The 72,089-nt window shown below is 32.3% G+C and overlaps 7 protein-coding genes across 8 annotated transcripts in view; 5 read left to right on the forward strand and 2 right to left on the reverse strand.

The window, feature by feature from the left end:
• The first annotated feature begins 7,890 nt into the window (after window positions 1-7,890).
• On the forward strand, window positions 7,891-12,921 carry LOC139524051 (uncharacterized). Its single transcript, XM_071318601.1, has 3 exons — window positions 7,891-8,931; window positions 11,180-11,315; window positions 12,714-12,921. The coding sequence occupies exon 1, from the start codon at window positions 8,174-8,176 to the stop codon at window positions 8,918-8,920; it is 747 nt and encodes a 248-aa protein (XP_071174702.1). The 5' UTR covers window positions 7,891-8,173; the 3' UTR covers window positions 8,921-8,931; window positions 11,180-11,315; window positions 12,714-12,921.
• On the forward strand, window positions 11,323-12,669 carry LOC139524052 (uncharacterized). Its single transcript, XM_071318603.1, has one exon. It carries the CDS (start codon window positions 11,662-11,664, stop codon window positions 12,199-12,201), a length of 540 nt encoding a protein of 179 aa, XP_071174704.1. The 5' UTR covers window positions 11,323-11,661; the 3' UTR covers window positions 12,202-12,669.
• A 5,578-nt stretch (window positions 12,922-18,499) lies between the features above and the next one.
• LOC139524053 (radial spoke head 1 homolog) lies at window positions 18,500-24,056 on the forward strand. The gene is made up of 7 exons (XM_071318604.1): window positions 18,500-18,660; window positions 19,005-19,129; window positions 19,648-19,742; window positions 20,128-20,354; window positions 20,767-20,838; window positions 21,187-21,316; window positions 23,618-24,056. The coding sequence occupies exons 1-7, from the start codon at window positions 18,607-18,609 to the stop codon at window positions 23,836-23,838; spliced, it is 924 nt and encodes a 307-aa protein (XP_071174705.1). The 5' UTR covers window positions 18,500-18,606; the 3' UTR covers window positions 23,839-24,056.
• A 2,768-nt stretch (window positions 24,057-26,824) lies between these two features.
• LOC139524055 (uncharacterized protein NKAPD1-like) lies at window positions 26,825-37,612 on the reverse strand. The gene is made up of 5 exons (XM_071318607.1): window positions 37,554-37,612; window positions 35,383-35,466; window positions 33,940-34,154; window positions 30,377-30,469; window positions 26,825-28,277 (listed from the first exon to the last, which is right to left on the reverse strand). Exons 2-5 carry the CDS (start codon window positions 35,446-35,448, stop codon window positions 27,626-27,628), a joined length of 1,026 nt encoding a protein of 341 aa, XP_071174708.1. The 5' UTR covers window positions 35,449-35,466; window positions 37,554-37,612; the 3' UTR covers window positions 26,825-27,625.
• On the forward strand, window positions 37,586-43,123 carry LOC139524054 (PIH1 domain-containing protein 2-like). Of its 2 annotated transcripts, none has more exons than XM_071318606.1 (5): window positions 37,586-37,652; window positions 39,622-39,812; window positions 40,525-40,648; window positions 41,746-42,329; window positions 42,970-43,123. In XM_071318606.1, the coding sequence occupies exons 2-5, from the start codon at window positions 39,624-39,626 to the stop codon at window positions 43,105-43,107; spliced, it is 1,035 nt and encodes a 344-aa protein (XP_071174707.1). In that variant the 5' UTR covers window positions 37,586-37,652; window positions 39,622-39,623; the 3' UTR covers window positions 43,108-43,123. The 2 variants fall into 2 exon arrangements, with proteins under 2 accessions (XP_071174707.1, XP_071174706.1); XM_071318605.1 differs by having other exon boundaries at window positions 37,596-37,707.
• A 9,249-nt stretch (window positions 43,124-52,372) lies between these two features.
• Window positions 52,373-72,089, reverse strand: part of LOC139524057 (ATP synthase-coupling factor 6, mitochondrial-like) — a 26,453-nt gene continuing 6,736 nt past the window's right edge. Inside the window, exon 4 of the mRNA XM_071318609.1 lies at window positions 52,373-52,696. Coding sequence (XP_071174710.1) covers window positions 52,557-52,696 — 140 coding nt within the window. The 3' untranslated portion in view covers window positions 52,373-52,556. The remainder of the gene's footprint in view (window positions 52,697-72,089) is intronic.
• LOC139522596 (uncharacterized) lies at window positions 60,501-70,592 on the forward strand. The gene is made up of 6 exons (XM_071316062.1): window positions 60,501-60,516; window positions 61,348-61,716; window positions 62,493-62,645; window positions 65,520-65,922; window positions 66,631-66,782; window positions 70,130-70,592. The coding sequence occupies exons 1-6, from the start codon at window positions 60,501-60,503 to the stop codon at window positions 70,498-70,500; spliced, it is 1,464 nt and encodes a 487-aa protein (XP_071172163.1). The 3' UTR covers window positions 70,501-70,592.

Here is a 72,089-nt window from a genome sequence, read left to right on the forward strand (position 1 = left end):
AGAAAATGAGTAAACTTGATAGGCTTTGCTCATTGTTGAAGGCCGTATATACGGTGACGTATAGTTGTTAATGTCTGTGTCATGTTGGTCTCTTGTGGATAGTTGTCTCATTGGCAATAATACCACATCTTCTTTTTTATATTGATGGAACAGTTTCGAAAACTTCTAAAATGAATGTGCTCAAATAGGTACAAGAATATGTTGTATGAGTACCAATGAGACAACTCTCCATCCAAGTCACAATTTGTAATGTACCGTTAGAAAATAGGATAGGCAGGTTTTCATAAATCTAAACTACTTTTTCTTTTGATATTTTATAATTGAAAATTCAAAAATTGTTTTCATTTGGATAGTTACTACTTAAGATATGTACTTCTTGTAGTCGACTGAAAAAAAACGCGATAACATGACTAAAAAAGATGTGTTCTAAGGCGAAGTTCCCTAAAAAAATTAACAACCGCCAAGCGGTAATACAGTAAGGAATTCCATCATAAGATTAGTATTCAGCACGATTTCCAAATTTAGGCGCCGATCAAAATCTCATTTGTTTTTCTTTTTTTAGTTTTTGCTTTGCTGATGTGACTAAATTTGTTTCCATTATAAATTAACATTATTTGAATTATTCAGTTTTCGTATAACATGTTTTTATACATTGTCATTAAAATAATTCCCTTTATTTGTTTGTTTCATTCGAGGTTTTTCAGTTTAATTTCTTAGTTTTTGTATTCTTAGCCCTTTGACTAAATATCATTCCGACGAAGAACTCTCGTGTGCTTGCTTTTGTCTGATCTCGACGGGTTACCATATCAGTACATTTAGTTTTCCTTAACACATATATATGTTATATGTACTTGTATATTATATAAATTTGACTCGTGCGCATTTACTAAATGAAGTTTTTCTCAGAGATATTGATATAAAAGTTATCGTCCAAAATATGGTGTAAGTGTTGAACTTGGATGTGATGAATACGTATTTACTTTTAATAGGTTTTGCTTCTTTTCCAAAAATAAATTTCAAGTCTTACATATTGAAATAACCTACCGATAAAAAAGTTAAAGTTAAATTTGCCTAATTGACACAAAGAATAAGTTCCTTTTATTTAACACTGTATAGTAACTGTTAGTTGCCTGTTGGCTTGTTTTGCTTTAAATGTCAAATTTAAGGTTTCCTGGAGCCGTTACACAGTGTGGTCCTCATAGAACTCTGAAGCATACAAGAAACTATCTAATTTTGACCCTTACACATTTACTAAATGATTTTTTCTCCTCATATTTTAATAAAATTCAAAAGAGGTAGTAAGGCCAATTTCCATCTTAACTTTTTTACACCAGGGACATTTTTAATCTCTCCCTAAATTCACAGTATCACAACCCAATACATTGTGTATATACTTCAAGGCTTAAAAAGTATTTTTGGCTTATTTCTACATCTAATTTGAACGACAGATGATAGCCAAAATACGCAATATTTACTAAATCTGTCCAAGTATCAGTAGTTTTCCCCAAAATATGTAAGAAGGAAATCGTTATACAAAACCAAAGGGATGTTGGAAGTGTTGAATTTGTGTCCGATTGTCTTCCGGATATAAATCAATTAAATTTGGTTAGCGGGTCATTCGATATGCAAGATTGAAAGAAAAAAAATTGAATTTTGCAGTTTGTATCAAAATGCCTTCTGCTGCTTGAAACTCATTCAGTCTAAATTTAGGGATTAATTTTAAAACTAGAAGACAAAATTAAAGCACATCACGGAATTGCCTGCATCGTTTAAAGTACCGTAATTGTTTCCAAGAGTCCTGAACTAATTTAACAATTGTTGCATGTCATTTTTTAAATAGGAAAAGAAACTGTAGAAATGCATCGTTTGAGAGATATTGATATTAAAAGTTCTCGTCCAAAATATGGTTAAGTGTTCAATACGTATTTTACTTTACTTCTAATGGGTTTTGGTTCTTTTCAGTAATAAATTTCAAGTCTAACATATTATCATTACTTACCTATAACAAGTCAAAGTTGAGTTTGCCAAAATGACATAAAGAATTAGTTCCTTTAAGTAAGCACTTTATATATCGTCGCCTGTTGACTTGTTCTGCCTTAAATGTCAAATTTAAGGTTTCCTGACGCCGTTACACTGTTTGCTCCTCGTAGAACTTTGAGGCATCACAGAAACTTTAAAATATCATCGTTAAGTAAGGTTCGAAATATTTTTCCGACTTTTCAATAATTTGCAGAATATATGATAATAATTGTAATGATAGAGCTGCTGAAACAAAATTTCTTAATTATAGGGGAAAGTTTTTCTATATTTGTCTTGTTCTGATTGGTGCGCCATCTGTCAACTCTGTTATTTCTGTGACAATGTCTTTATCGATCTAAAGAAATCTTCCAATCCGGATTCTTCTTCAGAAAAAAAAAAACACTTTTGAAAAAAGAAATCAAATACAAATACGTAAATATTCATGTCCATAACAGAAAGTTGAATTAAAGAAATAAAGTGATATTTTTTTATATGGAAAATGATGGTAAAAATTGAAGACGACAAAAAAACAAAAGAAAATATGAAAAATAAAATAAAATATAGATATTAAAGAGGATATGAATAATTCAAGTTATCATCGTATTTGTATTCTTCAAAACTAAAGTCTTTAAAGTAAGACTTAACGTAAAATATAGAAAAATATTATAATAATAATATTTGTAAGGGATCGAAATTGATTTTATATATAACTATATTATAAGGATATAATTTAAAAGAAAGAATTACATATTATTAAAATAAAAAGTTTAATGAGCAAATCAACTTTACAAATATAACACAGAAGATTTCATTTTCAACAACCCAGGCACAGAAATATGCATTGTAGGCAAACTCAAAACATAATATTATACAATTTACAAAAAGTAAAAATGTATTAACAAATATTTCGTGTGCTACAAGATTTCTGTAAAACATATTTCATTTCAGTGAGTTTTTTTCAATTTTTTTATTTTATCAATTCTATGATACCTGTAAGATTTTATTATAGTTTCATAGCAGTTTGTCCGCCTTTTGTATTTACCATATTAATATAGTTTTTCAAATCAATGCAATAGGTTTCTACCTACCCTATTACCTACATGCATACGGTCCTCAACATATGGACGAATAATATAGGTTTCTAGTCATGCGCATATAATTTGCAAAATAGATCTGAGGTTTAATTTTCAATTTAAGGAGGTAGACCTAGGTTAAGGGAAATAACTCTTAAAATCATCAATACGTTTGTGTCAACCATTTTCAAAAATATATTCTAAGCTTCTAGGTTGCATAGATTATTTTCAATCTCTTTAAGGTAAATGCTTAAATTACATTGATGAACTTGACTTTTACAAACGCTTAACTGATTTAAAGAGTTATCTCCCTGAACCAAGGTCTGCCCCCTTAAGTGTTTTATTTCTGTTTTCTTCGAAACAACAATGTTGTTAAGCCATAACTTGAAGTGTACAAATGAACGGACAAAGTATAAAAACCCACACACCGAGCCCCCTGGAATCTAATCAATTTGCCAATTTGAGTCACGTGCAAGACTATAAGAGGGTCAAATGGAACATGCAGAATAGCCAGAAACTTTGCTTGATGAAGTTTTACCCTTTGTTATACAAGTGCATGATAGTTTACGGGTACCACAGGTGGAGCAGGATTTGCCTACCCTTCCGGGGCATCTGAGATCAACCCAATTTTGGTGGTGTTCGTGTTCGAGTCTTTTAGTTTTCTATGTTGTGTTTTGTGTGCTGTTGTTTCTCTGTTTGTCTTTTTGTTTGCCATGTTGTCAGTTGATTTTTGACTAATGGGTTTAAATGTCACTTTGATATCTTTCGCATCTCCTTTATCGGAAACTGCAAATGTATGTTACAGTATCAACATGACCCTATGACAAAGACATAAGCAAATTGATAGTGGCTGCTTTGATGGATTGAAGACAAACAACAGAGTAGAACTTATTATCCATAACAGATCTTCCACAGACAATTTACAGTTAAATTACAGCTGAAATATAAAAAATATAGATTAAATCAAAAATCATTTAAGTAATAGCCAACTTGCTATGGTTGCAATTTGTGCTTAATGATAATTAAAAAAAAAAAACAGATAAAGGTCGCTTCCATTAAGCGTAAACATTCCTCGTCTGTAACCATCGGGATAGTTTGGACCAAATATACAACGTCGGTCCAGATAAATGTAACAAAAATGTAGAAGTTGCAATTTTGTATCAAAATGCCTTCAACAGTAACACATTTGATGAATAAACTGTTTAACGTTTTAGAAATATCAAAAAATGTGAAACATATTTTAAGTACTAAAATTGAGAAAGGAAATGGGGAATGTGTCAAAGCGACAACAACCCGACCATAGAGCAGACAACGGCCGAAGGGTCTTCAATGTAGCGAGAAACTCCCGCATCCGGAGGCGGTCTTCAGCTGGCCCCTTAAAGAATATTTATACTAGTTCAGTGATAATGGACGTCATACAAGACTAACAAAGGCCAGAGACTCCTGACTTTGAAAGGCGCAAAATTGCGGCGGGGTTAAACATGATATATATATTCCAGTAGGACTTCACATGTCTCAGATTTTCTATTCATGGAGTCAAAAAAATAAAGGGTAAATAATAAAGTTTATTAATTTCATTCAAACTGTAATATTTCATTATATGTTTTAGCACTTTGCCGCTGTAAATATCTATTCTTATTTCTTCATTTAATATTTCATTTCAATATAAAAATTTTGTTTATTTAATTCGTGAATACTTTTTCAAAATTATTGATAGATTGGTTTAATCCGTTTAATAGTTGATTTAAAAGGGCGCACTACGTTTGCGCGCATTTGGGGATTAAAATGTTTTACGTTTGCGCGCAGCTTTTGATTACATTTGCGCGCATTCATTTAACAGGTAAACTCAGGTAAAAATATAAATAAAAATTAAATTAAATTTTAATTGACTATATGTTTTTTTTAATTTTCATAATAAATATGACTATCACTTTTTAATTTTGAAAGTATTTCTTAATTCAAATTATATATTGTTCATATTGAATTCTAAAATAAATTATAAAGTGATCATTATGAACTCCGTAGTATAGCTTTAAAAGACATTCATGTAACTTCATTGCGAATATTTCAGAGTGAAAAGTGTTTCAACGAATAGTGATCGGTTTTAAAATTAGTTTAATAATTTAAGTTGGTTAGTAAATTAGACCAAGACACAAACCTGGAGTTTCGGCACGTACCGAAATGTAAAGTAATGAATTTATAAATACTTTTACCTTTAAGATTAGCTATGTTATAGAATTTCAACATTTTTATCTGTATATATTTCCACGATTTAGTGCTTGTGCATAACAAAACGGACTCACCTTGCTCGAAATCCCACTTCCAACTCATCTTTGGTGAGCAGGGGACTAAGGGGACTAACGGAATGAGTACTTATACTTGTAAATAATTGAACAAATTATAAATAAATAAGTAGTATAGTATTTTACCTGAGATTACCTGTCAAAAAAATGCGCGCAATTGTAATCAAAAACTGCGCGCAAACGTAATGATTTTTGCGCGTAAATGTAATGGTAATGCGCGCAAACGTAATGCACCGATTTAAAATAATGGAAAATCTATTTAATATTTTAATTCCACTGGGTTCGATAAACTTATTCATACTGACGCTGCGAGGGTAACAATAAAAAGTGGTTACATTTTTTTTTCTATAATTGATAATGTAAAGGGCAATAAAAAGTAGAAACTTAAATTGAAGATGTCAAAATGTCTTTTGGTAGAGGCTTATTTAAATCCACGGTCAAATTACACTCTATTCTTTATACAATAACTTTTAACTTGTCATACAATTAAACGGAATTTCTTGTATCAAATAGATAATCCTAACATAGCGGCTAATTCTGAAATGGATCAATGTCTTTTGGTCGCGTGACCTTCCGGAGTAATGACCTTTAGCACGTGTCGAGTTTAAGCCATTTATTAATTCTTAACAAGATGTTCAAATTATTAATCATGACTATTTTCACACAATAACAAAACCATACGGTGACTCCGTCTTGTAATTGTCTGTCGGCTGTATTCAATTTCCATATTTGTAAAACGGAAAGCATAACAATTCCATTTTCAATGAAAGGGGCGTGGTATCTTTTGTAAACGAATGGTAACGTCTTTCGCCATAATTAGCGTTGAATTACAAATTAATAAGAAGCACAATCTGCCAAGTTTGAGCTATTAGAACATTGATTTACAATTCATTTATTTCACCAAAGAAACGATTTCATATTTAAAATGTGTTTAACTGTATAATTTCTAAAGATTTGCATAGGGCAGTACATTTGTCATAGATTGGTGGACATTACTTTGGACTCAAATCCTCGAGTTTCTGATACGTCATGATCGTGCAAAAATATATTTTATTTTGAATGTTTATTAGAATTTTAAGAGTGTTAGGGAGCTACCATTCAATTTTTATGGGGGGGGGGGGGCTAGGATGAAATTTGAAAAAAATAGGCAGGACAGGAGTTTTGAGTAAAAAAACAGGCAGGATGAGACACTTGCAAAAAAAAAGTCAGGACGACAATTTAGGTAAAAAAAGGCAGGACCGAACAGAGTGAAAAATAAAAAAGGCAGGACAGAGATTACAGCTAAAAAAAATGCAGGACAAAATTTTTCCTCCTAGCCCCCCCCCCCCCCACCCCCCCCCCCCCATAAAAATCAAATGGTAGCTCCCTTAGAATAGAACAAAAATACAACACTCCATTGTATCTGTCTATATTTTTCATAAACCGTTCTACTCTCATGATTATGTCATGCAAATGTATCTGTCACTCAATTCAGATTCAGATTGAATATTTTATTTAAGTCTCACCACTCGGCCGAAAACATTCTAATACTTATATAAAACTTACAATAAAATACCAGTAGCTTAATTACTAAAACATATATACCAGTGCCATTATGTCGAGAATCGGGAGAGACTATTACAGACACTGTACCAAAACTAAAAGATTCGATAACGATGTAAACACTTTACAATTTTGAAACAACAATGGATTTGAAATTAAAATATGATGAAACTGTAAGACATGTTCTGTTAAGCATTGTGGTCATTGTTTTTAGTTGTCTGGCTAGTATAGTTTTGAAAAATTGACGCAGACTAATGGCTGTTAAACTTTCAGTAGCAAATTAAATTTTTTTTTTCAGGACAATTATATATTATATAACATGCTTTATTCAAAATGAATATAAACCATGTTTTGTACGGCGGAGGACATTTGATAGGACATTTTAGCGATCGAAAAAAATATGACGTTTGAGCGCCAAAGTAGAACCCATTTGAGCGCCAGATTTTTAACCCATTTTAGCGAAAATTAAAATTGTCAAAGCCCATTTAAGCGAAATATTTTTTAACCCTTTTTACTTTTTACTAAGTTTTAGTAAATAAATAATATATAATAAATTTAAAAAAATGTTTAATAGACTCAAGACAGCACAATATAAAACAATATAAAACATGTCCATTAAAATACAGCACTAATAGACTCAAGACAGCACAACATAAAACAATATAAAACTTTTCAATTAAAATACAGCACTAAAAGTCTAAAAGATTAAATCAAATGTTAAAAGTCTGTTCTAGCCTGGAATTTATAACCTAGAGAACGTATATATGTAATGGAGTCTAAATAAACCCCTTGTACAATACTGTTCATAGAAATGCATTAAAACTGTTCTTTCTCTTTATCTTGTCTCGATTGTGGTGCACATTTCTCTATGCTTCGTATCTTTATATATGTTGTTGTTTGTAATTTCATAATAGTATCTAGGAAAACATTAAACCCATATAAATTGCTGTTCATGGAATATATATATATTTATTAATAGTATCGGAAGCACATGACTTGTTTGTGTTTGTTTATGTTCAACACGTGTTGATGAGCACATGGTTGCATACCTGGTTTGTTATTGTATGATTTGATTGGCTATTGTATGTCGCAATGCAGGTATTCTACCCGTTTGTACGAGGGTAGGATCGTGATTCTCGTGCAGAATCTCATTATAAATATAAGATATTTTTATAACCAGTTATTCGAAGTTCTGCCTTTACAGAGTAGCATACCTTCCGTTTCGTTATACACATAATGACCGAAAACCACTCAGACGACGAGGACACTTTGCTTTTGCACGAGCCACCAGTACATTCAGGTGCCAAGTCTAGTTCTGTACCACAGATAAGTGATCAAACTTTTGAACTTTTTACATCTTATTTTGATAGTAAGATTTCTTCTCTGAAGAACGAGTTAGTCTCCGGGAACGACTCCCTAGCTAAGAAGCTCAAGAAAGAGGTGTCTGTTAAGCTTAAGGGGGAAGGGAATCAGATTCAATACTCCTTCAACTCAGATATAGTTTCCGAATTGCAGAAACTTCAGAAGCGTACATCCGCGGAAGATTCCGTTAGCACCAATTTGATATCGGGCCTTATTCTTAAAATCAACAGGAGGAATAAATTGATTCGAATTGCCGACAAGTCGCCAGCAGGCTGGTCCACAGTCAGAGAATACGAAAGTGATGACCTGGCATCAGATTCAGAAGATGAAAAACGCTTACGGCAAGCAGAAAGCAGGGCCCTGAAGACAATCAAAGAAAAGAAAACCCGTGGAAAACCTTACTCAAAACCGTCCGCCACCGTTTCTAGACCTGCCAACCCTACTGATACTAGTAACAGTTACTATCAGCCTTACAACGCTACTCAGCAGCCCTTTCCGAGGTTCCGTCGCCGCGAGGCGACCCCATACGACACCTGTTACGAGTGTCACCAAACTGGCCACTTCAAGAGGAACTGCCCAAAAGCAACAAACAAACCAACCTTTGGAAACTTGTCAAAGTGAAAAGATACAAGATGAGTATATTTCTTTTGTTGACAATTTAATGCTATTTGGTCATAGTAATGTTCTCTTTCAACATGTTAAATATTTTGATAATATAGATTTTTCAAAAATCGCCAAAGGAGTAAAATCAAGCTTATTTAAACATATAGAGTTTTGGAAACACATTGGGGCCAACAAATTTGTGTTGGACACCATTGAAAAGGGTTATATAATTCCATTTATGAAACAACCCCCTCCAATGAAATTTCGGAATAATAAATCTGCTTTAAAAAATAGTTTGTTTGTAAATGAAGCGATAACTGAGCTAATTAGCAATGGCTGTATTCTAGAAGTACCATTTCAACCATTCGTCGTTAATCCTCTCAGTGTTGCTACACAAAAGACTGGTAAAAAGCGTTTGATTTTAGATTTAAGTGAATTGAACTTCTATGTTTTGAAAAACAAGGTAAAATTTGAAGATTGGAAAATTGCAATGGAATTCTTCCAAAAAGATCATTTTCTAATTAAATTTGATTTAAAATCTGGATATTTTCATTTGGACATCTGTAAAGAACAACAAACATATTTAGGTTTTTCCTGGAATAACAAGTTTTACTGCTTTTCTGTATTAGCTTTTGGTTTGAGTAGCGCCCCCTATATATTCACTAAATGTTTGAGACCAATGGTAAAGTATTGGCGAGAAAATGGTGTTAATATTGTTCTTTATCTGGACGATGGATTAAGCATGGATGAAGGTTATAAAAATTGTAAAGATACTTCTGAATTTGTAAAGTCATCACTTAAACTGGCTGGATTTATTGTCAATGAAGAAAAATCAATTTTTGAACCGGTTCAGTGTTTAGAATGGTTAGGATTGATTTGGGATTCTAAAGATTTTACTTTAAAGGTGCCAGAGCGCAGAATTAAAGACACTAAAAATTCTCTTGATATTATACTAAAATCATTTTCAAATTTGAACGCACGTATGCTGGCTCAATTTGCCGGAAGAATTATATCAATGTCACCAGTTATGGGTAATGTCACAAATTTAATGACGAGGCATATATATTTCGCGATAGAAAACAGAAAAACGTGGGATTCAAAACTATATTTAGTATATGAAAAATGTGTATTAGCTGAATTGAAATTTTGGCAGGAAAACTTGTTGGAGCTTAATGAGAAGCGTTTATTGAATGATTCTTTACCGAGAATTATGATATATTCAGATGCAAGTAATGTAGCTTTAGGTGCATATACTGTTGAATCAAATGAAAAGATTTTTCATTGTATGTTGAATGAAAATGAGAAAAAATTGAGTTCCACTTGGCGTGAACTCAGGGCTATTCAGTTATCGTTGAATTCGTTTGAACACGATCTGAAATGTAAAATAGTTAAATGGCATACAGACAACCAAAATTGTGTAAATATAATCAATAAAGGCAGTACAAAGTTGCATTTACAACATTTAGCTTATGATATTTTTAGAACATGTACAAGGTCGGGTATCACGTTGTGTCCTACTTGGATACCTCGGTGTGAAAATTTCAAAGCTGACTTCATATCTAAAATGGTTGATATTGATGACTGGCAAACCTCGTTTCAGTTTTTTACTTTCATGAATGAAATTTGGGGTCCTTACACAATCGATAGATTTGCCAATTTTCATAATACTAAACTGAAAAGGTTCAACTCAAAATTTTGGAATCCAGGAAGCACTGCTATTGACGCTTTTGCTCAAAATTGGACAATGGAAAATAATTGGATGGTTCCTCCGATAAGTTTAGTGGCTAAAAGTATTAAACATCTCATTCTCTGTAGAGCTGAGGGAACATTGATCGTTCCAAAATGGCCTTCATCGGCATTTTGGTCTTTGATTTTTAATAGAAGATTGGAATTTCAACCTTACGTTATAGAAGTTCTTGATTTTTCATCAGGTCAGAATATATTTGTTCAAGGACAGAATAAAAACTCCATTTTTGGTAACAAGCATTTTAAGTCTGATATACTGGCAATTAAGATGAAAGCGACTTAATGATGTTCGAGTTTATTTGTACATATTGTTAATTGTTTACAATATGTGAAATTTGCATTGTATTGCAAATTTGGTTCTGACACGGCTATGTATGTTGATATAGCAAGAATACATGTAGTAAGATGTATGACACGGCTATATATGTTGATATAGCAAGGTCTAGTGAATAGTACGATGTATATGAGATATATAAAAAAAAAAAAAAAAAAAAGTTTTATAATATTATTATTTGTTTATTTTATTTATACGTTTTGCAGATGTTTTTAGTACTGGTCGTTGGTCTAAGGATAAAATACCACAGAATGAAGCTCTTAGCAATCTTGCAAAATGTCTTCCAGATTATTGTTTAAATTCTAGAGCTGATAATACTAGAAAGAAATACAGGTATGCATTTAATAGCTTTTGTAAATGGTGTAATTTATTTAATATAAAGCCTTTACCGGCATCAGATTACAATGTCTCATTATATTTGATTCACTTACGAAAAAATTATAATTCTTCTGCAAAGATAGATGAAGCATATTATGCCATTCAATGGACACACAAATTAGCTGGATATGTAAATCCTTGTGATTCTTTTCTTTGTACTTCCGTAAAAGAAGGTACACAAAGGTCAATCGGTCATCACATTGTAAACAAGAAGGAACCAATAACTCCTCATATTCTTAATCAACTGGTTTTGAAATACGGCAATACAAATAGTACTTTAAATCATAGAAGAATAGCATGTATGTGTCTCGTTAGCTATGCCGGATTTTTAAGATTTTCAGAATTAGTTAATTTAAAAAGGTCAGATGTTTCATTTCATTCATTATATATGTCTTTATTCATCGAAAAAAGCAAAACGGACCAACAAAGAGCAGGAACTCATGTTTTTATTTCCAAAACATATTCGGTTACCTGTCCAGTTCAAATGTTAGAGACATACTTGAACCAAGCGAACATTAAACACGATTCTGTAGAATTCATATTTAGATCAGTTTTATATCGTAAAAAGACTAACACGTACGTGCTAAGGGGTCATGCGCCTTTGTCTTATACAAGAGCCAGAGAAGTACTGTTAGAGGCTTTAGAATCTTTGGGATTAGACAAATCAAAATTTGGTTTGCATAGTTTAAGAGCAGGTGGAGCAACAGCTGCGGCTGCTGCTGGTATTCAAGATAGAATATTTAAGAAACACGGTAGATGGTCTTCAGATACAGCAAAAGACGGATATGTGCGTGAAAATATTTCTGAAAAACTACTCGTTACTAAGAATCTTGGCTTGTAATTTTCATACCAGTTTTTTCTTATCTACTTTGTCATTTCGAAAGTGTGCTACTCACAAGGAGAGCTCATTCCTATTGTATACATGTGTTGAGTTTTATTGACTAAATAATTTATGTTCGGTTAAGCTTGGCGAATTAGAACATAAATATATTTATTAATAGTATCGGAAGCACATGACTTGTTTGTGTTTGTTTATGTTCAACACGTGTTGATGAGCACATGGTTGCATACCTGGTTTGTTATTGTATGATTTGATTGGCTATTGTATGTCGCAATGCAGGTATTCTACCCGTTTGTACGAGGGTAGGATCGTGATTCTCGTGCAGAATCTCATTATAAATATAAGATATTTTTATAACCAGTTATTCGAAGTTCTGCCTTTACAGAGTAGCATACCTTCCGTTTCGTTATACACATCCCCCACCCACCCCACCCATTTTGATAGATTTAAGTTAGACAGTAATGATGTGACAAGATATATTGTAATAATAATGTATTTATTGTGTTTTGTAGATTGTTGTTGATTTTGATTTTTAGTGGGATGGAGTCCCGATACGGTGTTTTGTTATATTGAGAAAATTGTGTGATTTACTAGGAGTAATTTGATGCAGATGGATGTTTGAATGACAATTGAAATATGAATATATATGAAATGGTTTGTTGTTTGAAGAAAAATAAAGTTTAAGTGTGCTACTCACAAGGAGAGCTCATTCCTATTGTATACATGTGTTGAGTTTTATTGACTAAATAATTTATGTTCGGTTAAGCTTGGCGAATTAGAACATAAATAGTAAGGTGAGCATTATTCAACCAGGTAAATTTTCGCTAAAATGGGCTAAATACAGGTGAGCGGATTAATCTGGCGCTTAAATGGGCTCTAATGTCGGCGCTCAAATGTCCCCTTGTAGTTTTATTTTTTTTGCTCAAATGTCCTGCGCCCGTTTTGTATACGTATACTAGACTGACACGGCAAGCTGGATTACTACCAAGCTCGATTATAAGGTGACAGTCATCAGGAAGACACATGTCACATTACCCAGATATAATATTTCGACTCCATGTCGACCATGCAGTTGTTTGTTCTAGGAGAATCAGCAAATGCTACTGAATTGATAAGGTTTCGGTTTGACCCGACTGGAAGTGGCATCAACGCCCTACTACCACTCTACAAAGGAGGTAGTTGTTAACTTAGAACATTGACAACACAATACAAATAATGATAATAATTATCAAAAATATCAAAAATGGTCTGGCATCAGATTAAAGAAATTTGTAGTTGCAAATGAGACATAAATTAACTCAATTATTCACTATAAAAAAAGAAATAAATATAGAAAAAAAAAACTAGAGACGTCTATCGGTTAATGTACAGTATTCAACAATAAACAAGTCAATATATACCATATCAAGCTCTCAGTCTAGAAAGAAATATAAGAAACCACAAATCTTACATATGATAAACAACTCATACCAAAATTGAAAAAAAAACTAGACAGCTTTGGATAAATTGCTGATATGTGACTGGCATATGACCACATGGCGATGTCAAGATAGTCCTGAGTGTTTTAGTTTTTTGGAGCCCAACCCTCCCTTGTTGATCTATGCATCAATGGAATCAAAAAGTTGTACAGAAATAATATCAAAACTAAGCCGTATTCAAGAATGCTTGTATTTTTTTTTAAAGAATGCTCAAGTTCTAGCTCTACAATGGACACAAGCACTCTAATGTTGTAGTAGCTGTAATAGGTATACGTATCACCGTACGCGTACACATAATAACCCAGTTTTAATCAGACTTATAAAATGAAGAAACAAAATTGTTTGAAAACAAAAATTATCGCTTTTTTCAGGGAAATATTTGTTTAAAATATCAAAGGTGTACGTCAAGATATGAAGCAGACCATCAATAATAAAAACAAATCACGTCTTGGATTTTTTTTTTAAAGATTTGTCAAAAACATAAAAGTCTCAGACATGTTTGTTTTTGCAATATAGAACAAATGTAAAAAGAAAATTTATATACTTTATTGTTGTGAGACTCAGGTGGCTGAACTAGACTTGCTAATGTTCAGAAATACCTTTAATACACAGAACACCTGCGAACGGCTGTCTTTTTCAGATTTCTAGTAACGAATCAATATTGTATACAAAAACACAGGAATATTTTTCCCTTTTCTAAGAATATGGATATAGAGGACAGTCATGAAATCTATCCGTGTTAGATTTATACATTGCGAAATATTTTCGTATTATTTTCATTTTTCGGTCTTGATAGTAGACACAAGTTGTGTGCGGTCATGAAAAATAATGATTTTAAGATATGAACGTCACTGATGAGTCTTATGTAGACGAAACGCGCGTCTGGCGTACTAAACTATAATCCTGGTACCTTTGATAACTATTAAGAACGTTTTTTAATGTTATTTTTCTTTAAATTAAAACGCCAAAAAGATGAAAAATATACCTTGCGGCATCATTTTCGTTCGTAGTATTTTAAGAGGTTGTCAGAGAACGAAATGTCTTCCGAGTCACGGATGTTCCTTTTAACATCGGTGCTTTACTAATTAACTCCCCTGAGTGTCTTATAAGGATTAGAGAACCATATGCTACCATCTTTAATGAATTAACAATATTCATTGAAGTTATAGCTCGATTTTAATTAGCTAGTTGACAAATTGGGTGTCATTCTTGGTAATCGGAATATCGGAAAAATTGTTACTTTATATTTATATTTATTTGTCATGACTATTTGACAACATTGTCTATGTATAAAGGAGACATAATGTTTAAATCATGATTTTTTTTTAGTACATACGTACTGGAAAAGTTTATAAGTGTGAAAATACTTAGATATAATTCTGAAAAGTGCAGGTAGACAAGACTTCCTTTCGAGTTCGAGTACGATAGTATAGTTTTGGTGGAAAGTGATAAAAGAGCATATATATATAGAATTCATCTAGATAATCTTCACGGCTTTTCCTAAACGAGTACCTCGGCAGGAAAATGGAGAGTTTTGTTGCAGTGGCAGATCCAGAAGGGGGGGGGGGGGGGGGGGGTTCCGGGGGTTGGACCCCACCTTTTGTTTTACGATCAGTGCATTTGAATGGGGACATGTAGTTTGAACCGCCCCTTTATCCTGTGTTGGGACCCCCCCCCCCCCCCTTTTAAAAAATGTCTGGATCTGCCCCTGTGGTGATGTATACCGATTTCCTATTGATACCGAAGTTAATTAACAACCAGATCTAATGAATGCACTTTTTTATACCACTATTAAAAGGACAACGGACTTTTTACATTACATCACAATGCTATTAATGATTGGAAATTGATGCCAAATAATTCAAATTGCAACAACAAAAAAATAAACTTTTAAATCTGATGTCAAAGATTTTCTGTTCGAAAAGGAAAGCAACGAACATTTTTTTTAATAGTTAAATGTTTTAGACAATATTATTGCCATTTACTTTATGAATATAATATTTTCAATAATGCAACATATATAGACCCCATTGTAGAAAAGAAAATGGAAGGCTTATATAGACTTGTATGGGCAGTCATGGCCAGCCTTTAAGTATCAGCATTTTGTTTTGAATTTTAAGATGTATGACATTATAATGTTGATATTTGAGGCCCCTCATGGGGGGGGGGTCCTAGTAATCACATAATCACCAGTTTTTTGCCAATATAATCACATAATCATTAAATATTTGCTTATCTTTAGTAATCAAATAATCATAAACTAAAAATACAGTCCTAGGTAATCAAATAATCATGAAATATTTGGCTTAATAATCAAATAATCATTAAAAAAATGGCCAAGTAATCACATAATCAAAAACCCCACGAGGGCCCTCATATTTGCTTAAATAAATTTTTCTATCTTTGTCTACAGAAACGCAACACATAATATTCCGAACACCCTTTTTGCCCTTTTTAAATAAAATAAATAAAAATTCTGTCAATGAATTTCTCAACTGACATTCGGTTTCAATTCTACTTTAACAATTTGGTCTCGTGTCGACTTTTTAATTCAGACACTTGTGACTTTGTTGTCACAAAGAGTTAACATCAAAATCAAAAATGTTCTTTCAAATGTGACCACAATATGGAATAAGCGCAAATGAAAAGCTGTGAATCTGCATTATATGCTTTAATGACCAGTGTGTTTCATATATAAATATTGTGGACATTTGCCATCCAAAGTGTAAATTTCTATTTTGTTGTTAAAATGTCAAACTTATAAGTATGCAAATATGATAAGGCGTCCTTTAAAATCTCAGAATGATTGTCAATTAGAATCCCAAAGAAATGTGGGTTTGAATTTTTTTACATGTAGATGAAAACACATGAGCAAGAATTACATTTTTTTTTTGGCATTCAGTTTCCATTACCTTGAGATGTTTCCTTTAGTATTGTGCTCGATTCTGCAGCTGAATCAAACTCAAAGACTTGGTGTTTGTTGCTTCTCCGATGTGGTATTCTTTAGTGAGTAGGAGCAAAATCTGGTAGGCTCCAAGTCAGGAACTGTGTATTGGTAGGATATGTCTTCCTGTAAACAAGCAAGTTAAATACGGTTAGGCGAGTCGGTCTAAAACAAAAAAGGGTTCATAATGAAAATCATCTGGCATTACATTGTTCTCATCCAGAATATGCATTAAATCTGCCGCTGGACGTTTAACAGTCATCAATTATCGTCATTTTTAAAACTATGTGCCACCAAATAATTAAAAGTTTGATACAATTTTTTTTTAAATGAATGTTTCATAATATATATAGAGAGGGTAATAAAGAAAAAAGGGCTATGCACTTGAACTCCAGCAAATAGTTCAAACGTACGCGTTGTCGCTTTATTTTTATATAGCAGCAAAGCTCTTTTCTTTCAGTTTAAAGCAATATGTGACTTCTCCCCATAATTTTTAAATGCATGGCGAGATACATACAGAGAGTTTTTAATTTGACATGTCAATGCAAGGCATCTCGTCTGTGGAACCTATTTTTAAAATTTAAATTGGAGTTTAAAAAAACGAATATCTTAAAAAAAGAAAAAAAAAAGAAGATATATACTTACTTCATCATGTTCATTCTCTATCCAGTTTAAAAAAAATAATAATACACCAGTAACGTCAAAAATTTAACCCTGCACCTTCAAGTAAGGGGAGGATAGACTATGAATTATGTAGTATGATCAGAGACTTATAATTTAATTGTTTTGTAGATACATTTGTAATTACGTTAATTTTAGTATAATTATTTTAATTCATATAACACCAAAAAAAAACTCGAAAAATTAAAATTAAAAGAAATATGAAAATCCCGGATTTGGGGGGAAATAAGACGAGCTAACAAAATTTCGCCTGTCCCCAAGTACCTTTGTTTATATATATATATCTTTATTCTGACAAACCTTCGTCAATACAATGGTATACAGAAGTTACATGTAATCATGGTAATAAATAGCACAGTAATAAAATAGAGAAAACATAATATGTACACTATTTACAGATATAAGTTAGAATAAACAAATCCTTGTATGCTTTATGTTCAGACGGTAAGATCTACAGCACGTTAATTTTAACCAATCATCTGTCCGACATTAATGAATATTATGATTATGTTAGATGGGATTGTTTTAGATTTTTATATTTCATACATGTACCCCCCCCCCCCCCCCACACTCATACCACTAAAAATATAGGAAGTAAACCCCCCGGGCATGTACCCCGTTTTGCGGCCCCTTTGAACATTAAAGCATTCCCAGATGTTTTATGTTGTCTTCGCACAACTTGTGCAGATCAAGTTCGACGTTTACTTGGTCTTATTTAATTCCATTTTTAAATTTTAATATGACTTAAATTCTTTTTAAAATTAAGAAAATGTGTTCCCTAAAATATTTTTGTAAATATTTTCTTATTGGTGTTCTTAAAATAGGAAGCTCATATGAAATATATATTATTGAAAGAAAGCTTACTATAATGAATATATAGATACAACAAGTAATATTAAACAACATTTCACTTGAATTAATAATAAATTAGTATCAAAATAATGTATGTCCCAAGGGGAGTAACTCTAGTACAATAAAAAGAAAGAAGAAAAAGGAAAAGCATCATTGATACATAAAAACGAATGAAACAAGTGACTCTTCAAGCTGCAAAACGATGTGTTATCTCAGTTAAATAAAAACAAATGCATTGTGATATTTGCACACACACAAAAAAGACTACTAATCAATGCACTTCACGGTTGAGCGAATCTAGCAAGTCAGTGCGTGAAAATGGGGAGATAATTTCCGCTAGATGGCAGTTCCTTGGCAACAACTGTTTACTTCCGCTTTTGCTGCGTTTGGAGAACAACACATTTGTTTGCATTTATTTTACTCTTACACCTTCTTACAGAAACCACCAAGATGTCAGACTTAGGATCAGATGAAATGGAAGATGAGCAGCACCCATATATTGGGGTTTGTACATTTCGAATTATGCAAAACTACCACTTGTCCATTAAATTAATCGAAATAGTAGTTTGTACGGATCTCCTGTACTTGCTGAAAATTTTATTCAAGTATTGTACACCAAATTTCTGACCCAATACTGTAAATGAAAAAAACAACCTAGTACCATGTAAAGTTTGTTTATGTGGTTTACATAACTTAACCTACAATTAGAAAAGAGGAATAAAATACGTGTTTACGAATCTAAACATTTTGTTAATAACACGAACAGTGAATCTTATTTTTTTGTAAAAACAGTGAGTGAGTGGAACCACCTTGACGATATTTATAAGACTATTTAACTTTTCTTTCAGGAGTACGAGGGAGGACGAAATGAAAATGATGAACGTCATGGATTTGGTAAAGCCACTCTGGCAAATCAAGACACATATGAAGGAATGTATGAAAAAGGAAAACGAAATGGACAGGGAACATACAGGTAACAGTTATATAATTTCTTTGGAAGTTTTTCCAGGTTAGGAATTGGTACATTTTCTTCGAACTTTTCTGAGATGTAGACACTGCAGAAGGTTTACATATTTTTAAGTCATTTGTCTATTTTTTTTAATGATTAAATGTTAAACCCTTGGGTTTTTTTTTTTCTTTAATGTTGCTATCTTTTATACATACATGTAAGATTTAATATAATAGCAATTTTACTAATTTTAAATAAATTTTTTTAATAATACATTTTTTCATATACTTTGTAATACGTCTTATTGCTATACCCAGCTGACAAGAGAATCTGTCCTGCTTGAACTATTGAATGATGTCATACAACAATCACTTTTCCATTGTGGCGTCAGATATTTTGTATAATGACATCAAAATTTTACAGAACCCTGTGTGATGACCAGTAATGGCGGACAGATAGCGATAAGGTGTATTGATTTCTTTCATAATTTGTTTTTTTTTATAAAGCTAGTTGAAAAAAAAATCTACTTCATTGTTTTCCAGATTTAGAAATGGTGCAAGATATATTGGTGAATATGCACAGAATCAAAAACATGGCCAGGGAACATTTATTTATCCAGATGGTTCAAAATATGAAGGTAAGTCAGCATTTTAATTTCTTTAAGTCTTTGCTTAACTTAAGAACTAGTAAAATGGGAGACTTAGATTTTTCAAATAACATCAACACACTATTAGTTTTAATAAGGTCAGTTAAAATTGAACCAATAATGGTAACTCAATACTATTTGGTGGGCAGTTTTATTAGCATTTATAAATTACACATCCATGAGGGATATGAAACATTTTTTTATTGTTGATGTTAAAGTTAGTGCTCAAAGACCAGAAATTTAGAAAGCTTACATACAAAACCTTTTAAGTTTACCAGAAGATTAAACTTTTTTAAAATTTCATTTGAAGAAATTTTTATTTTGTGTTGTAATTTGTGATATATATTTCATCATATCATTTATAATTGTCATGCAGGAAACTGGGTCAAGGATCAAAGGTGTGGTTTTGGTAAATACACATACGTAAATGCTGATACATACGAAGGAGAATGGCAAGATCATTTACGACATGGTCAAGGAACTTACACATATGCTCAAACAGGAACAAAATATGTTGGTCGATGGGTGAGAGGAAAGCGGGAAGGACATGGAGAGCTTATTCATGCAAATCATAAATATGTTGGAGTGTTTAAAGAAGACAAGGTAAACATACATTTTGTTTACCTGTTTTGGAGCTTGGATAAATGATTAGATTCAATAAATGTTTTTAAATTATGTGTGAAACATATAAAACTATATTATATTTTATCATCTGACTTTTATTCAGTTAAATCAGACAATGACTTTTTTATGCACTTATTGGGTGAAATAAATGTCCCTATTTAAGGTTTTGTGAATATTTTCAGTTGCTACAAAATGTGTTTGTGTAGAACATACATCATTTTTCAATGAATATGAAAATTATAATTTTTACTACTTGATTCTTCGTTCAGAAAACAGCATAATTAATAATCATTATTGAAATTTTAATGTCTTTCTGCTATAGCAATTTCACAAAGAAAATATTTTAAAAGTAAATTATATTTAATTAATAATCTTTTATTTTGAATTTTAGCCACTAGGAAAAGGAAAATATGTTTTTGATATTGGTTGTGAACAACATGGAGAATACATACACATTGAACAGGTAATTGTTACTGAGTTATCTCCCATTTAACCTACAATTGTCATCCATAAAAAATGGAAAAAAATAATATCTCCACTGAGAGAAGTCCTGTAAAAAATATAAATGAATGAGTCCTTTAATTTAATACCTAGAAATAAAAAAAGATATTGAACTGCAGATAAAAGTACTTCATATTTTCAGGTTATAAAAATCAATCAATTTAAACTAGGTGTTGCTATGGTTTACACATGATTAATTTAACTGTTGGACTATTTTGAAAAATTGTATACTGTACATGTGTATATTTCATCTAAGAGTTTCAGTAAATAACTTAAAAATCAATTTACAATGTTTTTTTCTTTTTTCCAGGAGAAAGAAGACAAGGCAGCTGATGACGAGGAGGCATCACCTAATGTTACACCTAAATGGAATGCTGGTCAGGTGACAGCTATCCATCTACAGACAGAGGAGGAAGAGAGAGCTGAGGAAGAATCACAAGGTAATAACTTAGTAAACCAGACTTGGTTATTAAGTGTATACTAAAGTCAAACAAAATAAATCTTAAGCTTCTCGGACCAACTTTAACAAAATATTGATATTGAATTGGATAGAATTGTGTTTTTATGCCCCACCTACGATAGTAGAGGGGCATTATGTTTTCTGGTCTGTGCGTCCGTTCGTCCATTCGTTTGTTCGTCCGTCTGTCCCGCTTCAGGTTAAAGTTTTTGGTCAAGGTAGTTTTTGATAAAGTTGAAGTTCAATCGACTTCAAACTTGGTACACATGTTCCCTATGATATGATCTTTCTCATTTTAATGCCAAATTAGAGATTTTACCCCAATTTCACGGTCCACTGAACATAGAAAATGATAGTGCGAGTGGGGCATTCGTGTACTGAGGACACATTCTTGTTTTATTTTCTTACACAATTGAGTAAAAAAAAGTTGACCTAGTTCTCAATAAACCATTTTTTATTTTGAGTTTTATATGAAAGATTTATTAGACAGGTTATCATTAGATGTGCTAAGTCTTGAGAAGCTTATTATTTAATTTTTGTTTTTTTACTAGATTTAATAACAAATAGTACTAGATAAAAATTACCTATTAATTTTAGTGATTATGAAACTTTCAATATTCAAAATTCAAACTAATGAAAGAGATTGATCAATAGCTTTCTCGATAATGCATGCAAGATTCATGAGAAGACATCTTTGTGAAAATTATTGATAAAAACACTGTCTTTGATGATATTGATATCTTAACAAAATACAAGATAATACATGTAGCCATAAAAATATTTTTGCACATGTACATATTTATATAATTTAATCTCTATCCTTACTAAAATTGAAAAATATTTTCTTTTCAATAATCTTTATTGAAAACTTTATGAAATGATTGCATACGATGTACATTGTTTGTAAATTACATAAATTAATGAGAAAATCTACCCAATGGCAACATTAAAAAATATTAAGAAATCTACAGCATGTTTTTTGTTGTTGTCAACCTATAATGGCAAGCAATTTATAATATTCACATTATTGAAAGGGAGATAATCACTTGTATTGTGAAATAACATTAACACTTATAATAATAATAATATCACTCACTTAATTGTCTGTATATATATTGCACCTTTTTGTTCACAGCATCATAACAAACTTAGATCTTAAGGTAACATTTTCATTCTTTAAGATGAAAAAAAAGAACAGATAAAAGCATGGTTGATGTCTGCATGGCTTGTTGAAGTTGTTCCTGTTTATTTTGTTGTTATGTTTCAGAGTGTTCATTTAAAGCAGCAGTTTTGGTTAATTGCCAATAAGTGAAATCAGTTTATTATCTTTTCTTTTTTCAAGTTTAAATTTCATGATTACGGTTTACCTGGGAAAAAATGTACAAAAAAATTCACTATGAGCATGGTAATGGCAGAGAATGATCAAACCATTAGAATTATGCACCCTTTTTGCACATTCATGACATTTTACTTTGGTCAGATGCCAGCTTTTAACTGATATTGTTTAATGATGAATTTGAATTTGTTCAGTTTGAGATGGTTTATTCTGAAAATTACTTGTCAAATCGACATTTTTAATAATCAATTATTTTAAAAAGTTTTTAAATCCTGTATGAATTTGGAACATTTATATTGGGTAAAAAAAGTTTATGTCCTCAGAAATTAGTTTCTTATAGTTGTTTGTTGTTCGTTACCATTATTTTTCCTTATGTTCCAGTTAATTCCTTTATTTACTCTACTATATCCTGCCCTATAACCTATTTTTGCTGTAATTTAAATCAGTTGGGATTTGTTTGGTAGTTCCAATTTACAGGGTTAACCTGGTAGATATCAGTCATACCACAAGTTTTGTCAACTGTTTTCTTTCAATTGCATGCTTATCAAGTGTTGATGCAGATCACAGTTTTCATGTTATTTGTATGAAACCCAATTTAAATTTTCCATTCTCCATCCCAAATGTACCTTCATTTTGTACCTTAATAGTTAAATTAATGTATTTTATTCAAAGTGTAAAAAACTTATGAAAGTATTTTTAAGACTTAAAAGATAAAAGAGAACTTTACATTTCGTCTTTATTTCAGTCATTGAAAAATAAAAATCAAAATGTCTACCAAATGCCGAAATGGACATGTCTTGTTTATACATCAATGATTTTTACATATAAATGTTAGCTAACCTTCTTATTTTTATATTTATTGAATATTTATATATAATTCAAAGTATTACATATTCAAATTTTTTAAAAGCCAATGTTAACTTAGTTGTTATTTGTTTTTTTTTGTAGGAGAACAACAATCTGAAGAACAACAGGGAGAACAACAAGGTGAACAACAAAGTGAACAACCATCAGAACAACAACAAGAACCAACAACAGAAAGTAAAGAAGAAAAGCCTGCAGAAGAACAACAGGAAGCACAAAATGAAGAGAAGGAAGCAGAACCTGAACAAACACAAGAGGAAGAAAAAACAGAAGAAACAACTCAGGAACAAGCCGATGAAGATTGATCTAAATCTATCCTATAGTATTCATTTTAATATTGACATTATTACTCATTTTGGTGAAAATGACAAAAAAATTATATGTGAAATGGACCAAGCGTGCTCTTTACAAAGAAATGTGATAACAATTTGTTGTTCTCCTTAGGCATCTCAAGTATACTTTGTAAATTTATCATTGAATTTATTATATTATTTTATTAAGAATAAATGTTATACATCCATTATCGGAATTTTGTTGTTGATATTGTTATGTAGTAATTGAAACTAGACTAAACCTGCCAGACAAACATGTACACCTAAAAATCATACACTTAACATAGATTAGTGAACTATGAAGCAGACAGACATGTGAATATTATAATCATATAACTCATAGCTGTAAGTATCCAGTTATTGGACAAAACCATGGAAACTTAGCATAGACTAATAAACCATGCAAATCATACCATACACCATATATATAGTGGCCATAACTTATGGTATGTGAGAAATAGGCCAAACAGCAAAATTAAAACAATGAACCATTACAATCATTTCATACACCAACATTATTTGACTTATTGTTTCTGGTATCTGAGATATAGACTTTTCAACATTGGCTAGATGTATAGATGGAGGGTTGAGATTTCAAAAACATTGTTTAACCCTGCTGCATTTTTGCACCTGTCCCAAGACTGGAGCCTCTGGCCTTTGTTAGTCATGTATGAATTTGTTTCTTGTGTATAATTTGGAGATTAGTATGACGTCCATTATCACTGAACTAGTATACATATTTGTTTAGGGGCCAGCTGTAGGACACCTCTGGGTGCAGGAGTTTCTCGCTGCATTGAAGACCCATTGGTGGCCCTCGGCTGTTGTCTGTTCTATGGTCGGGTTGTTGTTTCTTTAACACATTCCCCATTTCCATTCTCAATTTTACTTGGCCATGGATACAAAGGTAAGATAAATCCTGACAGACAGACATGTTCATCTTCTCATCAATCCTTACATCAATTACAGCTGATCTGTTGCTTATGGTATCTGAAAAACAGACCAGAGAGTTGTCTCATTGGCAATCATACCACATCTTCTTTTTTTGTATATATACAAACCATTTTAAAAACTTAACATTGAGCATTTAACCATTATCCATAAAAATTAAATCAAAGACAAAACCTGGCCAATTGGACATGTACATCTTACATTTATTCCATACACCAATTATAGTTGAAATATCACTTTTAGTATCTAAGATTTGGACTTGACCATGAAAACTCTTAATAAGTGAGACAAGAGTAATTTACAGAACAAATAAAAACAACACAAATTAAGCAGTCTCTGAACCATGCAAATGATTTATACGACAATGGACATCTCACAGACATTCTCATTTCTGAATATTTGTACCTCCTGACATAAAAGAGCTTTATACAAATAGTTACACCATCGACTCCAGATAGTAATTTTCTGTTTCCCATTCTGCAACTTTCTGGAATTTTATGATTCATTTTTAGGGATTCTAAACACCTAGGTTTGTGTCGGAGTTCCAAAACAAACATGGCAACTGAAAACTTTACCTTAACATTATTAGGCCCTTTTTGAGAAAGGAGGGAACAGGTTTATGAGACACACACAGTGTACCTAAAAGCAAACATGGATACTTTTATTTGCAAACCCCTTGGTAGAAGCATCTCTCCTCTTCTTTAGGGGTGTTTTGGTGTTTGAGAATCGCTGGCCATTTCAAACCAAAAAAAATATGTGCTGATTCTCCAACAAGAGCAACAACTGCTGAGATTTAAAACAAGAGGTTTATGCACAGATAAAGTGATATGTCTTCTGGGTTAACATTCCTTTAACATAGCCCATTTGAATTTCAGCTCAGTGCTTGGAATAGAACAAATTTATTTCATCATAGTGAAAAAAATCCACAATTAATGCTCCAGCCATGATGTATAAACCTTATAAAACAAGTTGTGGTAAGATTACAGGAGACAACTATACACCAGCAAATTATGTAAATGGAAGCAGCTATAGGTCACTGTACAGCCTTCAATAATAAGTAAATCAAACACTGCATACATGTAGCTAATATTTAATGACAACTGGTATCTATGATAAACAGATTCTCTTGTTTGAATTGTTTTAGATTTTGTGATGCTGGGGACTTTATTGGTTACTATGTGGTATGCTCATTTTAGAAAGCGATAACATTAATTTTACATGTCCTTGTATATAAATGTCCTTTTGACTTCTGGAAAGTTGTGTCACTGGCATTCATACAACATATGCTATCCTTCACTTACAGCAGAGTAATTCAACCTTGATTTTCCTAATACAAATTGTCCACTTCATTTTGTATTTGTAAAACTGAATTTCGGGACAATTTTTATTTAGGAAAAACATATTGTGTACAGTGATCATCATGTCTGATCATCTCCCTTAGTATTTGTTTGTTCAATCTTTGTTTTCTCCTTGAATAAACTAATCATAGATACTAGGATTAAACTTTGTATTTAAGCAAGATGCAGGTTTCGTCTACAAAAGACTCATCAGTGACGCTCGAAATCCAAAAAAGTTAAAAAGGCCAAATAATGTATGAAGTTGAAGAGCATTCAGGACCAAAATTCCTAAAAGTTTTGCCAAATACAGCTAGTGGTAGAAAAGCCTTAGTATTTCAAAAATTCAAAAGTTAATTTATAAATATGACCAGATCAATGATAATTCGTGTCTGACTGCTGGGCTGGTGAGACCCTCTGGGAATTAAAACTCCAGCAGCAGTGGCATTGACCCAGTGGATTTTCTTGAGAATCTTCATGCTAACATGATGCTACCCATTCACAAATAAATTGAGGTGTATATATAGACATTCTACAATCTCTCTGTTGTAGGCACTTTTCTGGTTCACATTAATAAAAACATCACAATAATTTCTGAATTAACAGTTTACTGGATTATTTGGACTTTGATGCTTAGTTTGTGAGAGGAAAGACCAGTAAAAGCATGCCATATACAAATAATGTGTAATTCTTTTTATTCAAATGATTTCTATCACTCATTTTATTTATATTTAAACAAAGTCATATGCTTATTATAACAAACAAATGCAATCAATTTCATTATTTTCAAAATTGATTTAAGTAAACATTAAAGTACTGTCCAGTCATTATTTATTGTGGGACACCAGTTTTCATGGGTAATTTTAATATTGAAATGTTCAAAGAAGTACAAATAATGTATAGTATTGTAATACATGGAATAAAATATCCACAAATATAATTGAATATATAGTATAGAATTGTGTGATTGAATACACAGTCTGAATCAAATTGAGATTCTATGCCCACATTTCACCTTACAAGGTTATGTTCTAATAATAATTACCTCTACAAATAAAATTAATTTTGATGGTATGTACCAATTAGACAAATCCTAATAACCCCTAAACTAGTATTTTTGAAATAGTTAGTTTTCCTTACCCTGTATCAAACTAATGAAATCATACTTCTAGCTATATATATAGTGAGCCAGTCATTTTATTTAAAAAGTAGAATTTATAAAAAAAAAAATTATTATAAAATATGCAGATATGATAAGTTTATCAAAATATACTTATGTTTGTATCCAGAATCATTATGCAACTTAAAATAGATTAACCTAGATATAAACATGGTTAATGCTAATGCATAAAAAAATCATGTTCTACATCATACATGTATGTTTTTGGCATTAAAATACAATAGCTATTGCACAACCTGATACAGTCTATTTTTTTTTAAATCAGCTGCCAAACTATGTTGTTCTGAAAATCATAAAATTAATCTGAATCAGATGATTCTGAACTAGAATAACTCCTAAATCTCTTGCGATGTTTTCTTCCTTTCGATCTCTCTTTATATATTTGACTATCATCTGGACTACGGTCATCTCTACTATCTGATTCACTCTTTTCAAATTTTCTGTCTGACAACCTGTCCCTACTAAATTTTTCATCAGCTCTTAGTTCAGAGGAACCATTATTGTCGTACGCATCAGAATCTGATTTCCTTTTCTTTCTTTTAAAGTTCTGATGAGATTCTGATTCGGAAAATTCACTTCTACTACTTTCATGATATTTCTTATTATGTTTTTTATGGGAGTATTTGTTCAAACTATGATGTTTTTTAGACTGCTTATGTTTGGTTCTTTTCGATTGGGACTCAGATTGATTGTCATATTTATCATTTTTTGAACTACGGGTTTCTGAATGTTTTCTTTTTCTAGATGAATTGTCAGAATCTTTCAGTTTATTGCTTTGATTATCTGATTCACTATCACTGCTATAGTCTGGCGCTTTTGTCTTTTTTCTTTTTGAATGCTTTTTATGTTTTTTGCTTCTCTTATTCTTACTCTCTGATTCAGAGTCGGAAGTGTAGTGTTTTTTACTCTTTTTTCTCTTTTCTTTTCTCTTATGTTTCCCTTTCTTTTTCCTGAAAAAATAAAATTTTGAAAACTTTGAAATCAAACATAAATATAAAAATATTTCAAAATTAGACAATTAAATTTATTTAAAAGCACATGGTCTACCAAATTTAAATTACTTTTTGAGACGATGCATTTTGATAACGATTCATAAAATGATTTCAAACTTTACTCATTTCATTTACTGTAAATTCATAAATTATTCGGCGTTTTCCATTTGCCCCGATCTGCATTTCATTTGCGCCGATTTTTTCTTTCATTTGCACCGATTTTTTTTTTCATTTGCACCGATTTTTTTACAGGTAAATTACAGGTGAATAGATATAAGAAGATGTGGTATGAGTGCCAATGAAACAACTTTTTTTGTTTTCGGTTAGCCACTTGTACAAATGAAATGAATTTTCAATCATAACATGTATATATATAGCTGTTGTCCCCTGCTCACCACGGGGAGATGGAAGAAGGACCACAAGAAAATCTCCAGACTTTTTCTTTGACCGTACCCGTGGTTCATAGCCTCTGACTTTCGGTCATCTGCCACGTGGTTATGCTCGTTTTGTGTTTTGATAATAGTCAGACTATCAGAATTGGTGGTGACTGGATTTACACGATTGTATGGTTCATTAGTAAGATATGTTTTAGGACACTGACCTTCCGATATGTATGATCGTCACTGATTAAAGAATTGACTCCTCGGCTTAGTTTCATTGTACAATATGTCCATCATGTTTCAACGAAGTTCCAGAACAATATGAATCAAAATTAACTAATTAAACATAAGTGAACAACATTTATAACCAGATTTTACCAATGGTATAGTACATGTACAAGTATTAACTTACCCGTAAATCTAATAAGAGCAAATATAAAATCGGTGCAAATGAAAAAATGAAATCAGCGCAAATGAAAGAATGAAAATTTCCAAAATCGGCGCAAATGTCATACGCCCAAATTATTGTGTGCATTTTTAATTGCGATTTTGGCATTTAAGAATAAAATGCAACTTAATTTTTGCAATACCAGAAAAAATCCTGTTTAATTCATATAAAAACTTCAAAATCAGAGTTTAAGTTATTGCGATTATAACCCTGTTGCATTTTTGCAATAATAAAAACATCAGAATAATTTCTGAATTATATAAACTATAACATCTCCTTCTCATAAACCTTAAAATGATGAATCACACCCACTGATTTGAACCAGACCTTGTCTGACAAAGGAGTAGGTCCAGTAAGACCCCTTTTCGGCCCCAAAATATAGCAGTTTTACAAAATTGTTAAAATGTAAACTTTAGTTTTTATTGGAAAGTTAAATGCTTCTGCTACATACATATGGGCTGTTTTTGAGAATACAATGCACATATATCGGGTACTTGCATCATTAAGTCATGCTAAATTACTGAAATCTTCACAATTTTAGCATTTTAGTTAAATTTTTAGATAGTTTCAATCTAAAATGAAAGTGGCTGCATTGTGTTCATTCTTAATATTAAGTTGTATTTGATGATAATAAATAACATATATATAAAGGTTGAGGATGAACACGGATGCGGCCACTTTCATTTGTGACAAAAACCATCTGAAAAGTGACATTTTTTTGCATACATGTATTTGATAGATTTTTCATATTTGAGCTTGAATCGGAGCGTTTTTAATGACTGAAGCAGTTAAAATCTTTCACATAAACTAATTGAATCAAGTGAAATAGACACGTAAGTGTTTAAAAAGTGTCCATAATCTTTCGTCAGATGAACCTGAAATTTGGGGCCAAATTCTGCCCTTACCGGACCTACTCCTTTGACATAAAAGAGCAGTATGTAAATTCTGTAAAGTCTTGCCCCATTACTTTTTCTCTATTCATAGCAGTTTTCAAGATGATAGACAAAACTCATCATTTTACCCCTATGTTATATTTTTACCCATGACAGCCTTTTTGGGGGTTTGTAGGGAAGGTCAACTGACACATTTTTTATACTTGGCCCATTAGTTTTGATTTTAGTAAAAGTTAAAGATGATGAAAAATGTATGCCGAGTGATGAGAAAAGCTCACTTGTTTTTTCAGCCAGGTGAGCCAAAAAAGGATTTATAATGAAGTGACTCAATCTTACGTTTTCTTTGGTTTCCTGTGTCTTTCTTCATCCTCAGATCTGTCACTGTCAAAATGTTTAGGATACATTTCTTTAAAACCACTATGACCCCATCTGAAATAATATATACAATAACTACACTTTTGTCATTCTTAAATTATTAACTATTCATATACAAAATTTTCCCATTGTACTTACCACATAAATACTTAAAGCTGGGAAGTCATGGAACTATTTTCACAAAAAAAATATTACTGAAATGTTCATGAGTAGCTACATTTTGATTGTGCAGTTTTAAGAACGTCATATTTTAATCAATCAATCAAAGATAAAAAGAATACAGAAAATATTACATAAAATACACATCTGACAGAGATTTATACATAAAAAATTAATTTAATAAAATGTTCAAAATTTCATTACAAACTCCACCATAACGTCAATAATGGGAGATAACTCTAACCATATTTGCTGGATAAAAGATTGAACAGTGAATGAGAACTTCTTTATTAGTACAAATTATTTGCTGTTTGCATTATTCTCTACTCTCTTTTAGTGACATTCATTATTTTTGTTTTCAGTTCTATGATTTAGCATTGTGAAAATATGGCTAAAGGTGAGAAGCAAATTGAAGGAAACTTGTTTACACCATGAAAAATTGTGAAGTATTCTATGGAACCATGTTTCTAGCCTGCTATTGATATTGTCAGAAAAATATAGTAATACAAATAATTGTTAATTGCCAAAAAGTAAGTTCATATATCAGTAGAAATTATATATTGAATTTTTTTTTAATTAAGTAAGAATAGAATTTTTTGAGGTTAGATAATAATCTTGATAAAGCTTCTATCCAAGTTTCAAAACATTCAATTAGGGTTCAACAAATTATTAATGTCTTGAAAGCGATATCCAGGAATGTGAATATTAACTGCAAAAAATACTGACTCCATTAATTAGTAATTTGAATACTGAAAACTGAAAAAGAATGTTTTCAAATTTTTGATTCAGGCATTATCTCTTTATCACAAAAAGCCCCTTCCAAAATTATATATACCCCGGTAGCTTTAAGAGTTATGACAAATTTTTATAGTTAAAAAAACTTCTACTCAGACTGCATCAATATGTTAACTGCATAAAACTAAGTCAATGTATCAAAATCTTAAAAAATACCCCCAAAATATCGTCAAAATTTTGACTCACCATTTCTTAACTATAAGTAAGCTTCTTCCAAATTTTTATAATATTTTATGAAGATTAGATTTATGTAAAGTTATTGGTGAAGTTGGTGAAGTCTAAAAAAAACTTAAACCCCACACTTTATCTTTGGAAATGTTTTAACTGCACGTGCCAAGAAAATACATGGAAGTCCATTTATATTCTACATGTTAGTACTGTACACTATGTGAATAAAATGCTTCACTGAGTGCAGCCTGAAACAACCGCAGAAGTTAACGTTTAACCCTAAGCCGATGGGGCAAATTTTGATACGATATTCGAGCTTGATACTGACTGAATTTTGATGTGATCAAATTTTTGACATAAAATAGGTTTCTGACACAAAATAAATATGGTCAGATTTTTTAGATTTTGCAAATTTATATAGCAATACTGTGCAACGTTTGAGCAATACTGTGCAATTGAAGATTTCTTCTTGAAACTTTTCAAACTAGATGTGTCAAAGCGACACGAATGGCCCCGTCTCAAAAATTTGGAAAATCTGCAATTTCAATAACACATGTGGACACAAACAGGATGGTAGTCCAACATATCAACAAGAGGCTGTCACAACGACAGCAAACCGGATTTATTAACATTTATTTGTGTCCTGGCAATATCACAAGAACCATTACTGATGAATGTGAAAGTGAAAATCGTCAATATCAAATTTGACCTCCATTTTGTCATCAGTATCAACATATTAAAATTTGAAAAGCTTAGATTGAATGGTTCATGAGTAAATGCAACAACGTGAATGGAAACGCCATTTTACGATCTTTCAAGAACCATAACTCCTGAACGGTAAAAGTCAAAATCGTCATTATTGAACTTGACCTCTATTTTGTCATCAGTAACAACATATAAAAATTTCAAAAGCTTTGGTTGAATGGTTCATGAGAAAATGCACGGACATCACTGGAAACACCATTTTTCAATCTTTCAAGAACCATAACTCCTGAACGGTAAAAGTCAAAATCGTCATTATTGAACTTGACCTCCATTTTGTCATCAGTAACAACATATTAAAATTTGGGAAGCATTTGTAGAACAGTTCATGCGTAAATGCACGGACATGACTGGAAACTCCGTTTTTCAATCTTTCAAGAACCATAACTCCTGAACGGTAAAAGTCAAACTCGCCATTATTGAACTTGACCTTCATTTAGTTGTCAGTAACAACATATTAAAATTTTAAAAGCTTTGGTTGAACGGTTCCTGAGTTAATGCACGGACACGACTGGAAACTCCATTTTTCAATCTTTCAAGAACCATAAACTCCTGAACGGTAAAAGTCAAACTCGCCATTATTGAACTTGACCTTCATTTAGTTGTCAGTAAGAACGGTTCCTGAGTTAATGCACGGACACGACTGGAAACTCCATTTTTCAATCTTTCAAGAACCATTACTCCTGAACGGTAAAAGTCAAACTGACCTTCATTTAGTTGTCAGGAACAACATATTTAAATTTTAAAAGCTTTGGTTGAACGGTTCATGAGTTAATGCACGGACAACATTTGATTGCCGCCTGCCCGACCGACCGCCCGCCGTACATCCCCAAATCAATAACCGACATTTTTGTCACAAAAATCCGGTTAAAAATCAGCTCAACATCTGGAGGCGTATACAAAAAAAAGTCTGCATAACTGTGATTGTCAACAATATTCACAAGTTTTAAACCCCTCCTTTTGGCAAAAATTAGCTAGGCCGAACGAAACTTAAACTTGATTTGAAACTCATCATGAGTAACTCACATACCAAAATTCAGCCCAATATCTGAAAGTGTTAAGAAGAAAAGTCTGTATAACTGTGATTTTCAACAATTTATCAAAGTCGATAGCCCATAATTTTGTCAAAAATTAGCCGAGCAGAACAAAACATAAACTTGATATGTAACTCATCATGGTTAACTCACAAACCAAAAATCAGCTCAATATCTGGAAGAGTTTAGAAAAAAAGTCCGTATGACTGTAATTTTCGACAATTTATCAAAGTTCAAAGCCCGTAATTTCAGCAAAAATTAGCAGAGTGAAACAAAACATAAACTTGATATGTAACTCATCATGGTAAACACACATACCAAAAATCAGCCCAATATCTGAAGGTGTTTAGATAAAAACTCTGTATAATGGTTTGTTGCGGAATGACGGAATGACTGAATTTCGGAATTACGGAATTACAGAATTTGGGACAAGGGTAAAACTATATGGCAACGACAACTTCGTTGCAGGGCCATACAAATTTTGAAAAAATATGAAGTTATTGTCCAGAAACCCATGTGTCTTAGGAAGACGTCATCATACCATGATACAATCTCAAAGTCTTTTTTGCAGTTGTATAAAAATTAAGGAACACTATTACAATATACCTATCAGGATCATTTTCTTCTGCTTTGTAAAGCTGTCTTAGACAAAAGGTACTCCCAGGTTCTTCATCCATATGAGCTCTTTTACTTTTTCTACTGGAAAAATCATCATTCATGTCTTCTCTTTTATCCTGAAGAAAGGAATATTTGTTGTCTTTCTCAAAATCTTTTGTTCGATGATGTTCCTTAAGCTTCCACATGTTAGCCTCCTCAACGATCTAAGACATAAGACATAAGACATAAGACATTTTATTTCACTAAAGCCCCCACATGGGGTATGTTAGTACAACATTTTTTAACAAACAATAAAGGTGTGAACATATTTACATTAGAACAACATGGTTAACAAAGGTGCAATAATAGTATATATAATTAATGCAGATATTTGACAGGAAGTACAAATTATAGTAACATGATTAAGCACATGTATTAAAAGGTTTTAATAACACTTTTGCAAAATTTTGCTATTCCAGTAAGTGTAAATAAATCTGATGTATTCATCAATTCTTTAAATTTTAAAACATTTGGGTTATTACATATATATTTAAAGGTAAAAATTTAGCTCTTACATTGTTGAAAAAGGTACATTTGAATAAGTAATGAAACTCATCACCAAGTTCATTAGCATTACAAAGATTACAATGTCTTTCAGTTCTATCAATATTAAAAAATCTGCCCGTTTCAATGGGCAATTTATTACTAAGGCAACGGAATTTTACATAAATACATTCTTAGATCAGATGGTAACACCTATAAATATTTCTCAAAACAAAAATCAGATTTGTATATCTGTAATTAAGACATTTTGCAGAATTCATAACATTATTACTCCAGTTCAACAAAAATTTATCACTTAAACATTTCTCGACATTCTTACTAATATTATCAGATTTAGCAATTATTTGATCATCCCACATTCATATAAAGTTCTTTTAATTTCTAACAACCATTTAGAGTGATAGATACCCCTTTTACTAAGGTGATACAATATAGAATACAGTGTACATGTATATGAATTTTTTTCTCTTTTACCATACATGATACGTTGCCAGAAACCAACCATTCTAGCTTTAATTAATATGTAATGGTATTCTACCCAATTCTCCATAAATCATACAATGTCGTTGAATGAGCAGTACTTTTTTTAACCTTCAAAATTATTTTACAAAATTGCATATGTAAGTTTTCTATAATATTACAATTTTCAAAACCCCATACTTCTGCACCATATAAAAGCAATTTAATACACACAAACTTTCATATTGCTGAAGACTGCACATTGACCTACAGTTATCTTCTCTTGTTAATTTTTATCTCTGACATTGAGTTACCATGGTTACTCATCAATGTATTCCCATATCTTTTCTATGAAAGACAGCCATTCTCCTAGAGAAGGGGTATCAAAACTCAATATAAATCTTTAAAAGTATTAATAATTATAAATACCTTGTTGTGACTACCAACATGTCTAATGTAATTCCTCAACAATGTTTTTGCTGCAGAATTTGTCATCTTGTGGAATAACAACTTCTGAAAAATAACGAGATTTTCATTCCATTTCAAGGCTAAGTATACATGGTATACATGTCATATAAATAGGACAATATATCATATCTAAAAAAAATTAAATGCATTAGACATGATAGATATTAGAATTTGCTGAACTGCATCTGAATATTAAATAACTTGAAAGTAGATGTAAATACTAAAAAAATATATATAAATATAAACATCAACCATGTCAACAAACCATTGAAACTCATATTTTTGGTGGCCATGTTTCTCACACTTTTGTTTGTAATTGAAGAAATAAATGTCTCAGTCCGTTAATTTTTTATCATGGTTTTTAAAAATAAATGGGGAGTGTGTCAATGGGACACAGATGATGCTCCCGCTTGCATTTTACATTATAAAGGGACATAACTCATGTAACTCCAGAACAATAAAAGTGACACTATCCAACATTGTACTTGATCTGAGTTTTGTGGTTATAAGCATTGCTTATAAGTTGCATAAAATTTAGTTCTGGTAACTAAAGAAAATAGAAATGAAAATTCAGCAATTTTCCCATTTGTAAAAAGGCATAACTCTAGAATGGTTAGCTGCAGAATCGTAGCTCTTAGATCCTTATGTTATTTTTCACTATTTGCGAACCTGCAAATAGTGAAAAAATAACATAAGGACCTTAGAGCTAAGGTTCTGCACCTAAAGAACAGTACTAAAAGTGACGCCACCAAAATTCATAGTTGATCTGTGTTTTGAGGTTATAACCATCGAGTGTAAGTTTCATAAAATTTGGTTGAGGTAAACTAAACTTTATATAGAGAATGGAAACTAAATAATTCAGAAACTTTTTCATTTGTAAAGGGGCATAACTCTAGAATGGTAAAAGAGAGGCCAACATATAATTCAAACTTGGTCAGTGTTTTGTCGTAACAAGCATTGTGTATGAAGTGACATGTATATAACATTTGGTTGAGACAACATAAAGTAAGAGAACGAAAACCAATTTTGGAACATACAGACAGACAGACAAGGGTAAAACGGCTACTTTGAAGGCATGAAAATAATCAAACCAGATTAAACATTGTCATTGTTCTAAGCCAAATAAATATAGAAATATGTTCTTTAATCATGTGCATCATAGAAAAGTCTATGTCCTCTTTATAGTCCAAATAATTATGACGTCTAGGAAGGATAATAGTTTGTGAATTTCGCTTTGACGCCTTCCTGTCGATGTAAAGGCCCGTTTAAGGGAGTCCCATTGGGGGGTTTAGTCCGATTCCTGTATCCCGCTTACACTATATACATAAGCAATGCTCCTTTTTTCTGTAATTAACCTTGTCCCGCTAGATTTCAATAGGGCTCTTCACCGTTAGTTCGGCCATATTGGATAGGGGGCAGATTTTCATAATGGAGATAGAAATGGTGTGAAAAATACGGGAACGCATCATTCAAACAGAGCAGTTGCTTAGAAACATGCATAGGATTTCCGATACTTTCATACTATTTCCACCTCTTTCAAAAAAATCTGCCCCCTATCCAATATGGCTGAACTAACCGTGAAGAGCCCTATTTGCGTTCACGGCACAATAATTTGACTTTCAAATGTCACATTTACAATAAATCGGCAATCCCACATCACGCTTCTAGACCCCAATGAGACCCACTTCAAAGAAAGAAATAGACTGTCCTCTTCAACTTCACGACTTTTATTTCATAGCAAATGCAAACGTGACGACCAGTTATACATTTTTGAGAATAAAAATTACATTTTAAAACAAGCTTTTTGTCAAGCATAAAAAGTTATGGACGAGACGACTGTCATACTGTGGCTGAACTGGTATGTGGCCAAAACTACCAGTGGACGAAATGATTAATTACATATTTCATTTACGGTGCAGTCCGATGTGTTCGCGCACCTAAGACTTCTGACAGACAGCTCTAGGGGATAATTTCCACTGTATTTGTAGCCGAAACGTCTGAAAAGCAGTTTCAGCCAACTATCTACACAAAAACAAAAGTAGTAGTTTAAAGACAAAGGAGAAGGTGCAAAAATACCTTATAAAGGGATTTGGTTGTCCCGTAAAAACAAAAGGAATGAAGTTTTCACTTACGAAAATATTACGTTTGTGTAGAAAATAGTTGTCCCCCTTATACACACATTCTAATGACGTAGAGCGCCGTCTAAGGACGCATTCTACAAGCAGAAACAGGTGCTTGTGGATATTTATTTCATATGACAAACAAATAGAGTTCATACATAGTCAGGTAGCTTTTAATTCCCTTATATTTCTGAAATTAATCTTTTTTGAGATGGCATATTTTTGTATTTTTGTAATAGACATGATAGAAAGGGACCAACTAGGTGTCAAACTTGATTGTTCTGCCTGGCACTTACAAATAATCAGTCAAAATAATATTAATTATTACGACTTGAAAAGCTAACATTTTTTTACAGTGTCGATGTTATGTGTCAAGGCAAAAAACAACATATTAGCCTTTCAAGTCGACATAATTATTTGGACTACCTGGGACCAGAGACATGTGCCCTTATTCATCGCGGGTCCCTCTTCATATTATGATCTTATATGTTACTCTCTCCCCCAGATCTGCCATTGATTTGGAGAAAACAAAAATCTGCCATAGATTTGAGTTGTTTGGCGTTTGTAACGTCACATTTACCATAAATTAGGAATCTGCCATAGATTTGGAACCTGCCATTATGGCAAGCCAAAGTGGACAAAAAGAGCTATTTTCTAATATTAGAAAATCCTTTTCTAATATTAGAAAATCATTTTCTAATATTAAGAAATCATTTTCTAATATTAAGAAATCATTTTCTAATATTAAGAAATCATTTTCTAATATTAAGAAATCCTTTTCTAATATTAAAAAATCATTTTTTAATATTAGAAAATCACTTTTTTATATTAAAAAATCATTTTTTAATATTAAAAAATCATTTTTTAATATTAGAAATAGCTTTGAAAGCGTTTGAATGAAAAGTATTACTTGGATAAAATAATAGTTTCTCCCTTTTAACTTTAAGCGTTTTATGACGTCATTAATTATCCTTAGTGCACTAATAATAAGAAATATGGCGGATGCCATCCTCCGAGTTGTTCGGGAAGCCAGAGCAGTCCTCAATACAGACAGTAGCAACTAACCAGCAGCAGGAATGGCAGATGACTTCGTGAGAACGACTTCTCAAATAGCTCTTTTTGTCCACTTTGGCTTGCCATATGCCATAGATTTTAGTCCTACATATATATATAGTCAGAGGCGGATTTAGGGGGTGGGGCCCCCACTTTTCTGGGAAAAATTTGGTTGATTATAAAGGGAGTCACTGAAGCATGATCACAGCGGGCCCCCTCTTAGGCAGTCAGTGGGCCCCCACTTATGAAAATTTCTGGATCTGACACTGATAGTACTGACTACTTTCATTTGGCCAACCAATGAACTATTCTGTTTTTTGTTGTGCCAACATTTGTATATATGTTTCAGTTTGCCCAAGGTTTTAAGTTGAAAGATGGTTTTTAAATGTTGACCTAGTCCATATAATTATGACATTTTTATGACTTTTTAAAAAAAAATTAGACGGCTTTCTGTTCAACCTAAATTGTAGCCTGTAGCCAGTGTAGGAAGTCATAACAGCAAAAATAAAAAATAGCTTTCTTGACGTCATAAATATTTGAACAAATGACTTATTGTTGGCAATGTATCATCACACATGATGATAGTCAACATGGTTAATACAGACATAATCGACAGAACCCAATTTCAGTTGTTTTGGCACAAAAGGTTAACATGATTTAATATCTAAACGTCCATATTAATTTCTTATCACTGAAGCATTTAAATGTGATAAGGACAAGAGCTTGTTTTGTTCCAGAATTAATATTTTTTCGTCCAGTCCACAGATCTGCATCACTAATATATATAATCATTGCTAATTGAAAAAAATAAATAGAAGAAAAAAAAATGAAACAAAATTTAAGTTGATTTGATTTGATTGTTGGACAAAATAAAGGGTACATATAGACATGATAGAGTAAAGATCTTAGAGTATTTTAAAAAAAGGGGAGGGACAGGAGGTTTTGGGTAGATCTTTATAGAGTAATATTTGTTGGTTATGTTTTCAGTTTATTGCTCTAAGTACATTTTTCTTTCATTTTTACATAGGTATGGCAAACATTGGTGATTTCAGTAAGGAATCATTGTTAAATCAAGCACAGAATGTATGGTCAATGTTGGATGAGATGGCAGAAAGTAGTCCAGAAAAGTACAAAGAATTTATCGATAAACAGATGAAAGAAGCTAAGGAGTATATGAAACCACCAGAACCAAATATGTGTGTGCAGAGTAGTTTACAGGTAAATGAGCACCAAAAATTCTCATACATGAAAATTCTCATATATGAATCTGTGGTAAAATTTAATAGAGACCTGACAAAAATGCCTTTGAATGTTAAGGTTATTTTTGAATATAAGTTGTTTGTCTTGTCTTTTCAGAAGTTGCCTTCTTTTTCCATAAATTGTCATACTCATTTTCCTTTTTAGTGAAAGAAAAAATAATTTTTAACAACAATTCTATGTGAAAATATAATGATTACACATGTCAGAATCATTCTTCATCTCACCTGATGGCAATTTTTTTCAGATGTAACAATAGATTTTTGTTATGTGAAACAAAACTAAGTAAGGGGTTTAAATTAATGGAGGATCCAGGTCCATGACCTTTTAATTTCAAAGATGGACCTTTAACTTGCAAATGATACCTAATAGGCCTATATAGTCCTTCCATTTCTAAAGGTTATTTTGACACCTAACCTTTCATTTTCAAAGGTGGACCTTTTATTTGAAAATCCAAAAGTCATGGACCTATCATCTCAGTTGCTAAAACTTTTTGAACACCAAGGCTGTCTATTGTTATATTTCTCAATTTGTTTTTCTTTGAATTTACGTCTATTGCACTGTCTAATATTTGATAGGTTTTCTATATCTTTCTCCATATATATATTATGTTTGAATCAAAAGATACTTATAATGATATATTATTCTGACATGTGTTCTGATAATATTACAGGCACCAAAGCAATGGAAACTGTATATAAATTTCTGCAGTTGGCAGCGAGTACCAGAACCTAAAACCACAGACGAATCTATACCAGTTATTGGAACTGATCTTCAGAAAGAAAAAGACGGTTCAGGTATTATCCTGGTACCTTTGATAACTATATATTGTCATTTATTTAGTTCTTTATAAAACACATCTCCACACTATGTAAATACTGGCGTGAATAATCTGAAATCTTAAACCTAGAATTTTTTTTTTTAAAGATGCTTCTTGAAAAAAGTAAAAATTCTGAACTCTGAGGAAAATACAGAATTTAAAGTCTGTAATCAAATGGCAAAATCAAAAACTTGAAACACATCAAACAAATAGATAACAACTGTCATACTTCTGATTTGGTACATGCATTTTTTAATGTAGAAAATGGTGGATTAAACCTGGTTTTATAGCTAGCTAAACCTCTCACTTACTAGCACAACTGTCTGTTTGCAGAAGGTCTAAGGATAAATTATATCTTTTAATATCAGTTATATTGTTATACATGTAAATGTAATTGAGTAATTGAAATAAAAAGTATAAACTCACTGTTTTTCAGTTTTAAAAGTGTAAAATATAACTGCCAAACATGTGTTACAAATTATATAATTAGTTACATGCTTTAATAGAGGTGAATCAAGTACAATATGTTATTCGCATATGAAAATTACATGTTTTAGAATACACCAAAGAAACATAATTTTAATATTAAATATTTGTAAAAAAAAATTTTTTTTTTACAACATCCAAGTACATGTACAATATGTTCATTTGCAACATTTTCAATTGAAAATATAGGAATATCTGATTATGTGTAAATTAACATAATTAATTTCTAGTGAAGAATTAATGTTTAACCTGTTTTTATACCTAAAGTACTTTTAGTTTAAGCTTGACCAAAATGTGCTTATTTTTAGTGCCTATCTTTTTTAATAGATAGATATTTCTTTTTTTTAGTCTTGAAACTATTTAGAAATTGATTCAACTGTAGAACTATCAAGATGAATTTTGGTAAAATAAAATAAAAAAAACTATTTTCATTTTACAAATAAGAATATCCATATATTGAAGCCTAGCATGGACACCATGGACACAGGATAAGATTTTAATCAGATTGAAGATATAGATTAAGTTATTTGAAATTATTATAAGATAACTTTCGGCCATTGAATTTTTAATTTTATTTATACTTTTTAGATACAGTGATAATTACTTCCGTTGCATTTAATCCAAAGATAATCGAAGAATGTGGAAAACAAAACACGACAGAAAGGGATTTGTTAATAAAACTAGCAATCAAATATGTTGAAAATCAGCATAACGTTCAGGTGTCTAGCAATTATCAGATACTTGGTGGAAATGTTGTGTTCAAAGGAAATATGGAGAAATTTATACAAGCATTTAACAAAAAGACTGAAAAAAGTGATAAAGAATTTGACGAAAATATGTCAGAGCTCCAAAAAAACTTTGCTCCTCTCCCTTCAGATGCAAAAGATACAATATTAAATAAATTTGCTAATATTGCTGTTAGTGAGGACACGGGTAAATGTGATCCTGTTACAAAATCACAAAATAGCTTTGATTTTAAAATGCCCTCATCAGATAGTGGAAAGAAAAAGAAAGGTTTAATCGAAGAAATTTCAACATCAACTGTGAAAACTGCATGTCCTAAATATACATTAGAATGTGTGAAAGGATATAATAACATTGAAGAGATAAAAGTCAAAGTGATTTTAGATGGTGTTTCTAGTGTTAAAGAATGTTGTTTAGATATATCCAAGGTAAATATTGAAAATTAATGAGAAGCAGACGCGATACAAATTAAAAACAAATGTCAGCTGTGATCCGCTTTGTCATGTGGATGATGTACACCACACGTTAAGAAATCATGTTTAATTTTTATATGTCGAGTATGAATCATGTAGTTTAAATCTTTAATATCAAGGAGAAAATGTTTGAAATTAAAACATATGGTTATTGTAGCATATTGCCACTAAGAACTTTTTTATTCCTTATAACTACACATGTATCATAGATGTATAAACCCATATATGCCTATATAAAATATAAAGTATCCCCCTTATTTGTCTGACAACTTTTCAATATTTAGGATGACATTTTTATAACCTTGCATAAGTATTAATACTTTTAGTCTTTTAATGCTGAAATTTTCACACCAATTCCTCTATACAAAATATGACCACATTGCTATGGAAATACAACAGTAAGGGAGATAATTTTCATAATACAAACCTTGTAACGATAATTTTGTTATATATGTAATCATGGTAATTGCTGTTCCTGAGTCTATTCTTTACATTTTACAAGTTATTATAAGCTGGGAATCATTGGCTACTGCATATGTTTATCCATCATGTTTACTTTATTAATTAAACTTATGCATTTTTTTCTTAATTTTAGGATGATATGAAATTAGAAGTAGATGACAGATACAGTTTACATATAAACTTTCCACATCACGTTGTAGATGATGAAGCATCAGCTAAATTTAGTAAAAAGACATCTGTTTTAACTATTACTGTACCAATAGTAAAATAAAACTATAAAATCAGAATTTGCACTTTCTGCAGTGGATTAAATTATTTTCAATGAACTTTTGCCAGGCCCAATGATTATATATGGTCACTGTTGTTTTGAAATGTCTTTTTAATGTCACTACAATGGTGTTATTTAGCCAGACCATGTCTTCACGAGTGCACACGCTGAAATGTCTTGCCTTCTTTACTAACCATTGATATTATGTTGCTAGTCCTATATCATGTATATAAAAAGCTTTACTACAACTATAACATAAACTTAACATGATCCATGAAAATGAGGTCAATGTCATATAAACCAAATGAGAAATACATGTACACCTTACAATCATTCAATACACTTAATGTAGTTGACCTTTTGCTTATGGTTTCTGAGAAAGACTTGATCAAGAAAACTAAACATTGACCAATTAACCATTAAAATGAGGTCAAGGTCAGATGAACCATTCCAGGCAGACATGTATAGCTTACAATCCTTCCATACAACAAATTTTGTTCACTAGAATGTATGAGACATTGTAGTTTCAGAAAAACAGACCGAAACACAAAAACTTACATGTAACCACTGAACCATGAAAATGAGGTCAAGGTCAGATGACACCTGCCAGTTGGACATGTACACCTTACAATCATTACATACACCAATTATAGTTGACCTATTGCATACAGTATAAGAAAAACAGACCAAAACAAAACTGGAGGCTCTTAAGAGCCTGTATCACTCACCCGACTTGACTTGGGTTTTTACAATCATATAAACAAAAATAAAATTTGGCTACAAAGTAACAACACTTGACCAGCACCTCCTAAGAAAAGGAATATTCATGCTATGTTTGTTTTCATTCAATTCAGTGGTTCTCTAGAAGAATACTTTAGTATGCATTTCCAATAGGGTCCTATGTTAAACCAAGTTTCATTGGCGGCCATCTTGGATGTTTGATTGGCTACAAAGTAACAACACTTGGTCAGCAATTCATAAGGAACATTCATACTATGTTTGATTTCATTCTATTCAATGGTTCTCTAAAAGAAGACATTTATATGTATTTCCCATAGGGTCCGATGTTAAACCAAGTCCCCCGCTGGCCGATATCTTGGATGATGGATCGGCTACAAAGTAACAACACTTGGTCAGCACCTCAGAAGGAACATTCATGCTACGTTTGGTTTCATTCCATTCAGTGGTTCTCAAAAAGAAGTCATTTGTATGCATTTCCCATAGGGTCCTATGTTAAACTAAGATCCCAGCTGGTGGCCATTTTGGGTGATGGATCGGTTTCAAAGTAACAGCACTTGGTCAGCACCTCACAAGAAAATTCATGCTATGTTTGGTTTCATTCCATTCTGTGGTTCTCTAAAATAAGTCATTTGTATCGGTTCCCATTGCATATACATGTATTGCATACATACATAGTATTTAAGTTTTGTTATAACTAGGCACTTTTAAATGTATTGGCAAACATACTATTCCGAGCGGAGCGATGCAAATTTTTTTTGAAGGGTTTTGGAGCCACTGAAGGCCCAAGAAGCTCTACGGGAACAAATGAAGCAAAATCATGCTGTCTGGGTGTTCCGAAGACCCTTTCATAATCTGAAAATGAATTTTTGTTTTAAGAATTAATAGAATAGTTAAGTCTGTGGCTGCTGATTTTTTTATACTCATGATCAAGTCCATAACAAATTTACTAGATTTCAAAAGGAATGCAACACTAACAGAATACAGAAGGGCAATCAATGAACAAAAGACAAATAAATAAGAAACATTGAATCTAAAAAATCAGGGCTGTAAGTCTGTGGGAAAACAGAACGTTCTTCTTGCAAGACCGTGAACACAATTTGATATGGAGCCAAGGGTTTTAATTTGGTTTTGAAATTTCCTACATATAGTTACGGCCCTGTTAGGGAGCTACCATTTGATTTTTATGGGGGGGCTAGGATGAAATTTGAAAAAAATAGGCAGGACAGGAGTTTTGGGTAAAAAAAAAAGGCAGGATGAGACACTTGCAAAAAAAAAAAGTCAGGATGACAATTTAGGTAAAAAAAAGTCAGGATAAACTAAAAAAAAAAGGCAGGACCGAACAGAGTGAAAAATAAAAAGGCAGGACAGGGATTACAGCTAAAAAAAAATGCAGGACAAAATTTTTCATCCTAGCCCCCCCCCCCCCCCCCCCCCCCCCCCCCCCCCCATAAAAATCAAATGGTAGCTCCCTTAAAATAAAAGTGAGGTAAGGTTTCCTGAGACAATATACCTCAAGTTAAATGAAACCAATTTTCAGACATTTCAAGTATATTTAAATAATATTTATACTTTTGTTATTAAAAAATTTGGAAAGTGTTTCCCGATTTTTTTTTTGGGGGGGGGGGAGATGAATTTATGAAGAATCTGATGCCATCTCATACTTTAGATTCAAGAGCTGCTGAGTTATTTATTTATACATTGCAAGTCAGGTAATTCATTTTCAAACTACCACAGAACAATCCATTTATTTTTGTGATTATCAAGGCTGAGTAATATTTATTTTCAAAATCCTCCTCCCCCCCTCCCACACCAGAATATCAAATGGTCGGTGTTGCTAAACGGCGGAAACGGAAAGAAAAACGGGAAGGAAAACGGACAAAATATAAGGGGAGAAATGGAAAGAACTACGAAAATCGATAACGACTGAATTAACAAAATCATACAACAAATATGTTGACATTTGATCTAGGTCTGTGTGCATCTAAACAATGGGAACTCTCCAACATTATAGACTTGAATAAAACATAACAAAAATCACTCTATCTTTACTAAATATAAACCCAAACACACAAGAGATGATTAAAAAAGTCGACATTTAAGGGCAATCATTATTTGAAAAAGTCTACTTACTATTAACGAAACTTTGACTTGTATGTTGATCTTATCTTGTTGATCATTTTTGTTTATATAATTGGCATAAACACCAGTCATCAATACCGGCGTAAGGGAGCTACCATTTGATTTTTATGGGGGGGCTAGGATGAAAAATTTTGTCCTGCATTTTTTTTTAGTTGTAATCTCTGTCCTGCCTTTTTATTTTTCACTCTATTCGGTCCTGCCTTTTTTTTATTAGTTTATCCTGATTTTTTTTACCTAAATTGTCATCCTGCCTTTTTTTTTTGCAAAGTGTCTCATCCTGCCTATTTTTTTTACTCAAAACTCCTGTCCTGCCTATTTTTTTCAAATTTCATCCTAGCCCCCCCATAAAAATCAAATGGTAGCTCCCTAATACCTGAGCAAGATATTTGTGCATTTGCCCTTATTATCTCAAACAAACATGCATTACCTGAAAGATGATCTAACATAAAGTATGATCTAATATAATGCGTAATCAGATAGATTATTATAATATCATTATGCTTTTCTTAGAATATCCCAGATGCAATTATGTGGCGTCATTAATGATTACGCCAAAACATCGATAATTAAGGACATATTTAAAATGTTATATTTTGAAAAAAGGCCCCATATAAACTGAAATTTAACAGTTACATGAAAGCAGATAAAACACAATGTTGGATTTACTCATTCTTATGCTTCCGCAAGCAACTTCCGCCAGCAAAGAGTCGTGGTAAATTGGACAACATCAAAGAGGTCCAACAGGACGTTGCTTCTGTGGAATCTCAAGGGACTGTTATGGGTCAGGTGTTTTAAGTAAATGATATCAATGATATCTTGAATATTACCGGCTGTTTGGCCAGTAGAAACATCCAAACGTTCAGATGCGTAGTGTAAATTAAAGTATTATTTCGGTAAAAACAAAGAATAGAGAAAAATGAGTTTTCAGTTGTCTCACGGCGACTTTAAAAACTACCAATATAAATAAAAGTAAGTTTTAAATTTCAACTTTCCTCTAGTGTAAACGAATATAAATCCATGTCTATGTTGACAGGCGTCGCATGTGAAGCTGGATCTGTTCAGTATCTTTCCGGATCCACTGAGATCGCCCCAAATTTTGGTGGGATTTATGTTGATCAGCCTTTAGTTTTTATGTTGTGTTTTGTATAGTATTGTTTGTCTGTTTGTCTTTAATATAAAAAAGATGTGGTATGATTGCCAATGAGACAACTGTCCACAAGAGATCAAAAATGAATTTTCAGAGAAGAACTAAGCGGCATGCTTTTTAAAGCAGTGTGCAAAATTTGAGTTTGAAAACCTAGGATATGACTACGAATAACTAGATAAGAGCCCTGTGCAAATCGTATATCCATGTAGGATTCTAATTTTCCACCTCTCTTTTCACATCAATTCGTTATTATTGATTTGAAATTCCAGGAATGACTTATGTAATGCGTTTTCGACGTTAAAAAAAACCGTACTTCAGTATTGCTATCCAGCAAGAAAGGCTTTGTTTAGTTAGTGATTTTCTCAATTTTTACATAAAAATAAAATGTATTCAATTTTCTATTCTACTTCCCGGGTTTCCTTACCAGTTGTTGTCCATACATCATTGTCCCAATAGGTTTCTTGTGTTTTCTTTCCATTGGCGTTATACAAGAAAATATGCAACGAATATCACCAATGCAGAACCACGCAACAAGATACACATCACTCATTCTGATTCAAGGCAATTGAAAAAAAGAAGAAAAGAAAAAACAATGAAAATCATTTTTCCAAAATTTGATCACTTCACAACCCATCTATAGAATCGAAGCAAATGTCCATCTTTTTAGGTTGTATGTAGGTTTGTTTGTTGTTGTTGAGTTACTATCTTATTGACGTTTATCCTACCTTTTTTTCTTTCAAAAAAAACCCAGTCGAACAGACTATGTTGAATTGCATGAACGATGTAAGCATGACATTTAAGGTGGTACTCAAGGCTTTCACTAAAATTAATTTGGCTCGTTTAATTTTCATAAAATTCTGTCGAAGTATTTATTTTGACACTTTAACAAAATTTTTTTTTTTGAACCAACCGTTTTGCCAGAAAATGATTACACTGGTTATATAGCAATTTGACAAACACCAATTTTGATAATTAAGAAACTTAATATTCCTTTTACAACACAACGTAATTTTAAAACGTTTAGCTGACTTTACAGAGTTATCTCCCTATAGTGTTAGGTACCACCTTAAAAAAACATAGTCTCATCATCTGTTGCTAATTATTTCAATACTTTATGCTTTAAAATATTTTATTTTAAATGCATTCATCCATTTATCTTTCTTTGTAAACATATATTATACTATAAAAAAAAACAACATGTCTATGTAGATTAAACTGAGACTACTATAACATGTGTTATAGTAGTCTCAGGATTAAATAACCAAAACGAAAATATGCTACTCTTTTCTTTTTCCGTTTCCATTCCGTTTTCCGTTTCCGCCGTTTAGAAACACCCCCGCTGGCGACCATCTTAGTTCTCTAAAAGAAGTTCAAAATGTAAAAAGTTAACGACGACGACGGACGCCAAGTAATGAGAAAAGCTCACTTGGCCCTTCGGGCCAGGTGAGCTAAAAATTAACTATAACACCTGAACCATGAAAATGATGACAAGGTCAGATCAAATGAAACCTGGCTGCCAGTTGGGCATGAACACCTTACAAGTTCTTCCATACACCAAATCTTCTTCTTCTTCTTATGGTATCCAGTTATCCATCAGATTTTTGATGATTACTAACTGCTGCGCATGCGTAGGATAATAATAAATAAATATTTACAAAATAAGAGTGCCAAAAAATAAACAAATACTAACATGACTTGTGGTTAAAACTATTTACATAACTACTAAGTTTACTGTTCTATATTGTAGAGAACAGTAGGTGTCAACTGTTCTCTAAAAATATTTAGAGTAGGAGAAAGTACTACCTTTGGAGGTAGTACATTCCATTGTGTAATAGTATACGGGAAAAATGAATATTTGTAACAATCTTTAAATGTAAGTATATGTCTGTAAGTTTGTGGATGAAATTGTCGGGTTCTATTGTCTGTTGGTATGAGTAATGTTGATGGTACAGCGACAATTTGTTGAACAATTTTATAAAACATTATAAGTCTTGTTTTAAGTCTGCGTTGTTGTAGAGTAGGCCAATTTAAAGTATTGAGCATGTCTGTAACGCTACTGGTGTTATGATAACGATTACAGGCATATCTAGCAGCCCGACGTTGAACCATCTCAAGTTTATTGCATTGTTCAGCAGTGTGAGGGTTCCAAACCGAACAAGCATATTCTAGTTTAGGTCGGACAAGTGCTAGATATGCTTGAGACTTAATGTTTGTAATGGATGTTTTCAGATTTCTTTTTAGAAAGCCTAGGCTTTTATTAGCATTACCGATGATGTTATTTGTATGCTGTGTCCATTTTAAGTCTGATTGCAGTGTTACTCCAAGGTATTTTGCAGAGGAGACAGATTCTAGAGTGTGGCTGTGAAGAATGTAGTCGTGTTTGATGGTATTTTTCTTGTTTGAGGCAGTGAGAACTGTACATTTGTCTGGATGGAAAGCCATCAGCCAGTCTTCTTCCCACTTTGCGGCAGCATCAAGATCTTCCTGAAGGCTATCACAATCTTCTTGAGATTTGATGCTTTTGTATATGATGCTGTCATCAGCGAACAGTCTGAGTTTACTGGATTTCAAATATTCTGGTAGGTCGTTAATATACACCAGGAATAGAACTGGACCCAGAACTGTTCCCTGTGGGACACCAGAAGTAACTGGAGCAATGTCTGATGACTCTCCATCCAGTACAACTGTTTGTGTGCGGTTTGATAAGAAGGCAGAGATCCAGTTAAGTGTTTCATTTTGAATACCGTAGAAATGTAGTTTATATAAGAGTCTTTGATGTGGGACTTTGTCAAAGGCCATTTGCTTATAGTATTGGAGATATGGACATCACTACCAAAACCTCATAACCTTATTCACTGATCCATGAAATGAGGTTGAGGGCAGGTGAAAACTGTGTGACGGGCATGAAGACCTTGCAGGCTATGCACATACCAAATATAATTATCCTATTACTCATAAGAGAAATTAACATTACAAAAAACTTTTTTTTCGAGTACCGTAGTTCCTTGAATCATGAAAATGAGGTAAAGGAAGTGTGATGGAAGGAACTTCTTAACATAAGGCATCTATATACAAAGTATGAAGCATCAAGGTCTTCCACCTTCTAAAATACAAAGCTGTTAAGAAGTTAGCTAATGCAGCTGTTGAATCACTATCCCTATGTCAAGCTTTCTGCGAAAAATGAAGCAGACTTGACAAAAATCACTCTGATTCAAACAAAAAATTCTCTGAAACAGACATTATCAAGATGCTTAATTTTTTGATTGAAAACATGTTTGTTACGTTTGGAGAACATGTTTTCAACAAACTATTGGCATTCCCATTGGAACCAATTGTGCCCCTATTCTTGGTGAATGTTAATTTTATTCTTATAATGCTGACTTCATACAGAAACTTTTTAAGAAGAAAGAAAAGAAGTTAGCAGTATCCTCTCACTTCACTTTTATTTATACACTAGTAGATGATATTCTCTCGCTAAATATTTCAAAGTTTATCTGTCCAATCGAACTAGAGATAAAGGATACAACAGATACAGTAACTTCTGCCTCATATCCTGACAAACATCTAGAAATTGACAAAAAGGGTCGGTTAAAAACAAAATGTTATGAAAAAGAGATGATTTAAGCTTCCGAATTGTGAACTTTCCATTTAAATGTGACAACATTTCAGCAGCGCCTGCATACAGAGTATATATCTTCCAACGATATTCCCAGGCTTGTTTTTCCTATCAGGATTTCCTAGATAGAGGGTTACTGCTCACAAGGAAGCTACTTAACCAAGAGTTCCAAAAAGTGAAGCTGAAATCATCCCTTTGTAAATTTTACAGATACCATCAGAAGCTGGTTGACCATTGTTGAATAACCAAATCATCCCGAATGAGATGATAGCGGATATTGTTCCCTATGGTGTAACAACAATCTTGTTCCCTTTTTCACGAATGTGATCTACCAAATAAGAAGTATTACCAGGTTTGTACTAACATGAGCAATAAGACAGGTGCCACATGTGAAGCAGGATCTGCTTACCCTTCCGGAGTACATGAGATCACCCCCAGTTTTGGTGGGGTTCGTGTTGCTTAGTCTATTTTTTCTATGTTGTGTTTGTGTACTATTGTTTGTCTGTTTCTTTTTTAACCATGGGGTTATCAATTTATTTTCAATTTATGAGTTAGAGTAATTCCCGTTATCTTTCGCCCCTCTTTTAAAGAGACAACAGACCAAAGAGTAAAAAAAAACCAGCTCAAAACCACCAGGTCTTCAAAACATAGGAGTACCCAGAGGCAGGCCCCTACAAAAATGTACTAGTTCAGCAAAAAGGAATGTCACAACAAACTTCAAACATATAAATTAACGAAAATTAAAAAAATATACAAGACTAACAAAGGTCAAAGGCTCCTGTCTTGATATAGCATATAAATGTGTCAGGGTTTAAACATGATTTGTGAGATCTCAACCCTCCTCCCTTTAGTAGATAGTTGTCTCATTGTCAATAAAACATCACCTTATTTGATATAAACTATTTCCCAGTAAACATCTCCCTTTTTTGGCATGCACGTTGCAAATTGTAAAGATTACAGCTGATATACTCCACAATAGATAAAATACAGTCAACTATAAAAATTTGAAAACAACACATTAAATAATTTCATGCATCCAAAACGCTTTTCAGAGATTTACCTTCATCAGGAATGCTCAAAGCCAAACATTTGAAATCTGAGGGATGTTTAAGTACCGAAACAGTTGAAGACCTATATGACAAAACCACCTAAAACAAGCAGAGTAACAACTCTCAATTTTTGGAGTCCCAGTTTACTTTTAATAGAACCTTAGTAGTCAAGTGGTCCGATTACTTCATCTTAATTGACTAGGACAGCAAGTTTTGATGCTTTAGAGAGGGTGGTTCTCTCTGGGTACTCTAGATTTCCTCCGCAAATAAAATCTGACGGCTATGATATAGCTAATAGATGTGGGAAGATGTGGTATGAGTCCCAATGAGACAACTCTCCATTCTAATAACAATTTATAAAAGTAAAGTAAAGTACGGCCTTCAACATGGAGCTTTGGCTTAAACCGAACAGCAAGCTATAAAGGGCCCCAAAAATTACTAGTATAAAACCATTCAAATGGGAAAACCAACGGTCTAATCTATATAAAAACGAGAAACATGTATGAACTACATAAACAGATGACAACTACTGTACATCAGATGTCTGCTTAGTGCCATAAAACACCAACAATCAACCACTAAATCTACCTTTAATAAATGTTCATTGAGCTTGCAAGGTCCTTCCTTTAACAGATTTCAGTGCTCAATTGATTAACTCAAACTCATTTTTTTTTACACAGAAAATATTTCTTATTAAACTAATTCAAACATTTGTGTTCCATCAAAATGTCATTCAAAATTTGAAAAAAATATTGTCCATTTAAACATATCTGTCAAAATATGGAATATTTGGATCTTCTTCATTCTTCTCTAATTCAGATTCCTCTGGTGCAAGACACTGTTCTACCAACATTCTTGTTATATCACCACGTTCTTCAGTAAATACTTGTAATTCCTCAGCTGAAAAAAAAAAATTCAAACCATTAAATAAATTAAACCAATTAAAGTTTGTGTTGAACAATCTGAAACTTTTACTATAAAACATAAATGTATTGGAGGAGCTGTCTCTGGATCCTATCTTCTATACTGAACAGCAAACCCATTAAACCTACAATGGCAGCTGGGTGTTAAACCTTGGTCTATTTACTGGTACAAAGCTTAAGGTGGTACCCAACACTTTAACTAAAATTAATTTGGCTTGTTTAATTTTCTTGAAATTTTGACAAAGTACTTACTTTGACCCTTTGACAAAAATATGAAAAATTTAAAAAATTTTAACCAACCGTTTTATCAGAAAAATTACACTGGTTATATAGCAGTTTGACAAACACTTATTTTGATCATTGAGAAGCTTAATAATCCCTTAACAACACAGTGTAATTAAAACGTTTAGCTGATTTTACAGAGTTATCTCCCTGTAGTGTTAGGTACCACCTTAACTGATTGATTATAAGATAAGATAAATACGTTTATTGCAATAAGTACAATTATGCTATAGCATTATCATGTGTAAGTGACATGAAATTTATATTAATACATAGGTATACAAAACTGCAGAGAACATAATTAATTAACAATATGAACATTTTGTTAATGAAAAAGACAATTAGATGCATGTATAAAACTACGTTAATAAGAAAGTTCTGAGTTTCCAACTTTCACACAAAAAACACATCAAACAGTTTTTGTTTGAACTTGTAGTAGTGAATACAGTTTGTTGATATTTGGCCATGTATGATAATATTTTGAGAAGTATTTAAGTCTATATGCTGGACAAACCATAATCAGGATAATAAAGTGATATTCATTCTCTATACATTGCATATTACAACATTTACAAATACTACCCTGCCTTCATTGTTTTATGTAACGACCAGTTTCCATACAGTGGCGGATCCAGCCATTTTAAAAAGGGGGGGGGTTCCCAACCCAGAGTAAAAAAGGGGGGGGGGGGTCCCAACCCAGAGTAAAGGGGGGGTTCAAACTATATGCTCCCATTCAAATGCATTGATCGGCCAAAAAAAACCGCCACTGCCATATTTAGTTTTAATACACCAAATCTTAAAAAGACAACATGTTAACATTGATATTTTTCAATATATATTGTTCCATCTTAAAATCTGTTTTTATCATTTTGTACAATATTAGTTTTTCAGAGCTCTCTACAGACTCACCCAGGTCTGTTAAAATTGATCTAACAGACATTCATTCAAAATATCAAAATTTACATTAACATTCTCTTGTGCATACCATAAATAATTAAATCCAAGTTGAAAAAAGTAAATTACGAACATTTGTTGCCCAATTTTCTTTCCCATTTTTAGTTAGCAACTAGAACTTGATATATTTCATATACAATATCTGGTTTCTTGTTTATAATATTAACCCAGTATTTCAACAACTTTTGTTTCCTAGTAACATACATAGGTAAATGACCAAGATCGCCAATAATACAACAGACAGGCGTGTTTTTGGGTACTTTTAAAACAATCTACAAAATTTATAATGTACAGTTTATGTTGAATCCACTTTTGAAACCAACATAACCATTATAGAACAACATGGAATTTTTTTTTTTCTTTCAAAAAACTTAATTTACCACATTAATTACCCTTCTTGTTTAATTATAATCTAATCATTGATAATTAGGAACAGCATTGTTATTTAAAAATATACAATAGATCTCTGCTCCAATTATTGGTCAATTAACGTATTATTAACACTGTAGTAGACCGGTTATTTCTTCTGGACACTATCCAAAGGAGTTCCTGCCATAAAAAATAGGAATATCCTAAAAATAAATGAATATAATCGTAATGGTCAGTGAAAAATAATAGTATTAACCACATATTAACAAAAATGAAGATCTTTGTATCACTGCTAGGTAAGAAAAAAAGAAAATTCAATAAAAACCTTAAGTTTAAATTGATTTACTCTATAGGTTCACATCAAATGAATTGTTCCACTTTAATTATTTTGTTTATCCTAAATTTCAAATGATGAAATTTAGTGCCTAAATGGCACATTGAAAACTTTAAATATGTATTAATTTGAAGGACACATTTCCTCATTTAAGTCAATTTAGTATAACATAACATGATAAAAAAGACAAATAAGAAAAGTTTTGAAGCACAATTTGTCATTTGAAATGATTTCAGAATCTAATGGATTCTAGGTAATATTTGCTAAAGCGTCCACCAAAATGGTCAGGGGCAGATCCATCCATTTTTAAAGCGGGGGGGGGGGGGGGGGGGGGGGGGGTCCCAACCCAGAGTAAGGGGGGTTCCAACTATATGCTCCCATTCCATTCAAATGCATTGAAGTTAAAAAAAAAAGGGGGGTTTCAACCCCGGGAACCCCCTGGATCTGCCACTGATGTTGTTAATGGCTTAAACATTTGGAACAATGGAAATGAAATAACCATAGTCCTTTAGATTCTGAAAAGGCAAATTTCATATCTAGTTCTTACAATAAATATCAACTTGATCAATAAAAACATTCTACCTGATGCATGGCTTGTCAATTAAGAGACGATCTTAATTAGAACCTTTTTAGAGAAAAAAAGGTTAGAAAGATCAAAGGCATAAATGACCTGAGGGTTGCTCATAATATTTCTTACCATTGATGAAATGCATTTAATATGAAAAATAAAGATGTTAAAATTTAAATTCCAAAATCAAAGGGGTCACTTTTTAAGAAAATTTGGCTTACAAAAATGAGAACAACAATTGTTTTATAAGTTCTATAGGAACAGTTCACAAATTCATAGTTGTACAATGTGTACATTTAGAACATTTAAAAGATCTGGGTTGAAACTGATAAAAATGGTACAGACATTTTTTTTTGGCCTTACAATTTATGAGGTACTTAAACAAAAGTCTGAAAATAGGAAAAAAATCCTTGTAAAGTAGGTACAGTAAATTCAGAAATTATTGTGAGGTTTTTATTATTGCGAAAAATGTGACAGATTTGTAAACACCATAATTCAAACTCGCATTTTAAAATATTTTATATGAAGTAAACAGGATTTTTCTCAAAATCGTAAAAATAAAAATCGCAAAATTTTTTAAAAGTTAAAAAACTTAAAAGTTTAAAATGACAAAATCGCAATAATAAATGCATGCAATAATTTCTGAATTTACAGTAATTAATACTGTTTTAAAGTTTCATACATCATAAAAGTCTTGACATGATATAATAGGACACTAATACTGTTTAGTCTTATCCAGTTACCGTATATAATTCTTAAAAAAAATTTCCAAAAAAAAGCTCGACTTATCATAATCGCCTTATATGGTACATAGAGATTAATACATGGCCTTTTCCATATCAGCCTGGGTATCATCCCGAGACCCCCATATCAGCCCGAGACGGAGTCGAGGCGCTGATATGGGTCGAGGGATGATACCCAGGCTGATATGGAAAAGGCCATGTATTAATCGCTTTATCATATACTTCCGACAATAGTTTTATGTAAGGCAAATAAACTGTTAACAAATGCAACAACTAAAACAGGCAAAAACTTTATAAAGAAGTTAAGTTATGAATCAAATATATATTATAATTGTCCAACAACAGCATCTCTACCTCCATATATATGTATGGTAACATTTTGAAACATTGAAAATTAAGAAGAGTTTTATGGTCATTATTACTCCAGGTTTGTTGTACTACATGTACTATAAAATGATTCATAATTGCCAATGGCATTTGTTAACAAGTACTTAACCAGTAACTATCCCCACAAAAGTTCACGTTAATTTTGACGTCGTCATAAAAATTATCTGACGTCACAATGGCAAAGTAAACAATCGGTACCGGAAAAACCGGAAGTAATTTGCACGAGAAGCACTGTTATGGGTTTTTGCACGAGACGCCCCTGATATGGGTTATCAGACCGGGCTGATATGGGTTATCAGCCTGGGTGGGAAATTATGGCTTGTGTACTTCCGTTCGTTACACATATGCAAAAGCTATCATATTAATGCTAAGTATATGATAAAATTCAATAGCATATGACCAATATCAGATTGTAGTTTTCATTGAAATTACATTTGTTTCATTCCAAATACACCAGTTTTTTAAATTCACGTTAATTGAAATGTTCAGTACATAAAATACATCTGGGTTTCGCCAATATAATTTTATGTCAGTACTTTTTTTTTTTTTTTAGCTATTTATAATTATTATTTAGGTTTATTGTATAACTTCAAGAGGGAAAAAAATGACCCTATATTTATATGTATTATCTCAAATATTGGTTTTTTTTCTAAAAAAAACTGTTTACCTGTGAAAATTTCTCAATGAATTTTCACAATTCACACAGTATATATTAACACAAATTAAAGTCAGCCATTTCAATGATCTGAGGAGAAGTTAATCTAGTAAATCAGCTGATAAACACAAAAAATGAATATCTATTATTTGTTGTTAGGTAAGAGGCTATATAAATCTGACATAAACTGTTAGTTCTGATCAATTTACATAATTTATAATCATGTTCTCAAAATAAAGATGTGCTGAATATTTGTTGAATACCTTATTTTTTTATTTTTCATATTCACAATTTATTTACAATTGTCTTTCAAAAAATCAGAATTAGAAACTTGTTAATGGAGTGAAGGCACGATGTGTTTTCCTCAATAAACTATCTACTACATCTGTATTAGATTATTTTATATTCAATTGAAATGAAAATTTCCTTTATACATAAACAATGAGGGACTCTCCGGCAGTAAACTTGTCAAAAGTTTTTTATTGGTGATTAAGTATCAACATATAATATATGTCTTCAGTATTTTACCAAAGAATGACATGAAATGTTGGATATGCCTCAGTGATTCCCTATATAATCAACCAATATTTTCCCAGAAAAACCCTCAAAATCTGCCTCTGAGGTAAACTTTTGAAGTTCCATATAATTGATATTGATTCAAAACATTTTGAGGTTGCCAAACAAAATTTAATCAATCAGAACTTGTTATTATTGGGGTAATTTAGAATGTTGTTGTTGTTGTGTTGCTGTCACATTAGGGTTCATTAACTAATGTTCATATTTATTGGATTCCTTTATATTTTCTTTATTAAAAAATAACTCACGGTTTATTCAAAATACACCCAGACTCAGATTCCCTGCGTAACAGAAGCGACAAATGCACATAAATTTAACTGGTTTTTTTCTTTAAATTCACAAAATTTATTTTTATATTTCTGTGGGTTTCTTTATAACTTAAACTTGAAACCTAACCTGAATAATGTCAGTCATTATATTCCTTCGATCTCTGTCTAATCTCTGTTTGCTACATAAATGCCTCGATAGGCTATAGGCCGCAAAATTATTCAAGTTACTTAAAACCACAGCTTTTTGTTTTTATATGTGTTAACTAGGATAGAATAATAGACTATTATCATGGAAGGACAATTAAACATCATGGAAGTAATATTTAAGTTTAAATATTACTTCCATGATCAAATAGATAAAAATAAATTCAAACTTCCTCACAGTGCTAACCTTGTTATTTTATTATATCATTTCCAGCGTTAACATTAGCGATTGGAGAAGCTGCAGTGGAAAGATGCATGTCTTCAATGAAAGAATATGATCCAGAAAGACAATTGTGCTGTGATTTTGGAGTAGCATCCATATTCAATGAACGTGGACAGGAGTTAGACTGCTGCAGTGGTAAGTTTTTGAGGATTTTACTTATCTATATATATATGCTTATGAAACTGAATGAATATTTTAAATTTCCTTTTATGTAAACAGGAAATTCTTCAAATTGAAAACAATTATTTTCTAAAAATATATACTCTTGAATCTCATTTTCAGAAACTATGTCAGGTTTTTATGAGAATAGTATCTCATTTAAACAACAAAGAATAACTGTAGTCAAAGGACATAGAATTGGTTAGATGATTTAAATTTATATTCAATTTTTTGCTTTTGTGCAATAAGGGTACACTATCATATGATGTTGAGAGTTAACCCCACCCCACCTTTTTCTGGCAAACAAAAATATTGGAAGAAATTTTCTTGTTAATTTTTGAAATCTTAAGATTAACCAGATGCTCCGCAGGGTGCAGCTTTATACAACCGCAAAAGGTCGAACTCTGAACAGTTGAGCAAGTATGTCCAGACACAACATTTAAGCTTGATACAGCTCTGAATTTGGATTGTGATTAAATAATTGACACAACATAGGTTTCTGACACAGAATGAATGTGGTCTAAGAACTTAAACTTAAAAACTGAAAATTTTTAAATTGGACATTTACCTATAATGGTCCAATATCCAAAATCTAAATACATGGTTAGATTCAGCATATCATAGAAATCCAAGAATTCACCATAGTATGATGTTGAGAGTTAACCCCACCCCACCTTTTTCTGGCAAACAAAAATATTGGAAGAAATTTTCTTGTTAATTTTTGAAATCTTAAGATTAACCAGATGCTCCGCAGGGTGCAGCTTTATACAACCGCAAAAGGTCGAACTCTGAACAGTTGAGCAAGTATGTCCAGACACAACATTTAAGCTTGATACAGCTCTGAATTTGGATTGTGATTAAATAATTGACACAACATAGGTTTCTGACACAGAATGAATGTGGTCTAAGAACTTAAACTTAAAAACTGAAAATTTTTAAATTGGACATTTACCTATAATGGTCCAATATCCAAAATCTAAATACATGGTTAGATTCAGCATATCATAGAAATCCAAGAATTCAATTTTTGATGAAATCATATAATGTTCAATTTTAGACCCTTTAGACCTCAATGTGGACCAATTTGATAACCGGGCCCAAATATTAAAAATCTTAATACATGGTTTGATTACATAAAAAAGATCACATAACCAAACATATTGAGAATGTTCAACAGACCATTCCAGATTCCTGGAAAAAAAATTAGACTACTTTACTTCGAAATAACACATGGTATAGAATGCCAGACTTGGTAAAGGCACTAAATATATGACAATTACAACTTTAATCATTGCATAACAACAATAAAAACACACACATTGAACCTAAAGACTTCAACAAAATTTTCAAATAAAATAATAAAAAATCAATACTTTCTTTCCTACTTTACTTTAGAAAGAACATTTAATGTTGAAACTGAGATATGTTGTATAAAGGATGTGTTCAAAAAGTTTGCAGAAGACGGCAAAGAACAAAGCTGTTGTGGAGCTATCCATTACCTAAAGTCAGAAGAAGTCTGCTGTAACAACACCTTGTATGAAAAAATAAATGGTAATATGGTAACTTATGCCTCGTTCACATGTACATTTAATTCGAATGCAGATCAAATTCCCTTATCAGGTTCACACACGCTTCTTTTTTAATTGGAATTGATTCGAATTAGCTAATTTGAATTATCCAATTCACATTAGAAATATGTTATTGTTAATACGAATTAAAAGTTAACGTTGTTCGGACAGTACAGCCAATTTGATGTGCATTGCACTTCGAATTGAGTTAGAATTGACATTAGCATGTAAAACGTTTCGAATGCAAATTTAACTAAATTCGAATTAGTTAATGTGAATCGAAATTTGAATTACCTGTGAACTCAGCATTAGTGTTATTCTTATGACTTTATGAAAGAAGAAAAATTATACCAAAAATAAAAATAAACTATAGCAGGGTTTCCCCTGGGTCAATTATTTATTCGCCACCTCGAGGGGTTGTTCCCAGATCTTCCAAACCTATTGAATACATTTCTTCATAACAACAGTTTTATTTTCTAGACCATTGTAAATGAAAAAGTTGAGAAGTAAAACTACGCTTGAAACACGTGTGTCACTGAAATTACATTAAAGCACCCACTCAAATCAATTATCTATATCAAAGTCAAAGGATATAGTTTTAATCAGAGATTTTTCTTACTTTTGAACATTTTCCGTCATAATAACAGTTTTCTTTTCTGGACTATCATTAAAAGAAGGAGAGGAGACGTCAAAAGTTTGCTTCAAACACGTACGTCGCAAAGTGGTAAATAAATCCTTTATGTGACATGTGACAGACGCCATTTAACCATAGCATTTTGTCAAACAATACATGCACAATCAACACCTTTATTAATTAGTCCTTTGTTGTCGACAGCTTGAAAATGCAATCAGCTGATTATTGATTTTCTGTAAAAGTCTTAAAGAGATCAAGGTGAATTCCGAGTATTTTCCGATCAGGTAAAGTCTGAGAAAACCGAAAAAAGTAAATAAACAAGATGGTTGAAAATAACTCGTTATAAATGTATATTTCTTTCGCCAATGACGAATTTTAATCACCAAAATTATCATTTTTTTGCAAATTGCGAAAATGACGACCGCCAGCGGAAACCCTGCTAAAGGGTACTTGAGATTATGTGATTCAATCTTCAACATTTTAATATTTTATTAATCAAATGTATGGTATGGTATTTCATGTCTTTTTTTGTTTTGTTTTTTTACAGATATTGATGCCCTTGTTAAAAGATTAATCTATTCATTTCTATTAAAAATAAAAGCTATTTAATTTTTTCACTTTATCTGTTGAAAGGATTATTTTTTCATTGCACAACTATTTCCAATGAGTTATAATACAGTTTTGATTTAATTTCTATAACCAGGAATCAATAGTTGCTGTGGTTCAACACCTATTGACCAAAAAACAACTTGCTGCAGTGATGGAAATGGTAATAAAAAGTCGCACAGCATAGGAACTCATAAGAAATGTTGTGGGGTTGAATATTACAACAAAACAACACATTACTGTAACAGCAAAAAGAAAGGCATTGTCTTACTCAAATTTAAATCTTTATGTAACAACACTGAATATTACATACTGAAAGGAAGATGTTGCTCTGGAACCTTATATAATGTCAGTGATAGTGATGAGCATTATAGATGTTGTGGCACAAAGTTGTATAATACAGTTGAGGAACAATGTTGTGATGGAAGTTTGACCATACCACATGATGCTGAGTGCTTTGAAAAAGGTTATTTTTGTAATTTTCTATTTTTTGCAATTTATATTAGAATTGTTTATAAAAAAAGCTATAAAGAAGTATACTGATTCCTTTATGTTTGAAACCCTGGAATGAATGTATAAATACCTATGTTGGATCGTTAGTGTTTTTAGCCCAATGCTCAGCACTCTTAGCTATCTTGAGGCAGTAAAAATGACAAGTGAAAAACCATCTAACTTTGGCAGGAAACTAGATAAGATATGCTGCAATCTTATTAAAATAAGTTCTCATCACTTGCTCCTCGATTTTTTATCGAGGAGCAAGTGATGAGAACTTATTTCAATAAGATTGGATATGCTGCCACATGCAGGGTTTAAACTCACAACATCTTGACTGTTGACAGGCTACTGATACTGTAGACTTGATCAACATATAGGAAAATTGAATAATCTCTTTTTTTAAATGTAACATTTCTTGATAAATATTTTATTCAGAACTTTTTGGAGCATCAATATGTAGATTGGAAAGCAAATATATTTTTTATCATCTATTAAACATGTATAACAGACCACTTGTAGGCATAGTAGGGGTGACTTTTAAAATGTTTTACTTAACTTTTGAAAATTCAGTGGCGGATCCAGAACTTTTCATAAGGGGGGCCCGCTCCAGTCATGCTTCAGTGATTTCCTATATAATCAACCAAATTTTTCCCATGAAAGGATCCGCCTATAAAAATTAAAGGTCTGATTGCTCAATGCCTACAACTGCATTCAATTTAATCTACATACAAATCTATTTACTTGTAGGCCATTTCTATCCGAGTAGTCAGAATGAACTCCCTATTAACATTACATCACCAACAGAGGCTTTTTGTGGGAATGGATTGTATGACAGCCAGTACCAAGGATGTTGTGGACATGTTATATACAACAAATCTTCTCACCATTGTTGTCAACCTGGTAAGTACTGATACAACAAATCTTCTCACCATTGTTGTCTACCTGGTAAGTACTGATTAAGCACAAATGAAGCATGGCAAAAATCATGCTGATCAATAATTACAGAATTTGAAAAAGGGTATAAATGTTCTTTACCCTCCAAGGCCGTAACTACCATTGAGGCAAGTGAGGCAATTGCCTCACTAAAATTTCGACACTGATTATTTTTTTTTATACATATATATAAATATAATAGTCATTTGTTGTTCTGTCTCAACCTTAGTTGCTATAACATGTCATCATTCCTTTTAAACTATTCTTTCTGGATATAACTCAGCATCTCAACGGGTGATGTTTCTCGATAACACTTTAACCTAGTAACGATAATCATCATGGATCTTTAGTTAAAAACAGGCTCTTGCAGAAAAAGGAAAAGCGACACTGAAGGTAAAGAAGGAATAATTCTAGTAAACTAGTTTTTTTTTGTGAACAGAGTCTGAGCATTGCATATAACTTCATTAGAACAATCCAAAAACGATAAGTAGACTGACAAATCAAGTACTGGTCTTCGGAAGGGGGCAGTCCTGTCTGCGTATTCATTTCTCCGTTTCATCAACTTTTGACAAATCAAGTACTGGGCATCGCAAGGGGGCAGTCCTATCTGCGTATTCATTTCACGAACTTTAATCTTTCTCTTTACAGTTAAATAAAATATAAATAATATGAAACATGAATGCATGGATTAGTTTTTACCCATGTTTCTTTAACCTTAAAAATTGAAAAAAATATCCCATATTCCAGTTTGATATTATTGAGGAATGGTAGAACCTTTAACACAGGATTTTGTCTTTACATATTCGGGACTACGGAATTTCGTTTCTTTATATTCGGGGTTGCGGAATCGGACACCTCCAACTCCTAACCCCTGAATTTATAGATTCTGGAACTAAAATACCACCAACTATTTCCAGAAATAATTTGAAATTACGGAACTACATGTAAACGTCAAAAACTCCATTCCAATTCCCCTGTACCCATATCATATATACTTACTCTATAAATAGAATCATATACATGTATGTTATCTCATTCTATCCCTAGTTTGTCTACTCTTTGTCAGCATAAAAGCGAGTTTAATATTTTGTAACTGCGACTGTATGATGGTGCTTACAGGAAAGCTTAATTCCCTTTTGCAAACAAAAGCTGCTACCGAATTGCTGATGGAGAAGGAATTGGAAGAAGACATTGATCATTGTGTTGATGATAATGTGCTACCTTTAGAAACACAGACTGCCCTGAAACGACTGAAAACTTGGAAAAGAGCATACATGAGTGGCGAGAGATTGTGCGGTCTTGTCATGCTCCATGTTCATCGCGATAAGGATATCAGCAGACCAAATCATGATTCTGAAACGATTTGACTGAACCGGCCATAGAAAAATGTGGCAAACTCTACTGAATCGATGTTTGTTTTATGTTCTGGCAGCAGACTCAAATCAGTGATATTTGGATGATTATCTTACACATAAATTTAAATAAAGTTGTTAAAAATTTGGTGTTAGTAAAAGTCTTAAAATATGAAAAATTTATATAAAAAGTGTACAAATTCAAAACATTATCAAACTCACTAAAAATGCCTAGAATGCAGGATTTTGCACCATTCATTTCATACCCTCCAAAAAAAATTTTCGCCTCGCTTTGCTCGGCTCAATTATTTTGCCTCACTAAAATAAGATGCCTAGTTACGGCCTTGCCCTCAGGTGTCAAACAGTCATTTTAGGCTACCAATTTAGCTTCAAATTGGTTAAAATTTTACCATAATTTGTTGGAGGTTTCAAACAGTTATCGTTATATTTATTTTTGGATTTGTCAAAATCAGTCGATTTTTTTTATAGAAATGGTACAATTTATCATCATGCACCAAAAAGTACTATTAACGTCATTTGGCAACATGCCTGGGTACCCCCAATGTGGCCCTCTTATATGGTTATTGAAAGAGTATAACATCACTACTGATAAAGACCAGTAGTTGATATATAAAGACCAGTAGTTTATGTATTTACATCTATTACAAATTTGTTTCACTGTAATTAAAACTTCGTCATGACAAAACTTTTTGTGGTAAAGAATTAAGAAAATAAAGCCTGCAATTTTTTTAAATTTCAAACAAGATTGAATATTGAATGACAACTCTGTTGATTTTGTCCCTCTTTCTCATGCAGTGCAGTGTGGAAAGTTAAGACTGTCTCTCAGATTGAGGAGTTACTTCTGTTATTATTTTTCAGTTAGAAAGTGGTTGTTCCTAAGATCTATACTGAAATTACGTCTTTATTTTTTCACTAATTCTTATCACAGTTATTCAGCTTCATTTCACTTGAATATTTTAGATATATAATTGTAGTTAAAATCCAGCAGCATATTTATATGAACATGCATTCAGAATGAGAACAAGTTAATGTCATATATGAATATTTAAATGTACCCTGCTTTGTTCTAGACCGACACTCTGAGTCAGATATTTAACGTGCTAGCTGTCACAAGCTCTTTGAAGGTTTGAAAACTAACAAGTTACTCATCAAACTGACCAAAAACATAAACTCAAGCTTCCAAAAATGGTTTATTTCTTTAAAGTTTGTCACAAGGAATCCATAATCTAAATACTAGGCATGCAGATGGGCGTTTTTGAAATATTATTTTACATTGTCTTAACGGGGCCTTTTATAGCCGACTATGCGGTATGGGCATTGCTCATTGTTGAAGGCCGTACGGTGACCTATAATTGTTAATCATGTTTATGTCTGTGTCATTTTGGTCTCTTGTGAACAGATGTCTCAGTGGCAATCATACCACATTTTCTTTTTTATATTTTTATATGATTATTTTTTTTTCTTACAGGAGGTGACATTATTGTTAAATCTACTGAATACAGATGCTGTGGAAAAGCCAGTTACGACAGCCACCAAGATGTTTGCTGCACAAAACACAACTTCTATGGTGAAACATTCAAAATAATTACAAAATCTGCTGCATATCATGACACCTGCTGTGTCCCTTCTGACATTGAGAAAAGTCAGTCCTATTCAAGTATTACACATAGATGCCAGCTAGGTGGTATTATTAATAAAACTGATATGTGTGGTAGCCACCCATATAATGAGACCTCAGACCTATGCTGTGGAGGAATTTTGGATAAGATGGGATTAGATGAAGGAAGAGATTGCTGTGGAATCAAAAGTTATACCAAGACTACAAAAATCTGTTGTGACAACACAATTTACTTAAAAACAAACAAACAGAGGTAGGAAAATAATACATCTTAACAGGGCTTCCAGTTACACTCACAATATTCCATCACAGAATGCAAACATCCATGGTGTGGAGTGTTGAGAAAATGTAAATAGGCAATACCTATAAAATCATAGAATGGTGGAAAAAGTAAATACTTTAAAAAGGAATAAGATGCAGTATGATTGACAATTAGATAACTCCCCCACAAGAGACCAAATGACACAGAAATTAACATTAGGTCAGCTATGAAAGGCCCAACAAAAGACAAATGTTAAACAATTCAAATGAAAAAGTTAATGGCTAATTTATGTACAAAATAATGAGGAAAAAAAAACAAATATGTAACACAGCAACAAAAAACAACCACTGAATGACTGAGTTACGTACCAATTGTTTAATGGGACAGACACATACAAAATGTGGCAAGGTTATACTAGTTATACAAAAGCTTTTGAAATTCACAACAGACAGACAGACAGACAGACCTCATCAGTACGGGAATAAAAAAGTAGAATTAAAGCTCAAAAATAAGTTTCTTAAAAAAAATAGATTTATAATGGTATATACACATATGCAAGTTGCAAATATTTTAATACATTTAATCATTGTGGATTCTTATTTGGTTTTTGGAAGTTTTTTTTTATTGTAGACTTTTTGTCAAACACAATCTGAAATTAAATACTGACTGACTTAAAAAAGTTTCATATTATATTTACAGCTGCCATCAAAATAGCACAGAGTTTGTAGATGTGGTCCATCCTACACTACCTAGGTATAACGACTATGGAATATGTTCTTACTGTAACTTACACAGCATCCAGAATGTCAAAGAGTTTCTGGAGTCGGCTACTAATCTATGTAAACAATTTGGTAAGCTTAAAACAAATTACTTTATTGATTTGGTAGTAAAATTCCAGGATAATTTTTAAACTATTATTATAATGTTGAATACTGCCTTATACTGTTATAATGCAAAACTAAATCAAATATTTGTAACAATACATAAAGCACTTAAATCATTTGACATGCTGTAAAAGGACCACAAAACAAGATGTCTGAAGAAACATGTCTTTTTCTAAATATTTCACAAAAAAATACTACATGTATTAAATTGAAGAATTCCCAATATTTCATCATTTTCATAGCTGGTATACATGGCAAGGATCCGGAAATTTTTTCACCTGATTTCGGTCATTTTGGGATAACTTAAAAGTTGGTGCCCTTTTTCAAACAAAGATTGTGTGTATGCTTATACAGTCATACTCGTAGCATTAACGAACTTGTTAACTGTTGCATCGCATTTACTTCAGAAATTTCCCTACCATTTTCCTTAAAATCGATCTTGAGCAATAAAAGAAAGGCAACAGTTTAACTAGAGGCTCTCAAGAGCCTGTATCGCTCACCTGATTCTACTTGGGTTTTTGAAATCATATGAAAAAATATAAAATTTGGCTAAAAGTGACAACACAACCTCATTGATAAGGAAAGGAACATGTTTAATTTCATTCAAAAGTCCCCCACTGGCGGCCATCTTGGATGGCGGATCGGCTACAAAGTAACAACACTTGGTCAGCACCTCATAAGGAACATTCATGCCATGTTTGGTTTTATTCCATTCAGTGGTTCTCTAGAAGAAGTCATTTGTATGCATTTCCCATAGGGTCCTATGTTAAACTAAGTCCCCTGCTGCTGGCCATCTTGGATGATGGATCTGCTACAAAGTAACAACACTTGGTCAGCACCTCATAAGGTACATTCACGCAATGTTTAGTTTTATTCCATTCAGTGGTTCTCTAAAAGAAGTCATTTGTATGCATTTCCAATAGGGTCCTATGTTAAACTAAGTCCCTGCTGGCGGCCATCTTGGATAATGGATCGGCTACAAAGTAACAACACTTGGTCAGCACCACATTAGGAACATTCATGCCATGTTTGATTTCATTCCATTCAGTGGTTCTCTAATAGAAGTCATTTGTATGCATTTCCCATAGGGTCCTATGTTAAACTAAGTCCCATGCTGGCGGCCATCTTGGATGATGGATGGGCTACAAAGTAACAACACATGGTCAGCACGGCATAAGGAACATTCATGCAATGTTTGGTTTCATTCCATTCAGTTGTTCTCTAAAAGAAGTCATTTGTATGCATTTCCCATAGGGTCCTATGTTAAACTAAGTCCCCCGCTGGCGTCCATCTTGGATAATGGATCGGCTACAAAGTAACAACACTTGGTCAGCACCACATTAGGAACATTCATGCCATGTTTGATTTCATTCCATTCAGTGGTTCTCTAAAAGAAGTCATTTGTATGCATTTCCCATAGGGTCCTATGTTTAACTAAGTCCCCCGCTGGCGGCCATCTTGGATGATGGATTGGCTACAAAGTAACAACACTTGGTCAGCACTCCATAAGGAACATTCATGCAATGTTTGGTTTCATTCCATTTAGTGGTTCTCTAGAAGAAGTCATTTGTATGCATTTCCCATAGGGTCCTATGTTAAACTAAGTCCCCGCTGGCGGCCATCTTGGATGATGGATCGGCTACAAAGTAACAACACTTTGTCAGCACCCCATAAGGAACATTCATGCTATGTTTGGTTTTATTCCATTCAGTGGTTCTCTAAAAGAAGTCATTTGTATGCATTTCCCATAGGGTCCTATGTTAAACTAAGTTCCCGGCTGGCGGCCATCTTGGATGATGGATCGGCAACAAAGTAACAACACTTGGTCAGCACCTCATAAGGAACATTCATGCCATGTTTGGTTTCATTCAATTCAGTGGTTCTCTAAAAGAAGTCATTTGTATGCATTTCCCATAGGGTCCTATGTTAAACTAAGTCCCCGGCTAGCAGCCATCTTGGATGATGGATCGGCAACAAAGTAACAAAACTTGGTCAGTACCTCATAAGGAACATTCATGCCATGTTTGGTTTCATTCCATTCAGTGGTTCTCTAAAAGAAGTCATTTGTATGCATTTCCCATAGGGTCCTATGTTAAACTAAGTCCCCCGCCGGCGGCCATCTTGGATGATGGATCGGCTACAAAGTAACAACACTTGGTCAGCACCTCATAAGGAACATTCATGCCATGTTTGGTTCTATTCCATTCAGTGGTTCTCTAGAAGAAGTTCAAAATGTAAATTGTTAACGACGACGACGACGGACGAAGACGGACGACGGACGCCAAGTGGTGAGAAAAGCTCACTTGGCCCTTCGGGCCAGGTGAGCTAAAAATGAAATGATTTTAATGACTCAAAACAATAAATTTCTCAAACTTCGCTTACGTTTCTTTCGATTTTGAAGCCAAAATTATAACCGGATGTTTTACGACAATAGTAAAACGACCAATTCCGGACTCATTTCGGGATTAGTTTTGTTTATCAAATTCACAGGAAATCGTCGGCTTTTGAACTGTTTTACCTTTAATAGTGTTTGAATATTAATTATAATAGTTGGACTTGTTTAATTTAGCATGAAATCATTTTGAATTTACGATTTAGTGTCTAATTTGCGGAATAGAATTTCAAGCATGCCTATTAGTAAACAAAGCACGTGTGTTTGAAGTGAAACAATATTTTGTTCTACCAGAGACATATCTGGTTCTACGTAAATTAATTTAATTTTAATTTAATTTTAAATCAGAATTGACAATTGTCTAAGCTGAGAAAAGTAATAAAATAATGCAGACAGTTGTTATGAACTTTTAATTTCTTTAAAATATTGGTTCTGAGATCGTGATCAATAAAAAAATTAATTAAAAACACAGGTAAAGAGATTAGCGATCATTAGCCAATATTTCCACGAGGCATTACTATAGTTATTAGAAGGGCCCTCAGGATTATAACACTTTACTGGAGTGACAGTTTTATTACAGGAAAAGGATAACAAACAAAAAATAAGTTCAAAATGGCGATTTAGACAATGTTAGAAACTCGATCTCAACGAAATGACATTGAATGACTGAAATTATTTCTGTAAAAAAATAAAATTTGTCCTAAATCCCAATTACTCATTTAGGACAAAATACTTTCAGTTTAGGTCAAGACTGGCATATATGACCGTTTCCGGACCCTTGATACATGGTATATATGCATTATAGCATAAAATAATGGACATTAAAAAAAATGTAAGAAAGGCATATTTGCTTTTAAAACAAAATATATTAACTAAAATTATTTCGATTATAGAAAATATTTTAATTAAATTTTACTTTCAGTCCTGAAGATTGCTAAATTAAACACCTCAAATGCCGGTAACACAACGAAAGTGGATGGTTTCATACGTAAAGATTTGCTCTCTCAGGAAACATTTAAAAAACGAAACATTCAATTCGAAGTACCTTGCACATGTCAACTGAACACAAGACCAATTATCCTTCTAACAGATCTGAAAGATTATAGCAAACTTTTGAGATTAGGTGACGGTAACCTTATTATTCCATGGAGCAAAAGAGCAAGCAATTACCTTCAGAAAAGGGCAAATCAGTGTGCAAAGGACAGAAATAAATTTGCCTTGGAAACAGTGGCTGGGTTCAAAATATCTATTGAATATACAAAACCTGAACTGAAAGGAAAAGACAGGTTTTAATGACATTTCAAATTAGGTCAAGGAATTAAAATTCTCATTGTTTCCTATGAAAGTATATGTTACTTTACATTTGGTTTCAAGTATTAGATATTATAACATGTATAATAACAAATAAGTTTGCTTTTGCTTATCAAGAAAATAATTGTGACTTCCTGGTGATAACAATGCCAATATATACTTTCATAGGACTCAAGTAAGATGTTAATAATACCAAGGAATGCTTTGTCAATTCCCATTTAAAGTGTATAAAAAGAAGTTTAAAGAGAAGAAATGAATTGGGAACTGACATCCCATACAGATTGTAATTAATAAGTCACATTATTTTTGTTTTAAATCAAGCAAAATAAAAAAAAACACCCACTACTGTTAGAGAACTGGCCAACATAACTATGTCAGAAAGATGGATATTGGTAAAGCTAGTTTAATTATACATTTGTACTCAGGTAATGTGTAGGATGTTGAAGATATTTGATCGGCAGCATGAAAAAATATATGTTGAATCTTAAAGACAAAAATTATCAGGTTCTAAACTTTATATAAATATTATTTTGTTTGCACTGACAAATATTTTTATGTGTGTTTGCCTTATTGGACTGTAAAATGGCCTATTTATTTACTTCTCATTTTGCCATGCATTAAGTTTATGTCCATGTCATATGTGTGTTCATCTTATTTGACTGTAATATAAACTGGCCTATTTATTTACTTCTCATTTTGCCATGCATTAAGTTAATGTTCATCTCATATGTGTGTTCATCTTATTTGACTGTGAAATAGCCTATTTATTTACTTCTCATTTTGCCATGCATTAAGTTAATGTTCATCTCATATGTGTGTTAATCTTATTTGACTGTGAAATAGCCTATTTATTTACTTCTCATTTTGCCATGCATTAAGTTAATGTTCATCTCATATGTGTGTTCATCTTATTTGACTGTGAAATAGCCTATTTATTTACTTTCTCATTTTGCCATGCTTTAAGTTTATGTCCATGTCATATGTGTGTTCATCTTATTTGACTGTAAAATGGCCTATTTATTTACTTCTCATTTTGCCATGCATTAAGTTTATGTCCATCTCATATGTGTGACTTGTGTGTTCATCTTATTTGACTGTAAAATGGCCTATTTATTTACTTTCTCATTTTGCCATGGATTAAGTTTATGTCCATCTCATATGAATGTTCATCTTATTTGACTGTGAAATAGCCTATTTATTTACTTCTCATTTTGCCATGCATTAAGTTAATGTTCATCTCATATGTGTGTTAATCTGATTTGACTGTGAAATAGCCTATTTATTTACTTCTCATTTTGCCATGCATTAAGTTAATGTTCATCTCATATGTGTGTTCATCTTATTTGACTGTGAAATAGCCTATTTATTTACTTCTCATTTTGCCATGCATTAATTTAATGTTCATCTCATATGTGTGTTCATCTTATTTGACTGTAAAATGGCCTATTTATTTACGTTCTCATTTTGCCATGCATTAAGTTTATGTCCATCAAATATGTGTGTTCATCTTATTTAACTGTAAAATGGCCTATTTATTTACGTTCTCATAGTGCCATACATTAAGTTAATGT

Source organism: Mytilus edulis, chromosome 5 (assembly GCF_963676685.1).
Source record: "Mytilus edulis chromosome 5, xbMytEdul2.2, whole genome shotgun sequence".
Taxonomy (NCBI): domain Eukaryota; kingdom Metazoa; phylum Mollusca; class Bivalvia; order Mytilida; family Mytilidae; genus Mytilus; species Mytilus edulis.

What these genes read in the sequence shown, in the direction of transcription:
- LOC139524051 (XM_071318601.1), top strand. Translation starts at nt 8,174, where the DNA reads ATGACCGAAAACCACTCAGACGACGAGGACACTTTGCTTTTGCACGAG.
- LOC139524052 (XM_071318603.1), top strand. Translation starts at nt 11,662, where the DNA reads ATGTGTCTCGTTAGCTATGCCGGATTTTTAAGATTTTCAGAATTAGTT.
- LOC139524053 (XM_071318604.1), top strand. Translation starts at nt 18,607, where the DNA reads ATGTCAGACTTAGGATCAGATGAAATGGAAGATGAGCAGCACCCATAT. An exon ending in AGCAGCACCCATATATTGGG is followed by an intron (nt 18,661 to 19,004) that starts GTTTGTACATTT and finishes CTTTTCTTTCAG; the next exon opens with GAGTACGAGGGAGGACGAAA. An exon ending in AGATGGTTCAAAATATGAAG is followed by an intron (nt 19,743 to 20,127) that starts GTAAGTCAGCAT and finishes ATTGTCATGCAG; the next exon opens with GAAACTGGGTCAAGGATCAA.
- LOC139524055 (XM_071318607.1), bottom strand. Translation starts at nt 35,448, where the DNA reads ATGACAAATTCTGCAGCAAAAACATTGTTGAGGAATTACATTAGACAT. An exon ending in GAAGAAAATGATCCTGATAG is followed by an intron (nt 30,470 to 33,939) that starts GTATATTGTAAT and finishes ATATTATTTCAG; the next exon opens with ATGGGGTCATAGTGGTTTTA. An exon ending in CACAGGAAACCAAAGAAAAC is followed by an intron (nt 28,278 to 30,376) that starts GTAAGATTGAGT and finishes TTATTTTTTCAG; the next exon opens with GAAAAAGAAAGGGAAACATA.
- LOC139524054 (XM_071318606.1), top strand. Translation starts at nt 39,624, where the DNA reads ATGGCAAACATTGGTGATTTCAGTAAGGAATCATTGTTAAATCAAGCA. An exon ending in GTGTGCAGAGTAGTTTACAG is followed by an intron (nt 39,813 to 40,524) that starts GTAAATGAGCAC and finishes ATAATATTACAG; the next exon opens with GCACCAAAGCAATGGAAACT. An exon ending in GAAAGAAAAAGACGGTTCAG is followed by an intron (nt 40,649 to 41,745) that starts GTATTATCCTGG and finishes TATACTTTTTAG; the next exon opens with ATACAGTGATAATTACTTCC.
- LOC139522596 (XM_071316062.1), top strand. An exon ending in TGCTGAGTGCTTTGAAAAAG is followed by an intron (nt 61,717 to 62,492) that starts GTTATTTTTGTA and finishes ATTTACTTGTAG; the next exon opens with GCCATTTCTATCCGAGTAGT. An exon ending in TCACCATTGTTGTCAACCTG is followed by an intron (nt 62,646 to 65,519) that starts GTAAGTACTGAT and finishes TTTTTCTTACAG; the next exon opens with GAGGTGACATTATTGTTAAA.